This window comes from Tinamus guttatus, unplaced genomic scaffold, assembly GCF_059628265.1.
Source record: "Tinamus guttatus ecotype Peru unplaced genomic scaffold, ASM5962826v1 Tinamus_guttatus_pri_ptg000643l, whole genome shotgun sequence".
Taxonomy (NCBI): domain Eukaryota; kingdom Metazoa; phylum Chordata; class Aves; order Tinamiformes; family Tinamidae; genus Tinamus; species Tinamus guttatus.
Window position 1 is genome coordinate 354,022 of NW_028289177.1, and position 64,404 is coordinate 418,425.

Below are 64,404 nucleotides of genomic sequence, written 5' to 3' on the forward strand. Positions count from 1 at the left end.
GCCGGGGGCCTGGCCCAGCGCGGGGCCGGGGGACACGGGGGACGCGGCCAGAACGGCCCCGGACACAGCTCACCGGCACCCTGGGCGCGGGCAGCGCGCACGGACAAGGAGAAGGGGAGAACGTCACCTCCGAAGACATTTCCCACTTTCTGAGGCACCCTATATAGTCCATCATGATTTAATCCAATTGTTCCCAGGAGTGGAAGGGCACAGAAAAATATTAAAAATGGCATGCATCATTCTTCAGGAAAGCCTTAAATACTAGAGCACAACTGCTATGCCAAAGTCCTCTTAATTTTCTGTGACAGTTTTTAAAAAGCAGGTATCTAACCAATTTAAGGAACAAGTGTCCTTTGGACTAAACCTTAATTCTCAGTAAGAGGAAAGCAGATTAAAACCAGAAGGTATATACACACTAGCTGTATATTCACACACATTATGTAAAAGCAGCTTAAAATGCCCTTCTCACTTTGCAAGTCTATGAAATGTAGGTTTTCTTTACGCAATCCATTTCCTACAAGGCCCTTGCTAGAAGAGGAATATGCTGGCTTTTCGTTGAAGAAAAGATTTTGCATCAATTTTTTTTTTTTTTTGGCTTTTTTTTCTTTTGACACACACTGTCCTGACAGTTACTGTTTCACAGGAGACTGGCCAGGCTGGTGGTGGGTCCGTTCTGTGCCTGGAACTGTACGGGAGGAGGTCCGTCCGTCCACTGCAAGACAACAAACAGCGTGAGCAGCCCCAGCGCCGCCCGGATCCGCGCTCGCCGCGTGCCCGGCGTTCCCAACCCGCCCGGATCCGCGGCCGCTCCGCGTGCCCGGCGTTCCCAGCCCGGCCGGAGCCGCGGCTGCTCCGCGTGCCCGGCGTTCCCAACCCGCCCGGAGCCGCGGCCGCTCCGCGTGCCCGGCGTTCCCAACCCGCCCGGATCCGCGGCCGCTCCGCGTGCCCGGCGTTCCCAACCCGGCTGCTGCTCATCCCTAGTGACCAGGTGAAGACACGTCCTGTTCTTACGCGCAAGGGGGGAAGCGCCGCCCTGCACAACCCGCACGGGCCGCAGCTCAAAGCCTTGGTGCTCTCACACGTTTCTCCCCGGCCCTGTCTGTACAGCTGCCTTATCACACACCGGGCAAGGGAGCCCGCCCCAGGGACAACGGCTACACAGCCACAAAATGGGATCTTCCCTGGGAGCCCAGAGACGTGAATTCAGGGATTCAGGGACTGGGAATTCAGAGATTTATACGTAAACAGAGGAGAAATGCATTTTTAGCAGCATTCCCCAGAACACAGCAGACTGGATGACTTAACAATGAAAATTAAACCCGAGTACCTAGAAAGCTTCCTACTTTCAAAAGCCATAAATGAACTGGCTACTTGCTACAAAAGCCATTAAAAATAAACTTTTGGAGTATCGAGAAAAGAAAACATATTTAAGAAGCAAAGGCCTTACTCACCAAATAACCTTTATAAAAGTTAACTAATTAACTGAGTCACACTTCCTCTTCCTGTTATCAGTCCAATTTAAATACTAGGAAGTAGACCGAGTTTTGGCAACTCATTGAGGAGTGCAGCAGATTCAAGTAATAGTGAGGGAAAGCAAAGGCCACTCTTTTTCCGCGGAAACGCCGCAGAGCTGCGGGGTGAATCCCGCTTACCGTGATGAGATTGTGCTCTGGAAGACTGCACGCTTCGATGTGGTCTTGGAGGAGCTGCTGGGAGAAGTTCTGGTGCATCTGTGCGGCCTCGTGCGCGTCCATCGCGTTTCCACACGCCTTGTTCAGATCTGCGGGGCGACAACAGCGGCTGCTCACAGCGAAACAAGATCGGCTTTAAACTAGTTTATCTGGAGAGACGGTTCCGCTGGGTTTGGTGACTGCCTAAGCACTTAAACAGCCAACACACCGAAGCCACCTCGCTTTGGCAGAGTCAAAACCCCCTAAAAACGAGGGGCACGGGGAGAACCTAAAGCCTTCCCTTTTCCACCAGCATGGGCAGTGCCCGCGGCAGGATTACTTCCAGCTTCCAACGCAGCAGTGCGAGAGGCGGCAGCCGGCTCCGCTCCGCGCAGAGCCCTGCGTTTCTTGGGTATTTCTGGTTTGCAGCCCCATCTAGCGGGAACGGGAGCAGCTCGTGGGCTCTGTGTTCCCAGCGGCGCGTCCTCGCTCCGCAGGGCTCCAGCACCCGCAGCTCTGCGCAGCCGAACGCTGCTCCTCGGGCCTCCTTTCCAGGGATTTACTCCCTACTATTAGACGGAGCAGCGAGGGGACTGGTAACTAATTCAGTTACAGTTTCAGCCAAACACTCTAAGCAGCCACGCGAGCAGGGCTGAGCCCCGGCGGCGCCGTCCCCTGCCAGGCTGCCGTGTCCTCGCGGGAGGCTCCGGGAAGCAGCCGCTCATCCCGCAGAGCCATCGCGGGCGCTTCCCTTTTGCACCATCCCAGGTTTGCTCTCCTGAAGTGGAAACCCTTCCTTCCTTTCCATTCCTTGGTGCCCAGGCACCGGCTCTCCCGTTAGCGCAGATGAAGCTTCTCTTCCCCAGGAGCCGGCAGTCGCTCCCGTGCCGAAAGCTCCTGCGTTCGGAGCGGAACCGGCACCTCCGGCTCCCTGGGGACCCCCCGGAGACACGAGCGGCCCCACGGCAGACGGGTCCCCTCTCCAACGGGTTCGTCGTTGTCCAGCAGCGCTCTGTGCACGAGCTGCCGTGTGGAGCTGAACGGGAGAAGCGTTTCCAGAGCGGCCTGGACGCGGCCCTGGTGCAAAGGCAGCAGCGAAGCAGGAGAGCGGGAGCCCGGCCCACAGCAAACACAATTTAATATAAACTGAAGCTGCGGGGTAAGTTCTTGGAAAAAGGGTAGAGTTACAGCTTTATTTTCTAGTGAAAGCAAATCAATTGCAGCATTAATGCTGACTGCCTGCCAAGGAGCTAGTCAATATTTGAACAAAGCATCCAGGGGCCTATGTAAGTCAGATTAAACAATATTTATGTATGATGTGATAGAATAGTTGTCTTGATATTTATTAAAGCTCACACGCAGAAGCAAAGCCTAAGTGGAACTTAATCAAACGCCTGACTGCGGCTGCTGCTGTCTAAAGCAAGTGCAGCAGAGCGGGGCTGCGGCTGCGCGGAGCCTCCTCCTGCGGGGACCCACGGAGCCCGTGTTCCCAACCGCCCCCGGCCACGGCACGAGGAACCAGGGGACCCCGGTGCTGCCCCGGGACCCCCGGGATGCGGGAGCGCCGCGCGGAGCTGCCCACGGGCCTGCAGCAGCCGAGGGCAAAGGATGCGGGGCAGTAAATGCAAGGAACCACCTGCACATCCATCGGTACTTTATAAATCCAGGGATTCTTTTGTTTTGTTGTCTTGGTGAGGACTAGCATTGACAAATACCCCCACACCCAGTGCCCAGCTATTACCAGCAGCCTCTTTGCTGCTTGCTCTGAATACCACCTTTTCCTAACTTACCTCTCAACAGAGCTGAAGACCAGAGCTGCACAGACATATCTGGTATCTTGCTTGCAAGCTGCATGGCTGGTACTACCATATTATTACTTTCCTGGTGAAGAGCAGACATCAAGATAAGACGGATAATCTTTTTTCCCTCGTGAATATATATTATATATAGGAAACATGATATTTGTGACCTTACGTTTGTCTATTTAAATCACAATTGCTGACCTGTTCCACTAGTAAGTGGAAGTGTTTAAAAGGACAATAACTCAAGCACATAACCTGCAGCTGTCCTAGCAATTAGGGTGTCTATGCTGTGCAAGATCATAGAAATACTTCATGCATACTGACATATGGTGAAAATTAAAAGAACTTGTATACATAACTCCTTCCAAAGCAATCCAGTTGAATGATGTGATTTCTCCTTTATTCTGCTCCTTTTTTCTTTTTTTCCAAGTGATTTCAGGCATTATAGAAATACACACTTCTAGAATGGACTTCAAATACTACCACTTTGTTAGTTTTACTAAATCTGGAAACTGTTACAAGAGAACTATGTAAACCAATGAGTTACCAGCTTTCAGCTGGATATCAATAAACATTCTTAAATAAAATAAACAAAACCTCCTCATTTTCTTTGGCAAATGACAAATCAAACATTTATAGTAGTAATACCAGAGACAGTAAAGGCTTACCCTGTGATTCCCTAATACATAGAATATATGACCCAGGAGTACAAGAGAACATGCTGTTAATCGATTCAAGTCTTCTGCATTTGACATTTTCAGTGTCTCTCGCAAAAATCGTCTACCAAAACAGAACAAAAATAAAGCGTCCTTTAAAAGAAATCTACTCTCCTTCCAGTACGTAAGAAGCATCATTAAGAGCAGAAACAATCCAGTCAGCAAATACTAGGACTCAGGGATAAATGTGTCCTGTAGGTGACCTTATATAAAACACTTAATTCCCCCACCTCAGCTTTCTTGTAACGAAAGGGACTGACACAGATCCCTGCTCTGAGGAGGGATCCTCCCCCCTTTCAGATGTGCGACAGGAGAACACTGCACGGGTGTTATTATCAGTGCTCAAAACTGTGTAGAGATTTAAAGCAAACAGTTGCATGGTATTTGCCCTAAACAAAGCAGCAGACTGACTAAATCAACATAGAGAAGATCTGAGAGGTCTGAGAACAAGGCCTCGGGGTTTCCTTTGGGGTTTTTAAAAGCTTGATTTATTTTGTCCCTTTTTTTCTCCCACCTTCCACATGCACTGGTTTATACTCACTTTGCCTCATTGTATCTTCCTTGGAAGAAGGAGAACAGACCTCGGATGTAGAAAGCTGCTGCTCGAAGACAGTGAGAGCTATGGACGGACAAAGCACCGTGTTTAAATCTCTGCACTGCACAGTGACAGAACGGTTACAGACAGACAGATTGCCAGGAATTGGCCTAACAATCAAATCCCCAAAACAAAACATTTTATTTAATGCGTGGTCAGAACTTCTGCCTTGAAAAGAAGTCACTTGTTTTCTGTCCTTTTAAAAAAGCATGCTACAAACTCAGCATTACCATCACCAACGCAACACTGGCACGTAGGAAGTTTCTGGAACTCTCACCTCACGGGAAAATTATGGTCTGGATTTATCCTTTCCAGTAAGCTGTAAAGCTATGAAGTGGGGAGAAAACAACACAAATCAGCCTCTCTCACATATATAACCTTAGTACTGATCACAAGCGTCTTTACAGGAAACACACATAAAACCAAAATAGTGCAGCTCACTGCAAGCACCAAGTTTACTTGCACTGGTTAGATCATAGCGCAAACATTCCAACATTATCAATTATTATTTCCATTTTAGCCTAAAAGATCAAGTCTTACACAAAACATGCTTTCTCAGACTTGAAAGAGTTATTACAGATTGTTAATATTTCTGCTGAATGGGCAACACTATTTCCAAAATGCAGCCTGCTTCTTTGCAAGGGAGTTTTGACTCTCACCTCCTGGTGCCGGTTGCCTTCCCTGATGTACACGCTGGCCAGGTTTGTCACAATAAATGCCCACAGCTCTTGGTGCGTAGTGAGCTACAACACACAAAACCAGCAGCACAGGGTAAGTATCTTTGCATCTAACCCTTGGTTCACCCCATTTTTTCCTCAAGTACATAACAAATTAAAACATAATATCGCAAAGTTTAGGAATCAAATCTTACCCTTAATGCTGTAGTAAACTGTGCTTCTGCATTGTCCATGCAATTAACAGAAATGCAGTAGAGCCCCTGCAGAAGACAAGTAAATTCCAAAGTTTCGTATTTTAGTACAATTATAAGTGTAAGGAAGAAAGGCATAAACACAGATATCTTACAACATTAGTGGGGAGAAAAGAAAAAAAAGTTAACTAATGAGTTTTGGGTTGTTAAAGAGATTTAAGTGTTCATCAGTTAATGCTAGGTGCTGGTCCCCACGGGATGAGCAGTCCCTGCTGGGGACTCTTCATCACGAGTCACTGGCGCCTGCTCAGCCCGACCCGCGCGCAGAGCGGCCGAGCGCAGCAGGAACCACCTCCACTCACCAAGAGCGTGTGCAGCTGGGCAGCGTGGTTGGAGAACAGCCGGGGAGACTGCTGGCAGAGCTGACACACCTGTGAAATCTGACGGGAAGAAAAGGCGGGATTTCCTTTAAAACACTTTTTCCTTCATTTTGTTTAATGCCCTATATCCCTCCACCTGCATCATACGAGTCATTCACCACATTTCAGTGGTTGGTCACAGCTCTCAGCTGAGCCCAGAGGCTATTCCCGAGGCGCAAACGCTGCCCCCACGCTCAGCGACCTGCTCCACCTGCAAAAACAGTCCCACATCTCCTCCAAAACACCCAAAAGCCAAGCTGCCAGGAAACAGGAACGCTGGAATCGAGGCCTTCCAAAGAATTTGGGGTATTTGTTCATGAAAAGTGCTATAATCAATGGCAGGCTCATTTTTCCATCGAGAACATTGGTGAGAAGGCTTAAAACCATCTGACAATTCTAAAGGACGTGATAAACAAAGGGCAAAGAGGAACTACAGGGGGCAGACAGAGCATCAGAAAACACCGTCCCCTTCTCCCCTCCCCAAAATGAAACAAGGCTGCACAGAGCTGGAAGGCTTTGGGAGCGAGGAGATAAAAGAACTGATTCCTCATACGGGAAGTTTCCATATTGTAAAAGTTTCCCACATGTTTATGAAGGGAGATAGTCAAAACACTATTACCTCTTGCAGCGCTGTGGCTTTGTGGCCTGTGACAAGCCGGCACATGATAATATGTTCCAACAAGATGACTTGGAAAGACGACAAGATAGGACTGCAGTCCAGCACTGAGGAGGGGAAACGGAGGTCATTTGAGAAGTTAAGACGACGGTAACGTCCTACCCCAACAGCTTTCACTGTACCCACGTTTCTCCTTTAACTGCAGGTGGCTCAGCACAAGAATCCCTGTGTAGAAATCCAGGGATGCCTCTTGCTGAATCACCCAGTGCCTAAAGAGGCAGCAAACGGCCCCGCTCCTGCCCCACTGCCAGGGGAAGGACAGTTTGGGCTTCCAGGGAACCGATTCCGAACCAAGAACACGAACCCGAGCGGTGGCGAGGGAAGAGCTCTTCGGGAACACACTTGTTTTAGGGAAGCAAAAACGTGGATAACCAAACACATGGAAAAATCTGACACACATGAGAAAATGCATGCATTTGCTGCCTAACTTACCAAGTTACAAAAATAAGACCCCAAAAACTCCATTTCTGGATTCAAATTAAAACAATAATCCAGCTTTAAAGCAGAGCCCAACTCCTACCCACAGCACAGACAGGCTACTAACAAAGTATTTGTTTGCTTTTTTTCCTTTAAATCAGCACCAGGCAATGGAATCTTACAGCATCAGCCAAACTGTAACCCTTATCCTTACTTTTGAGCTTCTCCAGCTGCATGAGTGCTTTGTCCGTGTACTTCTGAGCCTTCTCCAGGTACCCTGCTTGCATGGAATGCATCACTGTCACCTGCCGGAGGACAAGGAAAGATCACAAAACCCCTTTGCAAAAGGCAAGGTTTGGGGGTCCACACAACTCCTCAATTAGCCACTTTTTTAAAAACTGAATTTTAAAATCAGTTAAGAGTATAACCATATTCAAGACGTAGTGCAACTAGTTTAATGAGGACAGAATTGTTCTTCTGTCGGTCAAAGCCAGGCAGCGTGGCTCTGCTTCACAAGAACTACTATTCCTTCTACTTCAAACACCGACTCCGCTGAAAGCAACAGTCTCACAGACGCCTCAGTAGCATTAAATCACCTAAGCATACCATAAGGCAGCATATGGTCTGCAGAAAATCCATCCCTGCCGGCTGTAAGCCGTTTCCAACCAATCCCTCCCCGATTAGCAGCACCACTAAGTAAAAGAGAAGTGCTCACCAGGTACACGAGGACGCACATGTGCTCCTTGGGCAGCCAGTGGAAGAGGTCTGCAGGGTTGCTGGGCAGAATCTCGTCGTCGTGCAGCGTGGAGATGGTCTGGATGCACTGCTGCAGCTGCTTGAGGCACGGCTTCACGCTCTTCACCTGGGAAAGGGATCACGGATTCACAGGCACAGCCGCCGCAGCCCGGGTGGCAAATGGCTCAACATTCCCCTCGCTCCCAAAACGTGCCGGGCACCACACAATTCCCATATTCAGCAATGTGGCTAATCCACAAATCACTACACTAGCGTCACAAAACAGCGACCACTAAGTTTGTTACAGGATTAACAATACCTGACTTAGTATTTGGCAAACATGGCCAACTAACACTCAAAATGGTTTTCAAAACCATACGGAGCCTGTTGTGTCCTCAGGAGCTGCTGGAGGCAGACAGGCTGCTGCAATTATCCAGCTAAGCATTTGCTTGGGGAAGGAGAAATGACCACCTTATTGCGGTGTGTTTGCGTTTCTCGCTCCCCATTTTGTGACTAAAATCACAGAGAAATCAAGTTCACGACTAAAGGGCAAGACCTGGCAAACAAAAATTCCCCCAAACCCCGTTGGTGCAATAGGAGCTGCTCCCAAGGCAGCTCTCACAAGAGGGGACGCAGGAGGCACAACCCGCACGCACCTGCCCGGCGTCCAGGTAATGCGTCACCTGCAGCACCAGGAAGAACACGCGCAGAGACTCCTTCTGGATGGGGTTTCCTTGCCAGTTCTCAACTATCTGCCCACAGAGGGTAAGGAGAGGGTGCACTTCCTGAAGCTTCCGTTCCATCAGGAGAAGCTATAATTTAAAATAAAAATTCAATATATTTTGTGCCAAAGAAACAATTTTAACGCTCAGAGATGCACACAGAGCCCCAGGCAAGTTATTGTATTACTTAAATTAAAATAGACTTAAGGGCACTCATTAGAAAGAGCATCGGGTTTTTTGCATGACTTATTTTTCATCATTAGGTAAAACAGTTCCAATGACAATTTGCAGTTATCCCCTTTCCTTCAAGGAACCACAGATTTGTCATAATTAATAAAAGAAATAAACCTCTGTTCACAAGAATTTCTCACAGCAAAGGAATCCTGCTGTCTTATAGCTAATCTCACATGCATTTTCATGAAAATACATGCCTAAATGAACAAAGCAGAGCATATAAAGCACAGATAAGCATGCAAAGTACCTTAAACAAATAACCAGCCCAATTGTAGGTTATATTCTATTGCCCTATAACCTGTGTTATACCAGTTAAGCAAGGAAATATTTTATTAGAAAAGTATATCCAACTTACCATCCCTTTGCTTAGCAGAAATAGTGCTCTGAAATAAAACAGAACTGTGTCAAACACACAAAGTTACCTCAACCAGGACTGTGCACAAACCCCTGAGGAAAAACTTGTGCCATTCTCCATTTCAAGGGTATTTATCAAAACAGATTAAGGGACCTGCTGCAGAAAGCAAACTTAAAAGCTAGATGGTTCAGCCCAGTCATTGTGCAGGAATTAAACCCCGAGCCTCTGGTTTGTACCGAAGATTTGGACAACCCCAGTTAAAGTTTCTAAGGTCAAAGCCAGGCTGTGGGGAAAAAAAAAAAGGGTGCAGGGAACTTACCTGGTGTATTCCGACCCCACCACCCGAGCATATTCTGCTCCGACTCCTAGGAGGTCACACGCAGATACTAAGTCTTTTTCAAGTGTATGTAGTTGCTGAAAAGAAAAAACAAGCCATAATACATTAGCATTTTTGTAGCAAACTTGCTTAGCAAGTTTTTTTAAATTTAATTACCCCTGTGCTTTGTATGAGATACAAGTATCCACCTGGATCACATAAAAATCTATCATGTGAACTTCAAGCCAACTGTGAAATGGGTGTTACATTTGCAAAGAAGATCCCTCCGTGCAGACTCACATCACTGAGTTGTAACTCAGCGCATGTGCAGATCAGACCCTAAACAGCTCAAAATTGTGGATGTTGACAGGCCAGAAGCTCCAGCAGGAGCCCCAGAGAAGCCTGAGGGTCCCAGAAGAGGAGGCACCAACCTCCAGAGCACCTCCCAGCCCTCCCAGCTCCCCAAGTTGGGAATTTTTTCCAAACTCAGGTAGGAAGCCCAACAACTGCAGACCATACAGTGAAGCTGAGACACACACAGGCCCTTCTGCTCAAGCAAAAGCCAAAAAGGAAAAAATAAAAGAAATCAGCAAAGAATGTCAAGCTTTGAGGAAGGGTCTATTTAGAGGCACCAAGGAAAAAATAACATTTAAGCTTCCTGTGAGTACTCAGGCATTAACCCAGTGCAGAGTAAACGTCTGTCCTTTCGTTGACAGGATTTCAGCGCTCCCAAACTACACAAAGCAGCTCAGCAATTCCTTTGCAGGGAACTCAGCCTGGTTAAGCTCTTCAGAAAGGGAAAGGAAGAACCGTGTGGGTGACCATTCAGACAACCTTCAAAGATAAAACTGGCTGCTAACTCTCTCTCCTATGGAAAGCACCTGTACAGAGCAATTAACTGCCCAACTCGTGTCAAACAGCTTACGGTGCCTGAGGAACCTTCCCTGTTTTCTACAAAAGCAGCAGAAAAATGGCATAACCTAAAACACAGGTTTGTCAGCAGTAATCTGCTCCTCATACTGCTCAGCCCGTTTTCTGGATAGGTTTCCATCCTAACAATCTGGATCCCTGGGAAAAGCAGCACTTTTAGAACAGCCTAGGAATGCATCACTATTTCACAGCACGGATTCTTCTTCCTTTGTTTCTCCATTAACACCAGTGATTACAAAAGATAGCCAAGCTCCTTTTCCTCTACAAGTCCACATGCAATGACTTTAGGAACTGCACACACATCCTCCCTGCAGCATTACAATGAAATGACTGTCACACAAGTCACTTACTGCAAGTTGAAAGAGGAGCCGACAGTGCCAATACGGGGTCTGCTGCGAGATCTGGATGGCTTTGCGGAGCAGAGGCTTCGCTGTATCCACCGAATTCTGAAACAGAAACACACACCCTGCTCAGCACAAAAAACAGGCCACCAGCAACCTGCAGCACTAAGAACAGCAACATCTAAACAAGGTGTTTTCTGTGCAGGTGCCCATTTAAAGCGGGATAAGCAAAAAGCCTTATCTGGCATGCAGAACACCTGCAACTGACTCAAAGTTTGCTTAAAAGTACAGGCTGATCTGTTCCTTTGTTCACAACTCACAACAGGATAAAAAAAGAGGCATATTAAAAGAGGCAAACATTTGTTTTATAAAAAGCAAAGACCAACTCAAGCTTTTCTAGAGAAAAGGAACAGAAATAACCAAGGAACACAACAAAAGCCTTAGAGAAACTTTCCATTTCCCTGCCTTCCCTAAATTAGCCTGTCAAGGGCTAAGGAACGCTCTGGCCAAGGAAGACGGACGCTGCGAGGGTGGCGGGTGGAACTGCAAGAAGGGAGGAACTCAGAGCCCGTCGGACCTACATTGTAGCGTTCTGGGGTTACGTTGCACCTGACCCCAAGCAATTTGCTGCATCCTACTGTAGATGGCTACATATTGCTCTAAGATCAAAGCAGGGAGCGCAGAGTTGCCCCTGAGCCCGGATCGGGGTGGCTGTTGGCCGCACTCACCTCCTGGCAATAGAGCTCGGACAGGAGACTCGCCGCCTCGAACTTAACATCCTCGAACTGCGGGATCTAGCGCCAGCGTTAAGGAAACATTGAGCACCATCTGCGTCGCAGCAACGTCCCAACATCCCCCAATTCCTTAAAGAGGAGCAAGTGCTCGGAAAGCAGCCCGCGCCCTCGGGAGCGGGCGAGGGATCCCCGCGCCCCGGGCTGCAGAGACGTTGGCACCGCACGAGAGACGCGTCCGGGCAGCGCCGCGCTCCTCTTCCAGGGAACGTCCCTCCTCCAGCGGCCGGGAAAGGATACCTGCTGCGAAATCAGCCACTGCAAGAGAAGGCGGCGCGTCAGTGCGGGAGCCGCGCGCAGCCCCGCCGCCCGCCCCCCGCTGCTCACCGCCTTCTCCAGGTGGCCGCGCGCCTGGTCGCCGTTGCGGGTGTGGTGGTAGAGCACGGAGCCGAGCTGCAGGTGCGTGCGGGCCTCCATGCGCGCGGGCGGCTTGCGCGGCAGCACGGCCTGCAGACAGTGCACGCACAGCCGCACCTTGGGCGGGCTCGACGTGCGGAAGTGCTCGGCCAGGCCCAGCAGCGCCAGGTACCACGACTCGCCGCCCGCCGCGCCGCCGCCGCCGCCGCCCGAGCTGGAGCCGGGCCCGGGCCCAGCGCCGCCGCCGCCGCCGTCGGCCCTCCCGCCGCCTCCCGCCTCCCCGGAGCCCGCCGCGCCGCCCCCCGCCGGCTGCGGCTGCTGCTGCGGCGGCGGCTGCTGCTGCGGGGCCGCCCCGCCCGCCGCGCCCGCCGCGCCCGCCGCCACCGCCGCCATCTCAGGCCCGCCGCGACGACACGGGCCGGGCGCGGGCGGGCGGGCGGCGCCGGGCACCACGGGACATGGAGTCCGCCCGCGCGGGGGCGCCTGGGGCGCCGCGACCTCCCGCGAGACGCGCGACCGTGCGAAATGGCGCCCCCCCCGCCCAGCCACGCGAGAGCGCGCGGGGGCTCCTGGGAGTTGTAGTCCGCCCGCCGCTGGCCCGGGAAGGGGCGGCGGGGGAGGCCGCCGGGATGAGGCGTTCAGGGAGCGGCTTCTACCCCCTTCCGCCCCCCTCCCAGCCCCTCCGTGCCCAGCGATAGAGCCAGGGAAGCGGGGGAGGTAGACGGGGAGGCTCCGGACTACAACTCCCAGGCGCCTTTGCGGCGCGGGGCTGCCGCCCCGCCCCCGCCGCGGTGCGCTGTGGGACGGGAGCTCCAAAATGGACAACCCCAGGGATGCTCCAGGTAGGGCCCCGCTCCTGGCCCGGCCCGGCCCGGCTCGGCTCGGCTCCGCTCCGCGCACCGGGGCCTTCCCCGAGGCGGCAGCTGCGCGGGGCCGGGGCTCGGGCTGGAGGCGCCCCGGGCCGTCCCCTTCCACCCCGTTCCCGGGGCCGCCCTCCCCCCGGGGAGCAGAGCCGCTCCCCCCCAGAGCAGCCCCGGGCCCGCCCCAAGGAGCCCCCCGCGCCGCCCCGCTCCTGACGCGGCCCCTCCGCTCCAGGCAGGAGCAGCCGCTGGTTCGGGGTGGCGCAGCCCAAGTCGGCCAAGAGCAGCGCGAACATCCTGCAGCAGGAGGAGCTGATCGCGCAGAAGAAGCGGGAGATCGAGGCGCGCCTGGAGCAGCAGGCGAGGCAGAGCGGCCTGCGCCTCCCGCAGCTGCCCCTGCTCGCCGAGTACGTGCGCCGGCCCGGCGGGGGCGGCCTTGGCGGGGCCCTCGCGCTCGCGGCGGCCCCGGGAGGGCTCGGGGGGATTACGGGGGGTGACGTGCCGGCCCGGCGGGGTTCGCCGCTTGAACGCGTCCCTGGGGTGTGCGGGAGCGTCGCGGCGCTCCTGATCCCGCCTCAGCGCGAGCCAGGAGCGCGTGGGGAAACGTGCTAGGCAGCAAGCCCGGCGCTTCCCTCGCAAAGCTGCCTGTGTCCTCAGCAGTAAGGGGGGAGACGAGTGAACACCGGCGTTCAGCTTGTGTCCGCCCAAAAGCAGTGCACGAGGGGCGGGGGAAGGTGTCGAATACCATCACCTGCTTTTCTTTTTCCTGTTTAGAGATGAAGGTTCTGAAAATGAAGCCTCTGTTTCCAACAAGTTTGTTAATGATGGCAGTTTCCTCCAGCAGTTTCTCAAGCTGCAGAAGGAAAAGTCAAGTACTGGTAGGTCAACTCCTGAGCACCAGGGGCCTTGTTCCCGTGGCGATACTGGCCTCGTATGAGCTGCCTCCCTGTGCATTCCCACTGGAAACTCAGCTGTGAGTTGTTATTAGCACGAGTAATTCCTAAAACAGGAATGATCCCATTTGAATTTGGATTGGAGTCTCTCTTCAAGGTGATGTGTGCTAGGGAGTTTTGCTCTTTTGCCATCAATGGGTGCTATAAAGCAAGCATCCTTTTCTAGCTTGGATTTCAACTTGGAAGAAAAAAATCACCCTAAATTTCACTTAGTTGTGCAGCTTTTACCAGTCAGTGTCTTTAACTTGCTCTTAAAATAACTGCCCATTGCAGCTGTGTTACTGCCTGTCCTTTATAACCTTCTGAGATTAAAGCAGTAAGGATGTGCAGGAATTATTTTCCCCCATTCTTTTTGAAGAACCTCCCCCAAGTTCCGCTAATAACGCGGCAAATGCTCCCGCATCGAGTGTTGGGAAGAAGCCGGTGCTGTTTGGGAGGCGCCCGGGGCAGGTCCTGAGCAGCATGCTGCAGCAGGCGAGGAGCTACTCCCACTCCAAACAGCCCCCGGTCCTTAACCGCCTCAGTGTGTTTCAGTCGCCAGATGAAGACGAGGAGGAGGATTATGAGCAGTGGCTGGAAATTAAAGGTAGGTGACGTCTCGTGCTCTGCTGTTTTTACAGGTTCAGATATCCTGGTGATGGGGTTTATGTAACTGAGGTTCTCTGAATGCGATAGGCTAGGATGCTAGAAGACTCATTTGTTTAATGATCTATTTCTTTTGTGTGCATATCTTAATCAGGTATGAAATTAGGCTGGAGATGGTAAATAAGTGATAGAAAGCCTTGTGTCCTTTCATTATATATATGTTTTTATTAAGTCTAGCTATTTCTGGTGGGAATTAATAAAATCACAATCTTGGCAAGTCTGAACATAAGTGCGAAACACACTGCAACGTGTCCTTGGGCTGCAGAGGACCAGGACAGGCTGCGGATCTTTAATGGACAGGCCCTGGGTTCAGAGCTAGCCTAGAGCAGGGCGCACGGCCCTGCTCCCGCGTGCCCTTTGCTCAGCACCTCATCCAAAACGTTTTTGTCCGGGCAGACGTCGGTTTGGTCCCCACCGCGTGTGCCGTACGGCACATCCGCAGCTGGGACCGGTGCTGCTGGGTCCTGTCTTGGCACAGGAACCAACGCGCCGTTTCTTGGAGCCTGAGCCCTGGGATCTGCTCCCAGGGAGGGCTGAGCACGGCGGCTGCAGGAGGAGGAGCTGGATGTGCAGCTGCTCCAGCTGCCTCTGGTGTGCGGATGCAGCGTGGATGGTGGCCCGGGGCCTGCGCTCCGTCATCTCTCTCGAGTAACGTCGCGATTAAAACGCAGTCCAAATTCCTGTCCTCTTGTCAGCCTGTCTTTTGCACAGAGTCTGATTGTCAGAAGCAAATTGAAGTTATTCCTAAATTTTGGTAATCCAGATCTTAGGCTTTTCTGGGTGGGGGAAAATCTAGTTAGGCAGTTTGGTTTCTAGAAGGGGAGTGTAGAGACTGGTGGTAACTGAGGAAATGTAATTTGTACAGCTGTGTAAGACTGGATCCCCCATTTCATCCTCTTTCTTCCCATCCCCGTTCTACTTTTGTCTGCCTCTGTGGTTCTTAGAAGTAATGTACCTGTTGCCTGTTTGGTGTGTGAGTTGAACCCCAGTACTGACAGCCTGCTTAAAGTTTTACCCCCAGAGGATGCGGAGACCCGCCAAGTGGTGGAAAAGCTGGCTAGGTTCGTGGCTGAAGGGGGACCTGAGTTAGAGAAGGTCGCTATGGAAGATTACAAGGATAACCCAGCTTTTTCGTAAGTGTGGCAGTAACTGTCGTCCTCCAAAGCAGCACTCTTGCCTCTTTGTAGGAGGAAAATATCACCCTTGTGCATGCAGGTCTTAGGAATGACTTTTGGTTTAATTATCCTTTAGTGGATTTCAGATCTGCTGCAAATAGTTGTCTTAACTTTGGAGAAAATGAGGCAGAAGGCAGGACTGTGATGTTGCTGAGGATACAGATCGGTTACCAGGACTAAGAATAAAACCTGGGGATCTGGCTGTGCACACAGCATCGTCCAGCACTTGGGCATAGCGGGCTGGATCTCCAGGCTGGTCCTCTCCTTGCCTTCCATCTGCTGTGTCACTGTGCACATGTGATTCTCTTATATGACGAGGAGAGACTGATACAATTTTTCCTCAGTCAAATGACATGCAACATTTGGATATGAGACCTTAGATTAGAGCTAAGTGCATTTATATGTACTAAAGTATTTGTAATTCACATTTTAAATGCATTCTGTGTAATTTATCTTCTGTTTCTTTCTAGTCTTTTGAGTAATATACATCCCAGAGTACCAGTAGTAGAGCTGTTGCTGATGTGTGTTTTCCACCCTTTTTCCTTCATTCCCCCAAACCCTCTGCCCTTAGGTTTTTACATGATAAGAACAGCAGAGAATTCCTTTACTACAGAAAGAAAGTGGCAGAGATAAGAAAAGAGAATCAAAGTCCTCAGGCATCCTCTTCTGAGAAAGGTAACTAAGCCTGGGATCTGGGGAATAGTCTATGAATTAAGAAACTACTGGTGCTTTCTTCACTCTCTCTGTTTTGGAAGCGGTGAGGAAGATATTTGGCTGACAGTCTATTACCTGTAAATAAAATTTCAGAGAGTCGCAGATGGAAGGAGATAGTGATACTACAGCATCGAACTCTGGTGCCAAAGTGATGATTTTTCATACCTGCAGGGTACTATGTCATACTTCTGGCAGGCTCATGAAAGTTTTCCTGGTTTGCTCCAGAATACTTAAAGTGAACCAAAAGGAAAATAATTCTGCCTTGTTTATGTCCTGGAAAATACGTTTCTGCCCTGAAAATACATTGAGTAAAAGTGCTTTTTCTTGATATTCTAATTTGATTTGTTATCAATGAAAACCGTTCTGCTGTTTTCTCTATCTGAAGCTTTTATCTTCTGTTTGGGCCTGTTTTGAGCCCTGTTTTGCACAGTCCTTGCAAACTGGGGCTGTGGTTTCAGGCAGAGAAACAGCAGAAGTGGCTGGTTTGCCAGCAGGTAGGTGTTGTGGGTGCAGACCCTGGTTAACTGTGCCCTGCTGTGACAGAAGGTCCAGCCTCTGCTATAGTCCTGTTGTGTGGCCCTAGCAAAGGACTTGTCCTCTCCCTTTTCTGTGGAAAGAAGCATTAATGCAATTATGGATCATGCTGATGAGTTAACAGCTCAAACAACTCATGATTCAGTAGACTGTAGGCTGGAAGAGTTTGTTACCAATATCAACTAACTGACAACAGCTGGGAAGCTAAGCACTATTATCCATGCTTTACAGGTGTGGAATTTTGAAGCAAGCAAAGGTTAGGACTTGTCCATGGCTTAAAACCATGGCTTCTGCCTCCTGCTCCTGTGCCAGGACACTGGAGTACTGGGACGGTGCAGGCAGCAAGTGTCCTGTGAGGCTGTCTGGTCAAATAATATGTTTTCCCAGCTCCTTATAAGCATCAAATATGCTTGAAAATGTAATGATCTGAGCCTTCTCTGTGCCTTTGGACTAAGGCTGCAGCAACCACCTCTTCCAGGTGAGGATTGGGGCTGTTCCGTGGAGAGTCTGTCCTGCCCATTGCTGAAAGGGATGGCAGTAGGTGCACGTGGGGTTACTGTGTGTACGAGTTTGCCACTTTTTCCGTCCTTCCCATTTTTGCCTCTGTTAACTTCAGCAGCAGATGCTTTAAACTAGAGGTCACTGAGAGTGCTGAGGTGTAACACTATGGAAAGGAGCCTCACACGAGGAAGAAACAGGCTTCCTCTGCAGAGAGAGATGTGGAGAGAGAGAACTGATTACAAAGTTGTACACTTTATGCAATATCATGTTCTTATGATTATAAGCGCTTTGACTGTTTATGTCTGATGTTTCTAAGAAATAAACTCGACCTTTTGCCCTTATTCTGCTCTTGGGGTTCTTAGAACAGATAGGCTATGACTGTTGCTTGTGTGAGTTGGGCCCAGTACTGACAGCCTGCTTAAAGTTTCACCCCCAGAGGATGAAGAGACAAAGAACTTTGCTGAGAAACTGGCCAGGTTCATAGCAGACGGGGGTCCTGAGGTGGAAGCTATTGCCTTGCAGAACAACCGAGAGAACCATGCTTTCAGGTGAGGAAGGACCTGCAGCTGGGCGGCCTGGGGGGGAGGAGGGTGGGCAGGGAGCTTAGCTGGGCCTTCTATTTAAAGAAAATAATATGCAAACTTGTAAACCTGAAGTGATCTTGCAATTCCAAGCTGCTTGTGAAATAGCTTTGCAAGCATTAATTAAGCCTCGCAGTTTGAACCAAGGTGCCAGGAGAGGAAGCGCTTTACCCAGAGCCACAAAGAAAATCGGTGTCAAAGCTAGGGAGAGAACACAGAGATGTGCAGTTAACCTGCTGCACTAGCTCGTGAGCGTATGCGGTGTGTCTTTGAAGCTGGGTTCTTTTGGATTATGTTCCTCACTTGTCCAACTCTCCCTGTTGTTACTTTGAAATTTCATCTGCCTGTCTTGATGTCCCTCTCTTACAACTGTTTCTGTGGTACATTTTTATGCTGCTTGTCACATAAAAGGTTCCTCCGTGATCGTGTTACCCTTTCTTGATCATCCTGCTACAGGCCTTTTTTCTTTATAAAGAATGAATACATACGTATTTAAACTTCTACTAGAAAGCATTAAACTGGAGGTCTGTCCTGCAATCAGCCGATTATCGGGTTACCTTTGCTTTACTTCTTCTGCTTCTTTTAATCTGCTTTTTGTCTATTTATTTTTGATGTCTTAAGCCCAAGTCCTGCCGGGAAGTCTGGATGAGCTCAGAACAGGTTCAGGGGCTCTTTCCCATTTATCTGTTTTGCACCCAAATATGTTGCTCATTCTTCATAGCAGATGGTTTGTGCCAGGAACGCCGCTTTGCGAGGCGGGAGGGCTGCCGTTCTGTTTGCTCTCTAGTGCAAGATGCTCCTCTTGGCTAGCTGAGCCCACAGCATCGCGGAAGGATGCAGGTTTTAAACAGGCTGTGTGCTGTTCCACCTCCAACAACGGTTTTCCCTAAGATGATTTTACACTTTCCCTCTTCCCTCGCCTCCTCTCTGTTACAGAGTATCATTGTAACCTTTGTGCTGTTCCCTGCAGCTGCTGTTTGCTGTGGGCCCCCAGCCACCGCTCGTTCTCACTGCTGCTCTCTGATTAATTCCCCAGGTTGCTCTTCAGCAGCATCTTCACTAATGTGCAGGTAGCGCCTGTAGCCTTAGGCCCCCCTTTGGAAAAATCTTTCTCAGCCTGTCGGAGGCGAATTGTTCTCTGCAGTGCCTGCTGGCAGCTGTTCAATGGCTCCCTTTGCTCTCGTGCATGCTTCATTTTCCTGCCCTTACAAACAATTTGGTGCCTTCCCTGAGAGGGAAGTGAGACTCACTTAAAGCTCACTTAAAGCAAGCTTTATTTTGTTGCCGAAATGTTGGCATTTTATTGGCTTCCTTCTAGCCCTCTGGGTTAGTGTCCTTGTGTTGTGGATAGTATTAGAGGTGCTGATATTTGAGCTGCTTCATTCAGAGCATTTCTGAGAATGCACGAGTGAGAGAATGCAGACCCACAGCACGGGTGGTCCCCCTTGAGCACCTCAAGGAAACACCATCTCCTGTGCTTGGCTTTCCTGACGCTTCCCTGGGGAGTGTCCGGTGCAGCCCTGTGCTCAGCCCTGGAGCGGTTCACGTTTGTGTTGTGTGGGATCAGAGCAAGAGATCCAACAGACAAGAGGACTTTTCTGCGCGCTCAGGAGCGTGTCTGCTCCCACAGAAGAGATTGGGTCGAGCATTAAACTGCTCTTCTCGAAATGGGAGTTTGTAGAGAGGCTGTGAAGAGACAAAGTTTCTCCTTATTTAAATTTGGGGAGAAGACCCTCCCAGATACACTCATGTTTGTTACAAATGTGTTATTTTATGTAGCTTCTGGACTGGGGCATGTTCATGCTCTCAGTACAGAGGCTAAGTAATTTTATTGCAACTAAAGGATCAGAAATGCTCATTTCTGGAAGGGGCAGTGACTGGGGCAGTGTTTGTTCGGAGGCAGCAGGAGGGAGTCACAGAATCCCAGAAGGGCTGAGGTTGGCAGGGACCTCTAGAGATCATCTAGTCCAACCCTGCTCCAGGAGGGACACCCAGAGCAGGGGCACAGGGTCCATCCAGGTGGGTTTGGAAGATCTCCAGGGAAGGAGCCTCCTCAGCCCCTGGGCAGCCTGTGCCAGGGCTCTCTTCTCAGACACATTGGCTGCACACTTTGCAGGCTGGGCTAGAAGCAGAAGGATGGAGCAAGGATTAGGTGCCCCTCTATTGAATCCAGAGGAAATTTGTAAGGTGAAAAGGAGATCTTGCCTTGCAGGCTTCCGGACTTTTTCTTTTACAACTTTGACTTTCGTCAAGGTGTGCAGGAGCCCTCTGAACGTTTCTCCCTTTGCTTTGCTCCTGAAATGCTCCGCTCCATGGCAAAGCTATCCAGGCTGCTAGTGCCTCTGCCTCTAGGCCGAGGGGAGGCCGGGAGCAGCTTCTTGGAGCAGTTTTTTGGCATTTCCTTTGGTAAGACCTGAGGTAGGGACTTGTTTTCTTTCATCTGTTAACTGGAACCCAGTGTGTTGTGGAGCTCTTGCAGCCTTCCCAAAGCTCTTCTGGAAAACACGTGTATCCTATGCATTTCTATGGATGTAACCTGATCCTTTTCAGTAACGTGTGTTTATTTGGTACCATAAATAGTTGTGGCTCACTCGTGAATGGGAAATGCGCTTCCTGATCCTAGAGGCCTGTAGTGTGCCTTGCACGAGGAGCCAGGGCCCTGCACTGCACGGACATGTACACAGGATGGTGCTGGAGAGTAAGGAAGCGTGTGGGAAGGCTGGATATACAAGCACAGATTGTAGGAAAGGGAAGCCCTGACCAATTTGTGGTACAGGTCAACCCCTGGATGTGACTTGCATACAGAACCTTTTTCTTTTTATTAGGTTTTTATATGAGCCAAACAGCAAAGGCCACAAGTATTACCGACAGAAACTGGAGGAATTCCGTAAGGCCAAAGCCGGCTCCGTGTGTGCCCCCTTGCACCTAGAACCGAGTCTCAAAAGGAAGAACATTCCAGAGGCGTCACCTTCACCATCATGCTTAGTGTCCTTGCCCCCATCCTTGCCCTCACCTTTGCCGTCACCACTGTCATCTTCGACTCCATCTGATCAGACAGCTACAACCACCCCTACTACAACAGCCGCAACAACAGCAACAACAACAGCTACAGCCACTGCAACAGCCACTGCCGCAGGCACTACTAAAAAGAAGAGGAAGAGCCGGTGGGGGCCGGAGGAGGACAAGGTGGAGCTGCCTCTCCCGCAGCTTGTGCAGCAGCTGGATTCTCCGTCCCCGCTGTCAGGTTGGTGGGTCTCTGTGTTGCCTTGTTGCTCTCTCTCTTGGGGAGTGTGTTCTGCCTTGGCCCAGCTGGCTGTGCTAACAGGAAACCCAACCTATCTCCTCATCTCCTCTGTCACCAGTCCCCTGCCTTTAAGCCTGGTCTAGCAGCTGAGTCTCCGTGGGTGGAAACCCCAATAAACCACTTTATCTTGCTGACACCAGGGACTGGGTCTTATCGTTCTGCAGCTATCTCTGAAAACCTGCTGGACTGTAGCTCATTCCAGCCTCAGCCCGTGTGCTAGTTAGGGCTGTCTCACCTCAGAGAGAGAGATTGTCAGAAAACAAATATCAAAGGCTGACTGTGCCTATTCCCAATGACAGATTAAAATCCCTGAGCAGTGTTTCTGTTTTATTTTTACTGAGCAGAAGGCTAAATAGGCATAGCTGTCTCCCCAGCTGCTGGGGGACACAAGTCTAACTTCAGTTCAAACTTGCACCCATTTCAGTTCATTTGATTCTTGTCAGGGTTCACGGTGCTCGCCAGCAGTGAGGCTGGTGCCCCTGTTGCTCCACCTGCCAAGGTGACCCATGGGACGCAGCTCAGGTTGAGCAGTAGAAGATAATTCTGCTGTTCTAGGTATTTCTGTTTGAGGCTGAGCTCTTGTGGCCCATCAGTGCGTGTGCAGATGGGTAATTAGACACACAGAGATGCGTGTCTTGGGTGACTCAGTTTTCGTAACAGGTAAGTGCAGACATTTCAGAGGGCATATTTGATTCCTTTGCCCAATTAGTGTGGTATGGGGAAAGGATGTGAAAGGGAGAAAGAAAAGGCACAAGATAAGGTCGTTGGTGTTGGCAAACGGAGAGAATTAATGGCATGAGGCTGGAGTCGCAGGAATCTCAGTAAGGACTTCTTTCAAAAAGCAATTGCAGACAGATGAAGTGGGGCGAATAATGTAAAGGAAGATATAGTTTTCTGAGCTGCAGAGTGAGAACACGGATAATTCTCAGCATGTAGTCAGCCTGTAGGATTCCTTGCTCCAAGGTGGTGGGTTTTTAGCTCTGGGTTTTGGAGGAGATAGTTGCTCAAATATCCAAGCTTAACAAAGATGTTGATAAGGTGTAGGGTTGTCTGTGTGTGTTGTGGTGTCTGGTTGCTGCAGAGGGCAGGAGGGAAGGACTCTGCCTCTTCGTGCAGCACTTCAGATGGAGATGAAGGGAAGTTTGTGTGCAGTTTTGAAGCTCTATTTACTGACTGCAGCCCCATGGAGAAGTCTTCTCCATCCATCCCACTTGTATGTACAAGATGATGCCAAACTGGAGACCCCATTTGTTTGACCCTGACCTGCTGCTTCTAGTAAATCAGAAATCAGATGCAAACATCTCCCTCATTTTGTGCATCTCGAGTTTTAATCGTTTTCTTTCCTCCTTGCAGCCAATAATGAAGCTTAAATGCTGGGGCTGGGCAGGCAGTGGCAGAACACGTGTAGAGTTTCTTCTCGATGCCTCCTGCTGCAGTGGGCGTTGCGCGGCTCTCCCTGTGCCCACTGCAGCGGGTGTCCTGCTGGAGTCCCTGGCTCTTCCTTTTGGCCTCCACTGATTAGACAGGGTCATGCTAGCTGTGCTCAGGGCTTCGTGTCAGGTAGAAGAGGAGGACAGCAAACAATTTCCCAGGGGTATCAAATCAGTCATTAATGCGCTGTTAATACTCTGCGGGGAGAACGTTTCTTTTATTGGTTCAGATCAACTAATCCCTTTCTAGAATTAACATCTTTAACCTGACAGGTAAACAGCATACCAAATTACACTGCTGGTCCTGTGGAAGGTTAGAGCTGCACGCCGTGCTTTCCTTCCTAAATATCCAAATCTCAGCTCTGTGTTGCTGTTGGTTGTTTTGGATTTAGTGAAGGACTGTTCTCCTCTTCTTTTTTTTTTTTTTTTCTTTTTTTTTTCTTTTTTTTGTGTCTATCCATAGTAAGAAATGAGTATCATAGAAAGGAGAAAGTGCAGCCCTTTGGACATGAACAGGGATACTGTGATTCGTGAGTTCTGGGGACTAATGGAAAACCAAGAGAAATCGTTGAAATATTCGGAAACCTAATACTGAGTTGGACTGGGTCTGATTTGCTCTGACTGAATATGATCTTCCGACCATAAAGAAAAGGAAAAAAAAAAAAAACCCGCTCTTCTGTACTGTAATTTCTCTTGCTGTCCTCAAAGGACATTCACTCCTGTTATAAGGAGCTTCTCTTTGGGAATGTGGGTAAAGGATAAACCTTCAGATAGTCGTTTGCCAATGCTGCAGATAGACTGCACCATTAACCCTGTAAGCAATCTGATGTCGTTCAAGAAAAAATAGATATTGCAAAACAACAGCTTTTTTCCCCAAGCTGGCTGAACAGGCGGCTGAGAAACAAGTCTCATCCTTTGCCTAGTGTTTGCCTGCTGCTACCCTGTTGTAATGAACTTAAATCTTATCCATTTTTATGTAAATACCTTGACTAGCCTTGTTTGTAAATAGCCTTTTGGAAGTTCAGATGTGGCTCGGGGTGGAGCTTTGCTCTTTCCGTCGGCTGTTCCTGGCCGTGTTATCCGTTTGGCCGAGGCTGCCCCGTATCCCCGGAGCTTCCTCTCCCCGGGGCTGCTCCAGCCCCGCCGTGACGCCTGCAGGGCCCGTTCCAGGGAGCCGAGCCCCGCGCAGCTCCGTGCAGTGGGCTGTGTTTTGTGGGCTGGAGAGGATGCTGCCGCATCCTTCCCGTCCTCCTTTAGGTTGCTCTATCTGCTGGCAAGGCACCAGGCAGCGGGGCCTCCCGAGCCGTGCCTGGCTCGTCGCCGGAGCGTTTATGCAATTCCGAGCGAGGCCGGAGCTGCTGCCCTCTGCGAAGGGCAGCGCCTTCCCGGCGCTCCAGGAAAGCTCTCTGTGCCCGAGGAAGGAGGAGCGGCTGCGCTGGGGACCCTGCTGCGCTGCTTGGGGTGGGATTTGCTGCCAGGTTTACATGGACTAGCTCTAGCATATTCCTTAAAACTGGCTCCGCATCTCCCTTCTCTCTGTGGGGCAGAAATGAGGCTTTTTCCCAATAACGGATAGATGAATCTTTCTGCTTGCCGTCCCTCCTAGGGAGCCGAGCGCGCGTGTCCCGGCGCCGGGCCCGTTGTAGCCACGCTCCCCTCCGAGGCCTTTCGCGGCGCCGCCGGGCGCTCCGTGGTGTCCTCGGGATGCCGGCGCTTTTGGGAATGCTGCTCTCCAAGCACAACATCATGCCCAAAAGCAGGCTGGAAAGGAGGAGAGGGGAGTGCTCGGATGGGCCAGAGGGAGAGGACAACCCCGGGGCACCATTAGCATGCTGTGCAGGCGTTCTGTATCGTGAATAGTAATCCTGTTATTACTGGGCTTCGGAATTAATAGAGGATGAATAATTAATGAAGCAGCATTTAGCTGTAGTCTGGACTTACATTAAAACAGAGGCTTTTACAGTCATTAGGAAGAAATCCCTGTCTTTGTATTGAAAAATGCAGCGCACTTTCAAGTGCATGTGTGTCTTAATGCCTTAAATATTGAACTGTTGGGATGCTAATGCTGAGGTGCCGTAGAGGGAACCTGGCATCCCGCTAGGTGTGTATGAAGTGGGTTTGCAAGGCATTCTTCATCGCACATCTCTATTTGTAGCTCCAGCAAGGTTTCCGTTACTTTTTTTTCCACAAAGTACCAATTAAAAATGGGCAGTTTTCGGTTTTTAACATTGACCCTGGAAGGTAAAGTGCCATCATTTCAAACCAGCAGGTTCCCTGCCCAGATAATCTTAATATCTAATTTCAGGCCTTATCTGATAGAGCAGCAAAATCCTTCCAAAGAAGGAGCTTCCAAGTGGGTCCCTGTAGCAAATGGAAGATGCATGAGGGGATTCTCAAGCTGAGACTTAAAACTCTCCTGCTTTTAAAGCGGGGGCCAACATCCCTGGCAATGTTGTTCTTGAGCCTGTAGACTAGAAATTAAAATCTCCTTGGGGAATGGTAACTTCCAAAGAAGCATAATGTGCATGTCTTTAATGTGGTCATTTGCTTTTCATTTTGAATGAAGTTGCTGTTTATGTAGTAATGGGCATATGCTTACGTGCAGAGCTTGGGCAATGTGCTGGCAGGCCTGGATCAGCTCCTCACTCAATTCTGAATAATTAAGTGTCGCTCTTTGCAATGGCTGGGGTCTGTAAGGAGCCTCCCGAGGACAACTAAGATGAGAGCAGAAATGATTTTTAAAGCACGGGTGGTGCAGCCTGACCTCGAAGGACACGGAACACGGGCTGCGAGTCCACCAACAGCACGAGCAGAACCTTGGGCCACACTGAGGGCTCATCGGAGCTCACTGGCAGGGGCAGGGAGCCCTGGTGGTCTTCCCGCCTCTGGGATTCCCTGGATTCTACCAGGTTGCTATTTTGCAGTTAAGTGACTAAATGCTGGAGCTATGAAAGGAGCGGGAAGCTTCATGGGGGGATCTTGCCATGCGGGGTCTGTGGTGTCAACAGCTGCCTCGGGTGTTTGAAAATCTTTTAACCTGTGCTTGTTTCAGTTCAGGACCTCAAGGGTCTCGGCTATGAGAAAGGGAAGCCGGTTGGTCTAGTGGGTGTGACGGAGCTCTCCGACGCCCAGAAGAAGCAGCTGAAGGAGCAGCAGGAGGTAAAAGTCCTTGAGGGATTTCCGAGTTCGTTTGCAGTGCGGCATGGCTGAATTAGGTGGGAAAACAGAGGTGGAGATAGGAAAGACGTTTTCCCAATGGCCCCACAAATAAATCTCTAGGATTTGTGCTGAATGCCTAAGAATCGTGTGATGCTGCAGTCAGCAGAAATATCTTGCAGGGCTTTGGGGGATGTGCATTAACCCAGGCAGTTGCTGTCCGACCAAACTATAACCTAGAATCTAGAAATTGTGTCTGCAGCTGCTTGCGTGCCGCTTTAGAAGCGGGGAGGAGGTGGGTGGGCACGCGCAGGCCTTGGTGCAAAGAGCAGAACTGGGGGTTCTGCTGAGGTGTGGGGAGCTCTGCTGCCCATGGACTGGCTGCCTCACCCCGTGGGCTGCTGCTCCTCTCCCCTTAGATGCAGCAGATGTACGACATGATCATGAAACACAAGCGAGCCATGCAGGAGATGCAGATGATGTGGGAGAAGGCGATTCAGCAGCACCAGCACGACTACGACAGCGACGAGGAGGTGGACAGCGAGCTGGGCACGTGGGAGCACCAGCTGCGCCGCATGGAGATGGACAAGACACGAGGTGTGTGGAGGGCACCGGGCACCTGCCCTTGTGCAAAGGCCTCCAGGGAGGCACCCGAGATCCCGCCGGCACCGCGGGAGCTACGGGGTCTCCTTTGCCTTGGTCCGTGCCTTGGTTTCCTGGCTTATAAAGATCCATTCGTTCCCGTGAGGCCTTACCCCTCGCAGAGCTCGCGAAGTTTCACCTTGAAGAACGTTGCAGTATTGCTGTTTTCTCTGCTCCGTGTCTTGTGCAGAGTGGGCTGAGCAGCTGACCCAGATGGGCAGAGGGAAACATTTCATCGGAGACTTTCTTCCCCCTGATGAGCTGGAGAAATTCATGGAGACGTTCAAGGCATTAAAGGTGAAATAGCAGCGATTTCTTAGGGCGCAGTGGCAACGCTTCAGACTGGCCCAGTAGCAACGAGGGAAGGACCTCGCGCATCTTCAGCCCTTCCACAGTAGTCAGTCGCCCTGGAGCTTTGAGGACTGCTGGATGCCCTGACAGTGGGAGCTGTTACCTCTCCTGTGGGAAGGAAAGGGTTATTTTTCTGCTCTTTGCAGAGAAACAGCTGTAGCAAATTAGAGAACAGACTATTGGGACAGGATTTGGGGGGCTTAGTCCGCCAGGTTTGTCTATAATTTTAGCTATCTGCCACGTGTCTGCTGTTGTGGTTTAGGATAAGTGGTTGTTACTGCCAAGCAAGGAAAATTTGGATTTTTATGCAGACAATTGCAGTAAAGTATAAAGCCTACAAAAAGCTTATGCAAAGCTCTTCATACCTGCCAACTCTTCCTAAACAGTAGAATTTCTTGATGCTGGCATCCCTGGTGATGTTTTCCTGTAACCAGCATGGGGTCCGGGGTTCCCTGGAGATCCTTGTTTAAATAAGAGCTGTATCTGAAGCTTGAGCAACTTCAAATTCAGGAGCTGAATATTTCTCGGCTTAATCTCATGGCAGCATTCCCTGCTTCTTGCAGGTTTTGTTGTGAGGCTTGTGTGGCTGTGCAGTGCTGTATCACTTACCTGTTTTCTTCTCTATGGTTCTGCAGAAGGAATCCTGAGAAATCCTGCTAGTTACTAACTCTGTGGCAGAACCATGCAGGCACCTCCAGTAGCTGAAGTTGTTTGTTTGTTTCCCCTTCTCTGACCCACAGAGATCCACGGGTATGTTTGTATACCACTTAACCAGCAGTACCTTTTGTCTCTGTGCAGGAGGGCCGTGAGCCGGATTATTCCGAATATAAAGAATTCAAACTGACCATAGAAAACATAGGTTATCAAATGCTGATGAAGATGGGCTGGAAGGAAGGCGAGGGACTTGGCTCGGATGGACAGGGGATTAAAAATCCAGTCAGCAAGTAAGCAGAGTTCTTCCACTATTGATCTTTTCCTTTCCTCTTACGCCAAGAATTGATGCTCTTTGGAAAGAACTGCAATGAATGTGACTGCAATTCATCACTTGAGCAGAATGTAGAATCTTTTCAGCAAAGGAGAAAAATCGTTTTCTTTTTTTTGCTTGTTTGTTCCCTCCACCTACTCCCCAAAAGCACCAGGTTTGTTCCTTTCCCCCAGTCTGAGCCGAGAGCACGGGTTCTGCTCCCAGTTTTCCTGGTGTGCCTCCTGCTCCGAGGGAAGGCCTGGGAGGAGGCAGGTTCTGGAGCGTGCTGTGCGCTCCCGATGGAGCGGACAGTGACACGGATCGGCACGGCTGGGTGCCGGGGCAGCCCGCGGCTCAGAGCAGGGCTCCTGTCCCCAGCTACAAGGTTAAGCCAATACGTGTTGGCATTGCTATTCCATCTGGCCGTAGCTGGTGTCCCTCGTTTGGAATGGGAAGGTGGAAAGGTGGCACCTGCAATAACCGCTCGCTCCTGACGTGACGCTGGTCCCCAGGTCCTGGTTGTTGTTCTGCGCTCCCGGTGCAGGAGGCAGCAGGTGTTTCTGCCCGGGGGGCACTGAGCCCTCACGTCTTTGCTGAGGTGACTTTATTCCTGCTTTTCAAACAGGGGAACCACCGCCGTGGATGGGGCTGGCTTTGGCATTGATCGGCCGGCCGAGCTCACCAAGGAGGATGATGAGTACGAGGCGTTCCGCAAGAGGATGATGCTGGCCTACCGCTTCCGACCGAATCCGCTGGTACGGGGATCCCTAAGCCAGGCAAAATCCCCCGGCACCCCGTGCATGCCTCAAGGGTGGGAGTGTTTGCAGTACTTGGCCGTCTTGAATTCTCTTTTCGTATCAAATGCCCTTGAATCCTAGCATGGTTTATCCTTTTCTGGTTGCAAAAGGATTGTGAGTTTGTGATAGCCTGTGTTATATTCAGTATGCCAACAGGCCTAGAAAGCTACATTTGCAATTTTGGGTGGGAAATCTCAGGTTTCACTGTCAAAATGTTGCACTTGGTAGTGCTCTCAGATAGTTATTACACTGAAATGCTCGTTCTTCTGTGAAGATAGCAATGTTGATTAATTTTCTCTTGTTATTTCCCCCACAGAACAATCCACGACGACCTTACTACTGACAGAGCTTTTGGGGCAGCATATTTCCAAAACAAGTGTAATTTTACTGTGAAATGTTATGAAATTGCATTATTATTCCCTTATTTACTAATACTGTAAAACTCACTGAGGTCACAGTACCATCTTTCACCCAGAAGAGAGGCCTGGAGCCCGCTCGCCGCACACCCAAGTGTCACGACAGCCCTGCTGCAACAGGGCCTGGATGGTGCCGAGGGGAGAGGAAGGGTAGCACCAAACATACCCGCAGGGATAGTTCAGGGACTCCATTTCTAGCTCAGTGCCATGCTACTTATCAAGGAACACGTATGGGGCAGATCATCTGTTAGGCACGGGGCTTGAGCTGCCCCATCTTTGGTTTTATTGCAAATACAACAAGGGCCTGTCCCCAGCCTGCCTGTGGGGGCTGCTGTTTATCTTTACTCCCTGAAGAGCTGGGTTCTGAGGCTGCCGTGAAGGCAGAGGTCTCCCGTGTGGCCTTGGACACCCGTTCCTGGTTGTCCTGGGTGCAGCGGGGCCGAGCGGGGAGCTGGGCTGCCAGGACCCAGGGGCAGGGGAAGCTCCTTCGGGTTCAGCCTCTTGCGTCCTCGAACACTAAGTTCACCCACAGCGTCCCGGCACCTTGAGAGACTTGCTGACGCTTCCCAGGGCCGTGGGTGGTGAGGAGCCAAGCCTTCGCACACCGGTTAGCCGAGGCAATGCGGACTATGTTGTATTAAACACCTCAGCAACTCTACGTCTTCTTCGTCCACTCTGTAAATAAAACTCTTTTTTTTTTTTTTTTTTTTTTTTTTAAATCACTGAATCATTGGAAAAGTGGTCTTGCCATAGGATTTTGGAGGCCAGAAGAAGACTGCTCTGGTTCTCTGTCCTTACCATTGTCTTGGAGAAAGAGTATTTTTCTCTTGTGTGTGTGTTGTTTTTTACAGGTGTGTTTCCTCCGTCCATGTCCCAAAATCCTGCTCCTTGACATGCGTTTCTCTTTTGTGAACTTTTCTTAACCACATAGAGTGAATGGCTTGGCTTTCAATAAAGATTCCAAACTGTAAGTTCAGGAGGGGTCATTTTGAGAAGAGCAGAGTGCAGAGGTGAAGCCTGGCCGCGTTGGGCAGTGCAGGCACCAGAACGGGGCAACGCTGCAGCCCAGGGCTCCTCGGGAGCCGTCTCTGCAGCGCGGGATCCTGCTGCTCCCTCTGTGCTTTGCTGTGCTCTCTTTTCCTGGGATCTTGCTCTCCCACCTCTCTTCATCCAACCCTCTTCCTCTCCTTCATCCTCTACAAAGCGTCTCTGCTGCCTTTGGAAGCCGTATCCCGCTGGCTGCTGCAGTGTGCCCCGAACGTCACCGCATTTGGCCTATTTTGGATCAAAGAGTAGATCCCAGGTTCCCGGCGGGAGCGCGGCCGGCTGCACGGCCGGGAGGGCGATGGAGCACGAGCAGCCCTGACCCCCGCAGCGGCCGGGACGCGGCGGGACCTGGAGCGGCCGCAGCTGCTTCCCCGCGGGCAGGGTCGGTAACGGCCCCGTTGTGCCCCGTCCCGGCTCCTGCCGAGGCCAAGGGGCCTCCCGCGTGGACCAGCCGCGCCGGGGCCCCGGGCAAAGGGCAGGGCGGCCGCTGCCGCCGCGGACTCTGGATCCGCAGGGCAGGGAGCGGCGGGAAGGTCGGGGCGGCTCCTCCCGGTGCCCGCGGCTCCACGCGGGGCCCGCGGCTCCTCCCGGTGCCCGCGGCCGGGAGGGGAGGCGCAGGGGGTCAGCGTGGCCCCGGGCTCCCCCTGCGCCCCCCGCTGCTATTTCGGGCCTGGATGAAGCGGAGCCTTTCACCAGCTTCCCTTTTCCTGCGGATCGGATGCGCCGTGTCCTCTTGGCTCTTACACTACTTAACAGTTTCCACAATTAATTAGGGGGGGATAAAACCCAGCGCTCGGCTCCTGCCCGGTTTCGTTCTCCCCCAGAGCGGCTCCCGCCGCGTTATCCGGCCGCGGCGCTTTAAGGCGCTGCCCGTTTGCCCTGCGCGGGGCCGAAGTCCGCGGTGACGGCGGCGGCTCCGCGCGGCAGCGGCTCCGGCTCCGGCTCCGGCCCGGGCGGCCGCGGGATGCAGCTCCCCGCGGTGCCGGGCGCGCTCGCGCTCTCCCTGCTCGCCTTCCCCGCCGCCCTCGGCGCCAGCAGCGCGGCCGCCCTGGCAGAGTGAGTGCGGGGACGGGACGGGACGGGACGGGACGCGGCGCTCGGCCCCGCGGGAAGCACTTTGCTCCGGGCAGGTCGGAAGGAAGGGGTCTGGCCGCGTAGGAGGCCTTCGGGGCCGCGTTTTTGCCTTCTCATTATCCTGCCACAAGGCTGCTGCCTCTTTCATTGCCCCGTAAAGCGTTGGAGATGCCAATGCCAGCTGTGTCCTATGTATCCTCTTATTGCTAATTTCTGCCTTTGCTTCACCACCAAGGGCACAAAGATACTTTAGCCAAGGTTTTCCCCTGCCTTGCTGGCAGAATTGGTGTATTCCTGACCTCCTGATTAACTTCCCTTACAGAACTCCTGATTTTCCATGCCTTTTTTCCCCCAGTCCCTTCCCTTGGGTCTGTCCAGCCCCCGCACAGCCCTTAGGCTCTGCTCAGCTCCCAGCAACAGGTTCCGCACTTGAACCACGAATCCACCATTCTCCGGGAGCAATTAGTCATGTAGCAATTAATTATACAGTAGCAATAATGTGCTCTCACTGTGGCAAATCAGAATCTGATTTTTTTTGTTTGTTTGTTTTGTTTTTCCCTATAATCCCTTTCTAATCGCTTTACACAGTGATATGATATATATTTACATTGTTTCTTATGGTAGTGTACGAGCTAAGAGCCACCTGCATTCAAGCGGGACTGGCAGCCCCGCTCCTCAAAAGGGAGAGCAAAATTCCCATGATTCCACCCCAAAAACCCCTGATGGGGGCTCGTCCCTGTCGCCCCCTACAGCAGCCCCGCGGTGCTGATGCTCGTCGGGGCGCTGGCGCTCGCTGGCCTCCTCGGCCTCGTCTTTGTGAGCGGAGGGAGCCACTTCCAGGACCCGCTGTTCTGCGGTGAGTCCCGCGCGGGGCCGGGATGCTCCGTGTGCCGGCAGCGGAGCCGGGGTCTCGCGGGATGCGGCGCCGCGCTGAGCTGCTCCCGCCCGCAGTGTTCGTGGTCTTCTCCTTCACCTCTGCCGTGGACCTCGTCATCGCGCTGGAGGAGGACGGCTTCATCTCCGGCTTCATGGAGCTCTACGTGAGGGAGGTACCGAGGCCCGGCCGGCGCCACGCGGCCCTGGGATCCCTGCTCAGCTGCAGCCTTGAGCAGCTGAGTGGCTCCATCCCTCCTTCCCCCCATCCCTCCTTCTCCCCATCCCTCCTTCCCCCCATCCCTCCATTTCTCCATCTCCCCTTCTCTCCATCCCTTCAACCCTCCATTCCTTCATCCCTCCGTCCCTCCTCCCTTCTATCCTTCCATCCCTCCTTTCCCTCCATCCCTCCATCTTCCTCCATCCCTCCCCATGCAGCAGGGAACGGGGTGCCCGGGGGCAGCAGCTCTGGCCCTGGTTCAGCTGCGGCCGACGCTCCCGTTCCCGCAGGGCCAGCCCTACCTGCGCACGGCGCACGGCATCACCCTCTGCTACTGGGACGGCACCGTCCACCACGGCCTCTACCTCGCCATGATCGCGGCCATGAGCCAGAGGTGAGGGCTGTGCGGCGGCCCCGGCGCGGGCACCGCGAGCCCCGCGTCACCCCTCTCTCCGCAGGAGGAACTACAGGAGCCTGGGGCTCTTCTGGCTGGGCTCCGTGATGATGAGCATCGTCGTCTTCCTCCTCGGCAACCTCATAGGTGCGGCCATGGGGGGTCCTGGGGCGCCCGCGGGCACCGGGGCTGCTCCATGGCACTGAGTCCGGGCGCTGCTCCCGCAGGGAAGTACAGCTCGGACCTGAGCGCGTCCTTCCTGCTCAACGTGCCCTACGTGATGCTGCCCGTCTGGGCCGGGCGGCGGCTCTTCCAGCAGCCGCGGGCGCTGCCGGGTCTCACGACCGACGAGGTGAGCGGGGACATGGGACAGGGGATGTGGGGCTGGGTGTCCCCGCTCGGGCCGCCCCGGGCATGGGAGAGCGGCAGCGAATGTGGCTCTGTCCCCGGCCCAGGTCACGGAGGAGCAGCGCAAGGGGCTGCACCGGCGGCCGCAGGACGCGGCGCTGATCGTCCTGCTGCTCCTGGCCGCCGTGTTCACCTTCTTCAGAGGGATGGTGAGCGCCGGGGCTGGCTGTCCCTGGGGACGCTGCTGGGACGCTCGGGCACCCCGGGGTGCCGGTGTCCCCCCCATCATCACATCTGCCCGCCCAGGTGGTCCTGGACTGTCCCGCTGACTCCTGCTTTGAGTACATCTACCAGCGTGAGCCGTACCTGCGTGACCCCGTCGCATACCCCAAAGTGCAGGTGACGCTGGTGGCACAGGGGACCAGGGGCCCTGCAGAGCTCCATGGCAGAGGGGAAAGGGGACCAGGGACCTGCAGACCCCCATGGTGCAGGGGACCCCATGGAGCCCCATGGAGAGGGAGCAGCTGGGATCATCCCTGGTCCCTGCAGCGGCCACAGGGGTTTGTCCCCAGGGTGGGCAGTGGGTGACACTGGGAGCTGTCCCGGCAGAGCCCCCTTTCCCAGGTGCAGGGTCTGTCCCAGCTCTGACCCAGGTGGCACCACCGTGAGCCGGTCCCTGTGTCCCCAGATGCTGATCTACCTCTTCTACGTGCTGCCCTTCTTCTGCCTCGGCATCTACGGACTGCTCCGGCCCGGCTGCTCCTGGATGCCCGATTGGAGCCTGGTGGTGGCTGGTGCCATGGCCCAGGTGAGCGCTGCGGGCACAGGGGACCAAGGGGACCTGGGCCAGCGGTGCCGAGCTGCCCACCCCTCTGGGAGGCGTTTCCACGGCGATGCCCGAGCCCGATAATTACTTTTTTTCCTCTGTGGATCATAATGGAGCCAGGGATGAGTGAGACAGAAATAGGCTGGAGTGAGCGGCCGCCATCCCGAGCTGGGACCCGCGCGGTGGAGGGGAGAGAGGGGCCCCATGGCCACACGTGTCACGAGCTGTGCTGTGCTCTGCAGGCGCAGTTCTCCCACGTGGGCTCCTCGCTGCACGGCCGCACGCCCTTCCCCTACCAGACCCCCGAGGACGTTCGCGGCAGCTTCCTCGCGGCCAACGTGCTCTACGCGCTGGGCCCGCAGCTCCTGGCCCTGCGCTGCCTGTGGCGCCCCGCGTTCTTCCTGCCCGCCGCCGCCGGCCTCCCCCGCGACAAGAAGCTCCAGTGACGGGCGCTGCTCCCCCTGCCCTTGCTGCGGCCCCCGGGGCTCCGGTGGCTGCCGGGGGCTCCGGGCACTGCCGGGGGATGCTGGTGCTCCGGGCACGCGGCACTGGCGGAGACGCTGCGGGAGTGGGCACTGTCCTGCTGGGCACCGCGCTCTGGAGATGCTGCACGTGGACATGAGGACCAGGGACCTCGGAGCAAAGCAGTGTTTACAGAATAAATGCCCTAACGGGATGGCTTTTTAACCCCCGTGTGTCTGGATGGCTGCCGAGGACCTTGCCGTCACGGGTACCACAGCATCGTGTGCTTCCCCCCGTCCTGATCCCTCTCCCTGCGGGATTGGGGCTCTCTGTGTCCTTGCTGTGTCCTTGGCACTGTGGCTGGGACCTGGGGAAGCATCGTCTCGGGGTGCACGGGGACACAGGAGGGTGCATAGGAGTGCAAGGAGGGTGCACGGGGTGCAGGTTTGTGCACAGGAGTGCAAGCGCGTGCATAGGGATGCAGGAGGGTGCACAGGAGGGTGCCTAGAGGGATGAAGAGGCTGTAGGAGGGTGCACAGGGACGCACACGGGTGCTGCGGCTGCACACGCGTGTGTGAGCACTCCCGTGTGCGTGTCTCCGCGGGCGCACACGCGTGTCCCCGCTGCACGGAGGGGCCGGTCCCCGTCCCCCCCGCCCGGCCCGGGTTGTCCCGCGGAGCCCGCCGGGCTGGTGACCTTGGCGAGGCGCCGCCGTGCGCAGCGCCGGGACCGGGGCCGGGCGGCGCTCCCGGTGCCGCCCCCTGCGCGGAGCCGCCGCGGCAGCACCGGGAGCTCGTGCGGGCAGCGCCCGCCCCCCCGCCCGGCAGCACCGGCTCCGGCTCCGGCCGCGCCGCAGACACGGTGAGTGCGGGCGCTGCGGCCCCGCTCGCTGCGGCGGAGCCCGCGGGGGTCGCGGCGGGACGGGCCCCCTCCTCCCCCCGGTGCGCCCCCCCCTCCCGCCGTGCGCTGCGCCCCGCCCCCCCCCCGGCACCGGCGTCCCGCAGCACCGGGGCTGCCGCCGCAGTGTCCCGCACTGCAACACTGCGCTGCCCCCCGGGACACTGCCACCCCCTGGGACACTGCACTGCCCCCCTGGGACACTGCACTGCCACCCCGGGACACTGCACCGCCACCCCGGGACACTGCCACCCCCCGGGACACTGCACTGCCCCCCGGCACACTGCACTGTCCCCCGGGACACTGCCACCCCCCAAGACACTGCACTGCCCCCCCGGGACACTGCACTGCCACCCCGGGACACTGCACTGCCACCCCGGGACACTGCCACCCCCCGGGACACTGCACTGCCCCCCGGGACACTGCACTGTCCCCCGGGACACTGCCACCCCCCAAGACACTGCATTGCCGCCCCCCCCTCCCCCCTCCCCCCTCCGGGGACACTGCCCCCCCGGGACACTGCACTGACCCCCCTCCCCTGCGACACTGCATGCCCCCCCCTCCCGGGTCACTGCACTGGCACCAGGGGGTGGCACATGGGCACTGGGACCCCTGGGCAGCCCACGCTCTGCGTCCCCCAGCTGGGTGCCAGGTCCCCCCCATCGGGGCAGCCTGTCCCCCATGTCCCCAACCTGCCACCGGGACTCTCTGGGGGGTCATCCCTGCTCCCTGACCCACAGGCAGGCGCCAGGATGCCGGGCAGGGACAGCCCTGTCCCCTGCTCCCCAGGCGGGCACCGGTGCTGGGATGTCCTGGGCACCCCCTCCCTGACCCCCCCGTCCTTGGGGCCGCTGCTTCCCACGGTGGGTCCAGCCCGGATCTGGGGCAGCCTGGAGGACGCGGAGCCCCCGGCAGCAGCGCGCAGCCCCCCGGCCCCGGCGGGTCCCGCACCCGCTTCCCAGGCAGGGGCACAGCCCTGGGGCCGGCGCCGCAGCCCCTCCAGCGCCATCAGTTCAGTTTACAGCTGTGCCGGCGCGGACATAAATAACTAACGAGATCCTGCCCGGAGCTCGTGCCATGAAATATTCATCCCGCCTGTAACTGAGCGGGTGAAGCGGAGTTCAGCACCAGGCTTGGCTGGGGGCGCGCGGGGCATCCCCGGGGACCCCCGCGTTGGAGCCCCCCCCGCCAGGGGCTGTTAACCCCAGAAATGCCGCTCGGCTGGGCTGGCATCAGCCAATTCCATTGGTTCTCTCGGTCCCCCTTGCTCCCAAATGGGGAATTAACGGGATGCGGTGCTGAGCCGGATGCGGCTCCTCACGGCATCCAGAGCCTCGGCAGAGCACAAGGCGGGTGTCCAGGTGGGGATGCGGCCTCGAGCGCAGCCGCCCTCCTCTCCAGGTGCCTCCGGCTCAGCCTCCTCTTCCCTCTCCAGATGCGCCGCGGGGGCCAGTGGCCGCGGGCCGGCGGCCTGGCCGCGCTGCTCGTCCTCGCCGGGCTCCTCTGCGCCGCCGCGCTGCCCAGCGCCCGCAAGAAGGTGGTGCACGTCCTGGGTGAGTGGGGACGCGGCGTGGGGACAGCGCACAGCCACGGCGGGGCTTGCAGGGCCACCGGGCCCCCCCAGGCGCGAGCCCCCGCTTTGCAATGCGGGAGGGAGGCAGCGGGATGGAGCCGGGGCCCTGAGCCTGGCGTCCCTTGCAGAGGATGAGAGCGGCGCCGTGGTGGTGCAGACGGCGCCGGGCAAGGTGGTGACGCACCGCGGCGGCACCATCATCCTGCCCTGCCGCTACCACTACGACGTGTCGGCCCACGCCGCCGACGAGATCCGCCTCAAGTGGACCAAGGTGACGGAGCCCATGGCCTTCGAGGACGTGTTCGTGGCGCTGGGCAAGGCCCGCCGGGCCTTCGGCAGCTACCGCGGGCGCACGGCGCTGCAGGAGGACGGCTTCGGCGACGCCTCGCTCATCATCCGCAACGTCACCCTGCAAGACTACGGCCGCTACGAGTGCGAGGTCACCGACGAGCTCGAGGACGACACCGGCACCGTCAAGCTGGACCTCGAAGGTAGGGGCTGGAAGGGCTGGGGGTTCCCCGCGTGCTGAGCTGGGCTCACTCCCACTTTGCAGCCGGTCGTTTTTCCTGCCGTGCACTGGGTTTTATCAGCTCCATGACTGGCTTTTATTGCTGCTCCGGGTTTTTGCGCCAGCAGCTAATAAACGTCCGGGATAGGTAGCGGTGAGGCCTTGGGAAGCACTGGGAGGGGGATGCACGTGGTGGCCCTGCTGCTCTGAGCTGCATACTGGCTTTCCCAGCCCTGGGAAGCAAAATCCCCATGGTTGCATGAGCCTGGGAGCACTGGGCTTGGTTACCAGCCCCGCATCGAGTGTGGCCCCTGCAGCTCTTTTAGGGGAGGGTCCCGCCACCCTTTTTGGGTAGGGGGTTGCAGAGCACCATCCCCTCCACCTCAAAGTGACAGGGGAGCCCGGCAGAGCCACAGCCTCCGCAGCGCAGAGCAGCATCGACCTGGGGCTTTGCGGCCGGGGGGACCCCCGCAGCCCCCTCAGTGCCACTCTGGGCGCTCGCAGGCGTCATCTTCCCCTACCACCCGCGCCTGGGCCGCTACACGCTCAACTTCCACGAGGCGCAGCGCGCGTGCCAGGAGCAGGACGGCATCCTGGCCTCGCACGACCAGCTGCACCAGGCCTGGCTCGAGGGCCTGGACTGGTGCAACGCGGGCTGGCTGCAGGACGGCTCCGTGCAGTACCCCATCGCGCGCCCGCGCGAGCACTGCGGCCGCAAGGACACCCCCGTGGGCGTGCGCAGCTACGGCTACCGGCACAAGGACAGCGAGCACTACGACGCCTTCTGCTTCACCTCCAACCTCGACGGTAACGGCCCGGGGGGCGCCGGGGTGGCTCCGGGGGGTCCCCCTCGACGGGGGAGCTGAGGCCGTGCGGAGCCGTCGTGTCCCCCTTGCAGCCGGGCTCTGCGAGTCCCCGCGCAGGGTAATTGCAGCAGCAAATGGCCCGGGTGATGGATGAGGCCAGGGTCGGGTAGGACAGATCGGAGCTGGGAGCGTCTCCTGCTGTGTAAATTCCCGGCGCTGGCAGGGCGGCGCGGGGGGCTCTGAGCGTGTTTGTTTAACGGTGGCAGGCAGGATAAATAGCCGGCGTCCCCGCCGCGGGAGCCGGCGCCGCCGCGCGGCCCCATCAATCCGCCTGCCGAGGCGGCGCTTCCCGGGAGCCCCGTGCGCTGCAGCCAACGGTGCTCCCGGCTCCGGCCCCTTTGCACAGTGTGTCCCCGGTGGGTCCTTGGTCCCTGGTGGGTTCCTGGTCCCCTGCTGCCGGGTGGACGGTGCTGTGGGAGCAGTGCCAAGCGGGGCGTATGGCTCCATGGGAGATGGATAATGCCAAGGATCTGGGCAGTTCCATGGGAGCAGGATGGTACCACGGATCAGGGTGGCTCTGTGGCAGCAGAATGATGCCAGGGAACTTGGCAGCTCCATGGGAGCTGGGCAATGCCAGGGATCGCCACGGGAGCTGTGTGATACTGGGGATCTCAGTGGCTACACGGGATCTGGGCGATACTGGGGCTCTCTGAAGGAGCAGGATGATGCTGGGGATCCTGCCAGGAGTGGGATGATGCTGAGGATCCCACCAGGAGCAGGACAGTGCTGGGGGGTCCCACCAGGAGTGGGATGATGCTGGGGATCCCGCCAGGACCAGGACGGTGCCGGGGATCCCGCCGGGAGCAGCCCAGTGCCGGCCCCCGCACTGACGTGCCCGTGCCCGTTGCCGCAGGCAAGGTGTTCTTCCTGAAGACGTTCCGCAAGCTGAGCTTCGCCGAGGCGGCGCAGGCGTGCCGGGAGAGCGGCGCGGCCGTGGCCAAGGTGGGCCAGCTCTACGCGGCCTGGAAGCTGCAGCTGCTGGACCGCTGCGAGGCCGGCTGGCTGGAGGACGGCAGCATCCGCTACCCCATCGTGAACCCGCGCGCGCGCTGCGGCGGCCACGAGCCCGGCGTGCGCAACCTCGGCTTCCCCGACAAGAAGTACAAGCTCTTCGGCGTCTACTGCTTCAAGAAGGCGGCCGGGGACGCCCCCGCCAAGGACTCCAGCCAGGGACACCCCAACCGCGTGTGAGGTGGCCCCGTCCCGCGTGTCCCCTCCGCGCGGCCACGCCGGGCTGCGGGACCGGGCTGGGGATGGAGTGGGATGGGGGCTCCGATGGCCCCTGCGGATCCGGCTCAGAGCTGCTGCCTCTGCCCCTCCTTGTCCCACTGCAGACGGGACCCCCCTTTACGCTCTCGCCTGGGGGGCAGCCCCCCCCACGCTGCTGCTTGGAGCTTGCAGGTCCTGGCCGCGCTTGCACACCCCGATGCAGCGATCCGGGGAGGAAGAGGAGCGATCCGGGGAGGAAGAGGAGCGATCTGCGGAGGAAGCCGGTGCTGCTCGGGGCAACCCCAGCACAGAGCGCGCGGGAGCCCCGCGTCCCCCAGCCCCGTGCTCGCCGCTCTGCAAACCAGCGCGTTGCATGTGCAGAAAGCAACGGGGGCGACCGGGGGGCCTCGCCTGCCCCCCGCTCCCGGCTCAGCTTTGGCGCAGCCGCAGCGGCTCCAGGAGCTGCTCCAGAGGCAATAAAGCTTTGGCAGCTTTGGGGACTGGCACCTCGGAGAAAAAAAAAAAAAGAAGCCCACGAAAACTGTTAAAAAAATTTATTAAAATGTCCAGCAGTACAGAAAGGCAGAGTCAGAAAGGGCGGGGGGACGGGGCGGTCACGTCGCAGACAGCGGAGGAAGCGCCACACACACACGCCAACGCCGGGGGCGGCCGACAACGACGGGGGGAAGGAGCCCCCCATGCCCCGGCCCCACGGCGGCTCCGGCTGCAGCCCGGCTCTGGGACAGGCCCCGGGAAGCACCGGGAGCGCAGGGAGCGAAGGGACTGGGTGCAAGAGGAGCCGGGATGGGCAGGAAGGGGGGGTGTTAAAAACCTTCAGCCGTCCTTGGTGGCTGCCAGTGTGGCACGGGGGGAACCTGAGGGGTCAGGGGGGTCCCAGCGCCTGCGCCAGCCCCATAGAGGCTCTGCGGGGCTGGGGGGCCGAGCATGGGGCATGCAGGGGGGGCCGGGGGCGCAGCCGCCCCCTCCCGCTCCTATTCCCTACGGGGCCGGACATCCTAGGAGCTAAAGCCGAGGAGGGGGCTATAAAAGAGGGCGGTGGGGCGGGGGTGCCGCGCGCGGGGCGGGCGCCGCGGGCCCTTGTGCTTGGTGGCCGCTAGAAGTAGTGGCCCTCGCGCATCCCGTCGAGGCGCGGGTGCCGGCGGCGTTTCCGGCGCTCCTTGCGCGGCTCGTGCTGGTGGTGCTGGTGGTGGGGGTGGCTGTGCCGGTGGCGCCGGTGGCGCCGGGCCCGGTGGGACCGCCTGGCTAACGGAGGCAAGGGGGGGCGCACGGTGTGGTGAGGGGCCCCTGAGACCGTCCCACCCACCCTTCCCACCACATCCCATCCCTCCATCCCATTCCAACACATCCCAAGTCCCCTCATTCCAGTCCATTCTATCCCATCCCAACCCATTCCATCCTATCTATCCCATTCCATCCCATCCCATGCCAACACAACTCATGCCATGCCATGCCATGCCAAGCCCTCCATTCCGTCCTATCCCATCCATCCAATCCCAACCCAACTCATCCCATCCTATCCAACCTGTACCAGCCTATCCCATCCCATCCCACACCAGTCTATGCCATCCCACCCCATTCCATCCATCCCAACGCAGCTGATCCCATCCTATCCAACCTGTACCAACATATCCCATCCCACCCCACACCAGTCTATCCCATCCCACCCCATCCCAACACAGCCCATCCCATCCTATCCAACCTGTACCAACATATCCCATCCCACCCCACACCAGTCTATCCCATCCCACCCATCCCATCTCCACCCATCCCGCCCCGCGGCCACCGCTCACGTTTTGTGCACAGGATTTTGGGCCGGTCCCACTTGCCGTTGCTGTGGCACTTGATGGTGGGCACGTGGCGCTGGGCGAAGCCCTCCTCGCACTGGTAGCGCACGCTCGCGTGGACGCTGTAGCTCTCCCTCCTCTTGCCCACCGGGAACGCGTGGGCCACGTCCGGCGGGGGCCCGCACAGCACTGGGGACGCGGCAGGCGCTGAGCGCGGCCGCGGGGCCCGGAACGCGCCGGGAATCCCGCCCGGAGAGGGGCTCCTCCGGCTGCCTCGCGCCAGGGTGTTTGCCCGGGATTTACGTGTTTAATTAATGGTCTTATCGGGACAAATATATCATTACACATGGCTGGCGGAGGGGGAGACGCGCTCCTCCGGCTTGGCACGAACAGCTGGAGGTTAATATAACTTTCAAGATAAGGGATGAGAACTTAATAGTTTTAATGGTGCCAAATTAAGCAAATTAAAATGGAGAGAGAAGAATTAAGCTGTGGGGGAAAAAAAAAAAAAAAAAAAAAAAAAAAGGAGGCGAAGGGAAGTGGTTTGAGTTTCCCTTGTCAGAGGGTTGTGAGGGGAGAGGTTTCCCGAGGACCCACAGGGAGGGATGCCAGGATGGCAGGACAGGGATGGTACCAGGGAGGGATGCTGGGGCATGGGATGGGGAGGGTGCCCAGGATGCAGGGACTACAGGACGGTATCCAGGGGTGGATGTTGGAGCTGCAGGATGGTACCCAGCAGGATGCTGGGGACGGAGGATAGGGACAACTCCTGCGGAGCGATGCCAGGGACGGGCGCGGGCAGTACCTGTGCCCTTCTTGCAGATGTAGGGCAGGTTGTAGTTGCAGGGCACGTCGTTCCACTTGCCGATCTCATGGGACACGAGCACCACGCAGTCCTCACCGCCCGCAAAGAAGTTATCGGGCTGGTTCTCCCGCCAGTTCTCGTATTGCTGGGGGCAGCGGGATGGGGTGAGCGCCTGGTGCCCTGCGCAGCCCCTGCCTGCCCCGGCACTGCGGCCTCACCAGGGCCGTGTTGTCCGTCCACTGGAAGTCCTGCTCCACAATCCTGTCGTTGAGGCCGATCCAGGTGTTTTCATGCCCAAAGCCTGCAGGGAAACAGGGAGGGGGCTCCGGGACATGCAGCGTCACACACAGCACCAGAGCAAGGGGCCAAATCCTGCCCTGCTCCCTGCAAGAGGGACGACGGGGCTGTTGCAAAGCTGGTGTACGGGGCAGTGCACGCGCAAAGGGAGCGGAACGGGGGCACGTGTCAGCTTGGCGACTCCCTGGCATGGGAAACCTCCCCTCTCAAGCCGGACATTTCCCGGTCTCCGGAGCCGGCGCCTCCGGCAGCGCCCGCGTACCGTTGATGAAGGCGTGCTCCTCGCGGGAGTGGATGCTGGCGAGGTGGCCGGCGCGGCGGCGGCAGTCGCGCTCCGCGTCCTCCCAGGAGCGCCGGTGGGCGAAGTAGCGGTAACAGTGGCCCTGGAACTTGTGCCAGTTGTGCTCGCAGCCCTCCGTGTCTGCGGGGCGGACGGGGACGATGGCCGCGGGGTCCCGCGTCCCCGGCCCGCGCGCGTCCCCGCCGCGGCGCCCACCTCTCTCGCAGCGGCTGCCGCCGTAGCTGGGCAGGCAGAGGCACACGAAGGTGTCGACCTCGTCAATGCAGGTGCCGCCGTTGCGGCAGGGGCTCGACAGGCAGTCGTCGATGTCTGCGGGCACAGGCGGGAGCTGCGGCGGGGCCGGGGGCGCGGGCAGCGCGCGGCACCGCGGCGCGCGGCGGCCTCACCGATCTCGCAGTTCTCGCCGGTGAAGCCCGGGGCGCAGCTGCAGCTGCAGACGGCGCCGGCGGCCCGGCACGTCCCGCCGTGCAGACACGGGTTGTTGGCGCACGGCTCGGGCCCGCCTGCAAGGCAGGACGGCACCGGGCGCTGCCGCCGCGCACGGCCCCGCGCCAGCCCCGCGGCCCCGGAGCCCCCGCGCGCTCACGGCCTCTTTCCCGGGCCCATGGGCTCTGCTAAACGCTGCCAGGGCTGCCCTGCTCGCTATTATTTTTAGCAGCCACAAGCATTAAATATTTAAGAGGATGCGTCCCCAGCTGGTTTTAATAGCCCGACTCACTTGGAGAAACCCAGGATGCATGGGGAGAAGTGCCCCTGGGAGCCAGGATGGGTTGGATAAAGCACTGAGGCCTCTAAAGCTCTTCTGAGGGGTGACGGGCAGGACAGTGGGGTGCGAGCGGGCACGTCCCCGTCCCCATCCCCGGCCCCGTGCGGGGATGGCTGCACTCACCGGCCAGGCTGCCGTTGCTCTCGCCTGTCCAGGCCGTCAGCCCCGGCTCCTCCGGCTCCTCGGCGCTGCCGCTGCCGCCCTCCAGGAACGGGGAGCCCCGCGGGGCCGCGGGCAGCGGCTCCCTGCTCGGCACCGCGCGCTGCCCCCCGGGCTGGGGGGCACCGGGTGTCACAGCTGGGGGGACAGCGGTAGAGCTGGGGGGCACAGGGGGCTCGTCCTGCTTTGCCCCCTCAGTGGGAGCATCCTTGATGCTGGGAGCACCCCCAGTGCCAGGAGCATCCTTGGCACCAGGAGCATCCTCGGTACTATGAACATCCTCAGTGGTGGGAGCATCCGTGGTGCTGGGAACATCCTTGGTACCAGGAGCCTCCTCGGAGACGGGAGCATCCTCGGAGATGGGAGCATCCGTGGTGCTGGGAACATCCTTGGTACCAGGAGCCTCCTCGGAGACGGGAGCATCCTCGGAGACAGGAGCATCCGTGGCACCGGAGCTGGTGGGGGGCACCGTGGGTGCAGACGTCAGTGCAGCCGTGGGCTCAAGGATGCTGCGGTCGGTGGCCGGCGGGGTGGCAGAGCTACCAGCTGGGGAGCTGCCAGTTGCCCCATCCTGGTGCGAGTCCTGGTGGGGCGATGCTGATGAGGGGACATCCCGCACAGGGGGGACGCTGGAGGCTGAAGCGTCCCCCTCGCCGGAGCGCCCAGGCTCGGTGCCCGTGGGGCTCTGCCCGCCGGGAGCCCGTGGGGCGGCGGAGGGGACAGGCACCGCTTTCCTCTGCCGCTCCAGCGAGCCAGCGGCGGTGACGGGGGGCAGCGGGGACGGCAGCGGCCCCGGGGCCTCGGCCAGCAGCGGGGCTGGTGGCGGCACCGACACCCCGGCCTCCTTGCTGAGGGTGTCCCCGGAGAAGTCCTCAGCGGCAGGTGGCCGGGGGGCATCTCCACGGGCACCGGATGCAGACGGCGATGGGGACGGCGTTGGGGACGGCATTGGGGACAGCAATGTCAGAGGGGTCAGAGACGATGCAGGTGCCCCAGGGTCCCGCGGTGCCACCCGGGGGCTCCAGCGCGGGACATCCCTGGCGGCGGGCAGCTCTGGCGAGGGGGTCGCCATGGTGGTGGGGCCCTGGTGTCCGGGCGCCGTGGGCTCTGCAAGAGACGGCGCGGGCAGTCGGGCCGGGCTCAGCGTGCGCCGGGGCCAGGGCATCGCTGCAGCCTCCCCTGCTCCTCACCCGGCTCCTGCAGCTCGTTGGAGAGCGGCCGGGCGCCGGGGGGACTCCACGCGCCGGGGGGACCGGGCACCTCCACGGTGTTGCCTGCAGTCCCCGGGGCCGGCGTGGGCACCGGGGGGACCGTCCCCGCGGGCTCCCGGTGCTGCAGCTGGAAGTGGCGCCCGTTGAGACCGGGTGCGCTGCTCCGCTTCGGGGCGGCGGTGGCCGCAGTGGCACTGCTGGAGCTCAGCGGGGATGGGGACGGGGACAGGGACAGGATGGGTGGCAGTGGAGGTGCAGGGCTCGCAGCCAGGCCCCGCTCCACCACGTTGAGCGACTCGTCCTCACGGGGCCAGGCCAGGAGGGACACGGTGGCAGCTTGGGGGGCCTCCCCCGAGGCACCGGGGTCCTCACGCTCCTCCGCCGCCGCGTCCTCATGTCCCCGGCGTGTCACCTCCTCCGAGGCTGCAGCAAGAGCAGGACGGTGGCACCGGGGAGACGCGGGGACCCCGGGGCCAGCACAGTGGCCACCCCCCATTGCAAGGCAGCAAGGGGCTGCGCCCGCCGCGGTGACCCGTCCCCGTCCCCGCCGTGCCCGGCCGTACCTCGGTAGCAGTAGGCGTCGAACCTGGCGGCGGCGGCGGGGAAGCCGGTGCGGTTGGGGAACTGGTAGAGGGTGCGGACGCCGGGGGCCTGGCCGCCGCACTTGGCGCGCGGCGCGCGGATGGGGTAGCGCACGCTGCCGTCCGCCAGCCAGCCCGGGTCGCAGCGGTCCAGCCCCGCGCGCCAGGCCAGCTGCAGCTGGCCCGTGGTGGCCAGCGCCGCGCCGCGGCCGCGGCAGTGCCGCCGCGCGCCCGCCCACGTGAAGCGGCCCGGCGCCGTCGCGTGGAACACGCTCCCTGCGGGCAGAGCGCAGCCCGTCGGCATCACCCGGCGCAGGGACCGCGGGCTCCGCGCTGCCCGCGCTTGCCTTGCAGCTCGCTGGCGTAGCAGTAGACGTCGTAGCGCTCGCCGGGCTCGCGGCGCCCGTAGCTGCGCACGCCGGGGAGGCGCTCGCGGTCCCCGTAGCAGCCGGGCCGGGACAGCGTGATCGGATACCTGCGGACAGCAGTGTTGAGCTCGGTGGCCGCGCGCCCCGCGAGCCCGCGGCGCCGTGCGCTCACCGCACGCTCTGGTCAGCCAGCCAGCCGGCATCGCAGTTGTCGTAGCCGTCCTCGAAGGCCGCTTGCAGGTGCCGGGGCGAGGCGACGACGGCCGAGTTGTCCTGGCAGGCGCGCTGGGCGGCAGCGAAGGTGAGCGCGTAGCGCGCGCCCGCCGGGCGGTAGTGGAAGACGACGCCTGCACGGGGAGCGGAGGCTCTGCTTGCACAGCTTGAACGTGGGGCATGCAGGGGGTGCAGAGGGGGGGCTTCGATGGGGGGGCCTGGCTTGCAAGGGGGCATGCATGGGGGGGATGCATGAGGGGCACTGCAAGCTTGCAAGAGTGCATGGCTTGCAAGGAGTGCATGAGTCACATGGGGTGCACGGCCTGCATGGGGGTAGGCATGGGGTGTCCATGGGGACTTGCATGGGGGGCCCAGCTTGCATGGGGACTTGCATGGCTCATTTGCATGGGAGACTTGCACAGGGGAAACAGGAATCCTGCAGGAATGTGTGGCTTGCAAGGAAGGCATGAGTTACACGTGTGCATGGCTTGCATGGGAGGCACGGGGGCTCGCAGGAGGGCAGGGCTTGCACGACGTGCATGGATCGCGTGGGGCTTGCACGGGGAGCCCAGCTTGCCCCGCAGCCCCGCAGTGCCGTCCCGCTCACCCGTCACCTCCAAGGGCAGCAGGTCCTGCTCATCGTCGATGCCGGCCACCACCTCGCAGCGGTAGAGCCCGGCGTCGCTGGCGCGCGCGGCGCGCAGCAGCAGCGTGGCGTTGCGGCGGTCGCGCGCGTAGCCGGGCAGGGCCACCCTCCCCTCGTAGGCTCTCACCACCTTCACCGCGTTGTCCTTGGCCACGAGGACGGGTGCCTCCTGCCGCTGGCCCGCGGCCGAGCGCACCTTGCTCCACTTGATGCGCGGCGGGTCGGGGGGCTCGTTGGGGCCCCGCGCGGGCACCGGCTGCAGCGCGAAGACGCAGGGCAGGGCCACGGGCTCCCCCAGCGCCGCACGCACCGCCGGCTGCTGCACCTTGCGGATGCGGATCACCTTCCCACCGTCCTGCGAGCCTGCAGGCACAGGCGCCCCGATGCCAGGGGGACGGGCGGGAGAATCCCCCACGACCCACCGGCAGCCATAGGAGCCTCCTGCTCCCTCTCCTCCGCTAATCCCGGCCCTGCCGGCGCGTGCTCCTGGCTCTGCCGAGCAAATCCCGGCGCAGGGAAGCGGCGCGGGGGCAGCACTGCTCCGAGCTCACAGCCACGCCGCCAACGGGATTAAAGGTTTAAGGACCCCCCGCTCAGATCCCCCACGCCAGGGGCTTTTCCCAGGCTGATCCCATGCACGGGACTTACCCAGCACGGCAGGGAGCAGGGAGAGGCCAAGCAGGAGCCAGCAGCCGGCGCCTCCCATGCCATGGCCCATCCTCGACCTGCAACGAGAGCGAGGACGGAGGGCAGTGCTCACCTGAGCCCCATAGATGATCCGCTAAGGCACTAGCCCTGTGGCATTAGACTGCCCAGAGCCGGGTAGCACTGCTGGGCATCCCAGTGCAGGGCTCACTGCGTCCAGGCTCCGGAGCCCCCGTATCCCGATGGAGCCCAGCACCAGCAGAGCCCCGAGCATCCCGGGTCAGATAAAGCCAAGCCGGGAAGCAGCCCTGAGCCCTTCCTGCTAAGCGAGTAAGCAACCAAGTCATTGGTACCCTTGGGCGCAGGATTGGCACACAGGACGCGCGGCAGCAGAGGAGAGTGGGACTCAGCACCACATTCGGTGTCCCCTGGGGCAGGGCTCCATCACCCACGTTCCCCTTCTTTCTCTTTTTTTTTTTCTTCCCTTTTCACCCACGTTTTCCCTTTTTGCATCTCTCAACACTTCCCCCCTTTCAGCTTCCAGGCGGCTCTTTTGCTCCTGAAGCCCAAAGGAGGCGTTTCCTGTGCGGGAAAGCGGTGGACGGACGGACAGATGGACAGAGCAGCACGGACGCCTCCTGCCCCCACATGGGAACAGGTCCCACCACAGCACCCCGATCCCGCAACGCTGAGACCTTCCCCTCCTCCATCCTCCTCCTCTCCTGTCCAAGACCTTCCTCTTCCCCATCCTCCCGCTCCGCTCGCCTTCCCTGATGTCAGCGTTTCCGCAGGTCTGGCAGCTCCAAGGGGGGGGGCACCGCGGCAGCACCCGGTCTCAGCGGTGCTGCCACCTTCATCGAGGGCGTTTTGTCCCCAAAACAAGATCCCTCGCCCAAAGGGCCACCGGCAACAGCGCCGCGCAGCATCCTCAAACAGAGGTGGGAGCTGGGTTCCCTCCTGCTGCCTCTTGATCCACTGACCCACATGGAGCTCAGCAGCCCCAACGCCAGGTGAGGGGCTCCATGGCGGCCGGCACTGGTAGCGGGTGCCAGGACAGCTCCATGCTCAGAGCATCAGCGCCTGGAGCCGGTGCCCAGCCCAGGGAAGCCGGAGCAAAGACGGGCAAGAGAGATCTAAAATAACCCTGGTGCAACCCCCCCCCCCCTTCACACACACACCCCCCTCCAGCCAGGATGAACATTTTCACATCTGTCACTAGCTGTCACATCATGAATAATTCATCGGCCTCATGAATATGCAAAGCGGGGGCTGGTGATTAGCCTCTGCTGAAACCTCCCTCCGCTCCTGCCAGGCCGGGTGACCCGGGCTCTTTTGGTGCCTTTTCTTGCAGCCTGTCACCGAGTCGGGGACGCAGTGGCCGGGTGGAGGGAGCCGTGGTGTGGGGGGATCCATGGGGCATGGGGAGGCAGCGAGGGGTGGCAGCGGCTACCCAAGCACCCTGGATGGGGCGGGATGGGCACCCTTGGTCCCAGGTATCTCCAGGGGGGCGCAGGGCCCGTGCAGTGGCCTGTGACCTCTGCTGTCCCCATGGGTCACTCCAGTCCCCAGCGCGGGACATGAGGGATATCAGAGCGCGGCCACCCCGGATCCATCCCCCGTGGGGACACCCAGTGCAGGGCCTGATCCCGCCCAAGGCAGCAGGTCCAGAGCCGCCCCCCGCCCCCGCACAAACCCGTGTCCCGGTGCCCGGCGCCGCGTCCTGCCGCGCTCCGCGAGCCCCGCGCGCCGCCGGCATCGCCCGCACCGCGTCCCGCCGGACCCACCTCCCCGGCGCTGCCCCCGCCGCTGCGGGGCTGGGGGGAGGCGGCGGCGACGCGGCCCCCCGGGACCCCCGCGGGGCTGCGGCGGGACCGGGCGCCCGGCGGCAGCGCTGGCTCCGGCGCCTCCTCTCTGCCCACAACAAAGGGATTGTGCAGAGCGGCGCTGCCGTCACCGCGCGCCAGCGTGACGCTCCCGCGCCCCCCCGGCCCCACGGCATAAATTAGCACCTCGCGAAAGCGCCATCCCCGCCAAGATGGGCCCAGCCTGGGTGCGATTTTTATTAGCAGACAGTCTGCAGCCTTTATTTTAGCATCTGGTTTTTTTTTTTTTTTTTTTTGGTCTTTTTTTCCCCTGCTTTCTGTCTCTGCTGGGTGCTGTGCAGGAGCCTGGCGCAGCGGCAGCGTGGCTGTGACTGTGGTCCCTTGCACACGGGCTGAGGGCTCGTCCCAGGCCTGGCACGGAGCCATTGACAGCTCCGGACCCTCCGGCACCTTTTCCACTGGGAAATGCTCCCGCAAACTTTGCCAAGGCCTGGGAAGCGCCGGGGCAGCACCAGGAGGATGCTCCGGTCGGCGGCTCCGCTCCGGCCGGCCTCGCCGCGCCCGGCATCGCCGCGCGGGCTGGCGCCCCCCGCCTGGGGGGCCGAGTCCTTGTGCCCCCCCGCGCCGCCGCCCGCCCCCGCTGCAGAACTCGGCGGCTTCCTCCCTCCCGGGCAGCCCCAACGGCACCGGAGCGGGCGGCAGCGACGGCAGCCGGGAGGCTGCGGTAGGGACACGGCTGCCGTCCCCCCCCATCACCTCCCAGCCCTAACGACACCGGTGCCCCCAGTGCCCCCCGGGCGCTGTCCTGCTGTCCCCAAGGCCTGGGGGCTCCTTGCTCCAGAGCTCAAGCTCCAGTCCCGATGCCCCGTCCCCGTGTCCCCTCCCCAGCGCCGCGGTGACAGCCGCGGTCCGCCAGCCGCAGCCCCCCCGCCAGCAGCGCCGATGTCCTCGAGTGTCCCAGCGCCGTACCCGTCCCGCCCCCTCCCCGTGCGCTCCGGTACCGGCCCCGGTACCGCAGGGGGGGCGCGGCGGGGGCGGAGCCGGTGCCGGTTCACGTACCTGTGCCCGGGCTCAGAGCGCGCCGGGAGTCATCGCCGCCGCCGAAGCCGCCCACCGAAGCGCCCGCCGGCACCGGGGGTTAAAAACGGGGCGCGGAGGCTGGGGGAAGGCGGGGGGTGGGGGGCAGCGGGCCGGGCCCCCCCGGTGGGGGCCGGGCCGGGCCGGGCCAATCGCGGCTGGCGGCGGGCGCGGCCCCCCCGCCGCTGCCGCCCGCACCTGCCCGCAGCCCGCGGCGAAACCCGCTCCGCGCCCGCCGCGCTGCCCGGTGCACGGTGAGGGGCGCCCGCGCATGCGCCCGGCTTTGCGGGGGGGTGGGGGCGTTTTCCAGCTCCCCCCGCGCAGCGCTGTCCCCAGCGCTGTCCCCGGCGTCCCCGCGCTGTCCCCTGCGCGGGCCGCGGCCGTCCAAGCAAAGGGGGCATTTCCAGCCCCTCCACATCCCGGTGCTGAACCCGGGACATTCCCCCATGGGTCCCCGCACGCCCATCCCATCACTCTGCCTTGGAGCTCCGGGAACAGCCTGAGGTGGGGCCAGAGGAGAGACCATCGTTGTTCAGCACCCCCAAAGCAGCACTACGCCCCAGAACACACACGCTGCATCCCTGCTGCATCCCATCCACACCCCCGCCCTGGCACCCCCCTGGGTGCAACTCTTCCTTCTAGTGGCAAGGCTGAAAAAGGGGTATTTTCCAATGCTTTCCCCTTAATCCCCTCCAAATTGGTGCCCAAGAGATATCCCAAGCCAGGAACTGGATCCTGCAGGACAACCTGGCTGCTGCTGCTTCCTGTGCTGCTCTAGGGATGCAACTCTCTGCGAGGGCTGTGACCAGCCAGCTCTGAGGATGTTCCTTATCCAGGCAGAGATTTCGGCCAGGAAGGGGCATCCAGCAGCATCCTGCAGCCCTTGGGAGCAGGAGAAGTTGCTGAGGATGAGTCAAAGCCTGTGAAGCCCCCACGAAGGATCTGGGACGTGGTGCTGCCATGAGTGGTAACGGCGCGGGACCGCACAGCGCCAGGATGCCGGCAATCCAGGCCTGAACCCTATGGCATCCACGGAGAATGGCAGCCTGTCTACAGTGTGCTAGCACTGGAGATGTCACCCCTTTTCACTCCTATAGGATGAGCCCACGGAAACCCGAGAGAAAAGTTCTCATTTCCTATTCTATTGTAGGGCACTTTGCAGAGCGGGCGCCGCTTCCTGCCTTTTGTGAGGCCCTGCCACAGGCCCTGCTGTCCCCGCACAGAGCCCCTCTGTTCCCTCTTTGTGCTCCTGCAGCTGGCCTGTCCCATAGGTGCCGGTGGAGCCGCAGGGGTTAATGGCTCTGCACCCCATGCCAAGTGAGGAGAGGGGCCCAGGCGTCCTGCCCCAGGCCCGTGCACCCCTTGCCATCCTGCATGGAGCAGTGTAGATGTCCCCATCTTGCTGGCATGGGGACCTGCTCCGGGCATGTCCCAGCTGGGAACAGGGTCAGCATCACTCAGGGCTGAGGACGGGGCAAGGTCCCATGGCCACAGTGGGCCCCGTGACAGCAGTGGCCCCGCGGCTCCTGCTCCCGCCACTTGTCTTGCTGAGTGGAGGTGCCACCACTGAGTTATCGGTGCTCTCCTCTCGAGTACAGATAAATGTCACAACCGGCAGCAGCCCGCGCTGCTTATGGATGAGCATTTAATAGTCATGTCCCACGCCAGCAGCTGCTCCCGCTGCTGGGAACTGGGATGCAGCCAGGGACTGGGATGCACTGGGATGCAGGATGCGGCCAGCCAGGTGCTACCTCCAGCCCTGGCTGTGCCCCTGGGGTTCACAGCTGGATTTGTGGGTTTGGGGACCACGTGTGACATGAGTTTGGTAGGTCTTGGCTAGGTTTGCCTCAAGCCAAGGGCAGCAAGGAGAGACAAAGCAACTGGACGCTGGAATGGGGGGACAACCTGGAGCGCTGGGGCCGCGGGTGCCGGCAGCGCGAGGGGCCCTGTCCTGCGCCCCGCCGCAGCGCTTGTTATTCCGCTCAGGTCTCCTGGCGGCTAATGAAGCCGCTTCCAGGAGAACTGCCGCATCCAGCCGGAGCCCGGCGGGCTAATGAGGCCGCGGCCGCCGCAGCTGGGGCTCCCCATGGGGAGACGGACAGACGGAGACCGGCAGGATGAAGCAGCATCCCCGCGTGCAGGCTGCACCCCGCATGGCAGCACGATGCCCCCTTGGGACAGCTCCCTCTTTTATTGTCCCTCCTTCACCCTGGCAGTCTGCAGGGCCCGTCCGCCCGTCCTGCCGCACATCCGTGGGGACAGGGCTGGGGGCAGCCAGCGGGTGGGAGCACCCCCAGCCCCGGCCGGGCCCTTGTGGTGCCAGGGCCATGGTGCCCCCCGGCTCAGCCTCCCTCCAAGCCAGCGGCAGCAGGAATTGATTTTATTTTCTGTTTCCATGGCAACTGCCTCCCTCCCTTCCCCCTCCGCTTCCCGCAGCCCAGGCCGGCTCCCGCGCCCTCCACCAGCTCCGTCCTCTGCGCTCCCTCCTGCACAGAGGTCACCGGGAATGGTGACACCGGACGTCCCTGCCGTGCCCCATTCCCATGGCATCTCGCGGACATTCCACCTCGCTGCCATCCATGAGCATCCCCATGGAGACGGCCAGGGACCAGTGCCCTAGGGGTGGCTCCGTGTGCCCCAGGTCCCCGACTCTCGGCTGTGACCACTGCACCTCTGCCAGCACCAGGGCTATGGCCGGAGCTGCTCCATTAGTCCCGGCCCCATCAGCCCTGCAGTGGCTCCTGCTTTTGACCCAATTTCCCAGGCAAAACACAGTGAGGGGGAGAAAGGTGGAGGAAGATCATGACGGCAGCGACGACGCGCTCTGGGGCCCGGCAGGGTGGGTGTTTTAGCCAGGTGGTTGAGGCTGCTGCTCTGTCCCCTCATGGGCTGGGGCTAATTGTCCCCTTGCTCACTAGCCATGTGGCTCTCTAGGTGGCAAGGCCAAGGGGGTGGAGGGCAGAGTGTCATTTTGTGCAGGTGTCATTGCACACACATCGCATGCGGCCGTGCATCACAGTGTGCGTGCACATGTGTGTCACTGAGTGTGTACCGCGTGCGGCTGTGCGTCACGGTGTGTGTGCACATGCGTGTCACTGTGTGTGTGCAGCATGTGCATGCATGTGCAGCCCTGTATCCCTGCGGGTCTGCCCGTGCAGGTGCGCGTCCCCGTGTACAGTCAGATCCTGAGCCTTGCGCGCCAAAGCTCGTGCAGGCGCAATCCCTGCAGGCCACTGCTGCGAGGAGCTGTGCTGCGATGCAGAGCGAGGGCTTTGCGGCGCTCACCAGGGTTTATTTTTGCTTTTGCACGGCCGCCGTGACTCATGCGCACGGGCGAGCGCCCCGCGAGCTCTGTGGGCGCTGCTGGGGGCAGGAGGGTTGGCTCGAGCAGCCGTCACCACGCGGGGCTGCAGGTCCCTCCCCGCGCGGCTCCAGATCCCCGTGCGGCTCCGCTGGGACTCTCGGGCCCGGTGGCTGTGCTGGGAAGCAGCAGCACCAGCGACGGCAGCGCTGGGAAGTGGAGATTCCTCGGCCTTCTGGTGCTTTGTGCCAGGGCCTTGCGCCGCTGCAGGGATGCCCAGATGTGCAGGGATGCCCAGATGTGCAGGGATGCTCCGGGATGCTGCAGGGAGCGCAGGGACGCGCTTCCCCGCGCTCCGGTAGCGCCACCTGGAGCGTCGCTGCGGGAGGATCCCGGGACGCGGCGGGGACGGGGGGGGGGACACCGGGTCTCCGCGCCCCCGCCCCGCGCGGTCCCCGCGCTGCGGAGCTCGGAGCGGCGCCTCCCCCGCGGAACGGGGCCCTCCCGAACGCCTGGGCCCCTGGAGCGGGGGGGGGGAGGAGGCGGGGGAGGGCGGAGTTCTGTGCGGGGGGGAAGGGGCGTTCCCGGACGCCTGGGCCCCGAGGAAGCAGTTCCGCCGTTTCCTGCGCGGCGCCGGGTGGTGAGTGCGCGGCGGCGGCTCGAGGCCGCGGCGATGGGCGCGAGTCGGGGACCGCGATGGCGACGGCGACCCCCGGGGTGCGCCGAACCCCGCCCACGTGCCCCCAGCCCGGGTGTCCCCAACCCCGCCCCGGTGTCCCCGGGTGTCCCCAGCCTTGCCCAGGCGCCCCCGCCGCGCCCGCAGCCTCGTCCCTGAGCCGCGTGTCCCTGCAGGCAGCAATGCCCGAGGAGCCCTTGGTCTGCGCGGACACCGCGACACGGTGAGTCCAGGGGACGGTGCCACCCCCGGGGGTCCCTCCTGGGTGCCGCGCGCTGTCCCCAGCCTCCATCATTGCCGTCCCCGTGCCCTCGTGTCCCTGTGCCACCGTGCTGACGTCGCCCCTGCAGGGTGAGCTCCGTGCTCAACCGGGACGTGAAGCAGTTTGGCAAGACGCACATGTTCGACGCCAACGAGGAGACGTGCTGGAACTCGGACCAGGTTGGGGGACGGAGAGGCCGGGGGGACCGTGCGGGTGGCAAGGCTGGCGCCGCGCGGGCGCTGTGGCCGGTGCCGGTGGCTGAGCCGCGGTGCCGCTCCCGCCTGCAGGGCCCGGTGCAGTGGGTCACCCTGGATTTCCCCCGCACCGTCAAGGTCTCGCGGCTCCACGTGCAGTTCCAGGGGGGATTCTCCAGCCGCCTCTGCACACTGGAAGGTGAGGAGCAGCCCAGGGGCCTGCAGCACCTTATGGCAGAACCCAGAGCTTTTGGGAAGGGCTGAGGCTGGAGCAGAGATGGGTGAATAGCGAGAGGGTCCTCCAGGACCCCTCATTTGCAGCTAATCCTTGTCCAGGGGGGATCCAACCCCCTAGGCTGCCTGCAGGTTTCCGCAGCCCCAAATCCAGGATGCGGGAGCTGGGCTCGGCACAGGGGCTGCACCCTGGCTGGGGCCCGGCCAATGCCCGTGTTCAGGCGGGTCCCCTTGCTCCCCCCTCGCACCCGAAAGCCCCGCGAAGGGAGCAGGGTGCGGGTGCTGTTGTCATTACTGCACCCTGCGGCTGCCTCTGCCCTCCGCAGGCTGCCGAACGGGCGAAGAACTGGCGAAAATATCCGAATTGTACCCCGAGGACAGCAACGCTCTGCAGATATCCTTTGGGACCAACCGCTTGGTGCAGGGGTCCAGAGCTGCCTGCTCTGGTGTCGCAGCCGCAGCTCGAGGTCTCTTGCGGGTGCCCGTCGGCCCCAGGCTTGGCCCGTTCCCTCCTTGACATGCTCCGTACAGCTTCCCAGTGCAGGAGACGGTGCTGGACAAGCTGAGGATCACCTTTGAGAACGGCACCGACTTCTTCGGGAGGATCGTGATTTACCACCTCCGCGTGCTGGGGGAGAGGCTCTAGGGTGGCCCCGGGGCACGTGGGACAGTGAGGGACGTGCTGGCCACTCCACAGTGCGGCCACGTGGCCGCCACAAACAGATGTCAGCGCAAAAACTTGCGTGTCTGGACTCACAAACCAGCCTGTGGCCTCTGCTGTGGGCCTGTACAACTGAATAAACAAGTCGTGCCCCCCGTGTCCTCCTGCCTGCTCCTTGGGCAAGTGGCACCGTGGGACGGGCGCCCTCCAGCCCAGCTCTGGGCTTGGGGCTGCTGCTTCCCAGTGCAGCTGTGTGGCTGGAGCCAGAAAGAAGAGAAGCGGTGGTGGCTGCGGGGTCTGGCTGGTCTCGCCTGCTCTGATAACCCCGAGTCCCGGAGCAGCGGCTGGGCTCATCCTGGGCTGCTGCGTGCCCTGGCCGCGCTTCGTTCCTGCCTGGCAGGACGGTGCTTCCCGCGGGCGCTGGGATTGGGGACCGGCCGCTGCCACCGGCGGGTAGGAGGCCACCAAAGCAACAGACAGGACCCCGCGTGGCTGCGTTACAGAGTTTACTTCCAAAAAGGCAATACGTGAATACCCGCGCGCACAAAGCAACTGCGCCGGGCACAGCAGCCACGCAGCCGCCCCGAGGAAGCGGCGGCACCGGGTGCGAGGCGCTGCGCCCGCGCCGCTCTCCGCAGTCCTCCCGGAGCAGGCGGATCCTGCTTCCTCCTCCGCTTCGTGCTGGAAGCGCCGCTCTGCTGCCGGCTCGGGCGCCGCGGTGGCCGCAGAGAAGAGCCCAGGGGTCGGCCGAGGGCAGCGCCGTGCAGCGCGAGCCGGGTCACACCAGCTCCCTGCTCCGAAAGAGCCTCAGGATGTGATTCTCAATAACCTGCTGGACTAAGGGAAGGAAGACAAGGGAGGGAAATGAAACAGGGAAACCAAGCCTTAAAGAAGCCAGCATCGCTGCGGCTCTGACATCCTCAGGTTGGTCACCATTTGGCTCCCGTTTTCCAGTGGGAGGTAGGGAAATTGCTCTCTCCCGGGGCCTGTCCCTGCCCAGGCCTCTTCTGCAGAGCAGCCCTCGTTTAGGAGGGGGAACAGGACCCACACTGATTTCTCTGGCTCAGGTTCTATGCAGCAGAGCAGGGAGCTGCAGTCGAAGGTCAAGGGAAGCCACAGGCAGCGCTGGGAGTTGCCTGGAGCTTTTTCCAGGGAGGGAAAACCAGGCTCTTTGCCAAACACGCAGCGGACACTTGCCTTTCTTGTGTCCCAGGGCCACAGCCAGATCCATGGGAGTGTAGCCAGAATCCGCCTCAGTTGTCAGGTCAGCACCGCGGGCTGCAGGCAGGCAGCAGGGATGCAGCATTCCCACCGGGACATCCCCGGGGGCTCCCCGCAGGAATGCCGCGCTCCCTCTGCCCGCAGCCGTTCCAACCAGCTGCAGTTTGAGGCCCAGGACAGCGCGGATCTTCCCCGTTACCTAGCAGGGCCTCGACGCACTTCACGTGGTTGCCTCGCACGGCGTAGAGCAGAGGGGTGCCGCCGTTCTGCGGGGATGGGGACGGCACCGTCAGTGCTCGGCGCCACGTGCCAGCACACGGGAGCCGCATTTCCATGGAGTTCAACCCCTCCACTATCCCGCCCCGCACAACACGGTGCTGCTCGGCACCGAGCCCCGCGCTGGCCCTGTTTCCCCCAGAGCAGCAGGTCCCGGAGCTGCTGGATCCCCTTTTCCCCTCTCCCAGCTCCAGGCTGGGTGTCTTCTTGCAGAGCAGCTCTGCGCACGTTTTATTCCCTGATTTTCTGTAGCGATACAATAACTTTGTATTATGTTAGGACACCCGGAGTTTATGAGCACAGTTCCTTGTGGCTGGTAAAATCCCCAGCATGAGCAACTAAGGAAACCATTTAAAATGATTATCCAGATTAATGCACAGCAATGGGTCCTCACTGCTGGTTTTTACGGTGAGCTCTGCGGAGCCCGTGCCGGGCTGGGTGCCCCTGCCAGGGTTGGGTGCCCCTGGGACTCACCCAGTCGTAGATGTTGATGTCCACGTCCCTCTCGAGCAGCATGGTGACGATGTCCGTGTAGCCGCCCATGCTGGCCAGGGACAGGGCGCTCTCCCGCTCCTTCGCCAGCGCGTGGGGGTCGGCGCCCTGCGGACAGCGCCAAGGAGTCTGCTGAGAACTGGGGCTCTCAGCACAACACCCGTCTTGCTGGCACCTTACCGGGTCCATTTTAATGATCAAACATCGCCGGGGAAGATTAAGAGCCTTTCTCCAGAGCTAGTGAATTAAGGCTGATGGTTCCCGTTACTGAGCCCTTTTCCCCCTCATTAGTAACAGTGTTAATTATTATCTGGTCTAGTTGAGGCTCGTATAGTGGCCTGGGTCTCCTCGTTGCTGATTTACCTGGAAAACCCACCCAGTGCTCTGAGCCTTGCTAGCCGTGGGCCTCTCCTGGACTTTGTGGTATCCCTCATCATCGAATCCCCCCACTTATTTTGGCTTCCCCTCGTCTCTGTCGTGATGAATAGCAGTCTTGCTGCTCAAGCAGCAGTGAAGCCAGTGTTTGACCAGCTCTTATGTGGCGTGAGCTCTCGCTGATCTGCAGATACATTGAGCTGGATTGACCTTTGGGAAGCAACTGGATCCAGGATGCGGCGGGGGATCTGGTTCCTGCCCAGCCCTGGCACATTCCCCATCTGCAAGCCCAGCACTGGAGAACGATGCAGCAGCGAGCTCATTAACTGCGACGCTGCGCTCGCACGTGCCCTTACCCATTCTAGCAGGTGACGGACCGTCTCGATCTCTCCGAAGGCAGCAGCCCAGATCAGCGGGGTGAAGCCTCTCTCATCAGGTTTATTTACCAAGTTCTCGCCTGCACAAACAGAAGCGAAGCACCTTGCATGGGAAGAACAAAGCCCCCTCCGCTCCCCATTTCCAGGAAACCCAGCAAAGGCTCTAAAATTAGCCCGAAAGTCTATCAAAGGCTGCGTAGGGCCCGGCAGGACTCTACGTGATCGGGGTAGGAAACACAACCCGCTGCTCCTCTCCCACCTCCCCTCTGGCTGCAGCCAAGGCCGGCGCGCAGCCCGGACGAGCCACGTACCTTTGCGCAGATGCTCCTTGAGCTGGCGGAGATCCCCCTGCGCGGCCAGCTGGTGCACGGACAGCGCTGCGGGACGGAGGGGACCCGGCCGTGAGCGCCGCGCGCCCCCGCAGCCTCCGCGCCCCGTGGCCTCCGCAGCCTCCGCGGCTCCGCAGAGGCCTCCGCGCCCCGCGGCTCCGCAGCCTCCGGGCTCCGCAACCTCCGCGCTCTGCGGCTCCGCAGCCTCCGCGCCCCCGCAGCCTCCGCGCCCCGTGGCCTCCGCAGCCTCCGCGGCTCCGCAGCCTCCACACCCCGGGGCTCCACAGCCTCCGCGCCCCCCGGCTCGGTGGCCTCTGTGCCCCGCAGCCTTCGCACCCCATGGCGTCCGCAGCCTCCGCGGCTCCGCAGAGGCCTCCGCGCCCCGCGGCTCCGCAGGCTCCGAGGCCTCTGCGCCCCGCGGTTCGGCAGCCTCCGCGGTTCGGCAGCCTCCGCGCCCCGGGGCTCCGCAGCCTCCGCGCCCCGCGGCCCCGCGCCCCGCGCGACACTCACTGTCCAGCGTGGCGGGCAGCGCCGACACCTCGTTGCCGCGCTGCCGGTTGGTCAGCGCGCTCGCGTGCCACAGCGGGAGGCCTGCGCGGGGACAGCGGCGCTCGGGGCGGCTCGCGGGGCCGCTCGTGCTTCCCGCGCGCGGCGGAAAGCTGGGAAAACGGAGGCGTTCCCGGGAAAGCAAGGAGCGGGAGAGCCCGGCTGGAGCAGGGGGGATGCAGCAGGGCTGCGTGCGGGGGACGCGGCCCGTGGGGCGGCACAGAGCCCCGTTAGCGGCACAGACCCCCCCGTTAGTGGCACAGACCCCCCGTTAGTGGCACAGACCCCCCGTTAGCAGCACAGACCCCTGTTATTAGCGCAGACCCCCGTTACTGGCACAGACCCCGTTAGCGGCACAGACCCCCCCGTTAGCAGCACAGAGCCCCGTTAGCGGCACAGACCCCCCGTTAGCGGCACAGACCCCCCGTTAGCAGCACAGACTCCCCCGTTAACGGCACAGACCCCCGTTAGCGGCACAGACCCCCCGTTAGCGGCACAGACCCCCCCGTTAGCAGCACAGAGCCCCGTTAGCGGCACAGACCCCCCGTTAGCGGCACAGACCCCCCGTTAGCAGCACAGACCCCTGTTATTAGCGCAGACCCCCGTTACTGGCACAGACCCCGTTAGCGGCACGACCGCCCGTGCTGTCCTTCCGCGGGGGACAGGCCCGCGTTCGCCCGTGTTTTTCCCCCCCGTCAAAGGAAAAGCCCAGGGACACCCCGGCGGCCCCGGCCGCACTCACTGTCCAGCGCCGGCGCCGCGGGGCTCCGCGGCGGCTCCGCGGCGGCGGCGGCGGCGCTCGGTGGCGCCCCGCAGCCCTCCCGCCCCGCCGGGCCGCCCCCCGCCTCCTGCCCCCGGGCGGCGCCGTCCATGGGGCGGCTGCTGCGCGGACAGCGGCGACGCGGGACGGGCGGAACCGGCGGCACCGGCGGCACCGCGGGCCGCCCCCCGGCTCTTCCCCGGCCCGGCCCGGGCTGGCGCCGCCGGGACCCGGTTGTTTCCGGCCGGAGCGCTTTGGAGGGCGCACCGCACGCGGGGCCGGGCGGCGAGGGGCGGGGCGGGCGGTTTCCGTCCGGGGCGGTTTAAAGAGGGCACCGAAGGCGGCGGAAGTGCTGGCGGGGCGGGAGGCCGGCGGCGGCGGCGGCGGCGCCATGGAGGAGCCCGAGATGCAGCTGAAGGTGAAGAAAGGTGAGAGGGGCCGGGGGGACCGCGACCGGCGGCGATGGGGCGCCGTGTGCTATTGACGGGGGTCGGCACCGCGCCGGGGCCCCGGGACCGGTCGCGATAGGGCGCTGTGTGCTATTGACGGGGGTCGGCACCGCGCCGGGGCCCCGGGACCGGTGGCGATAGGGCGCCGTGGGCTGTTGATGCGGTGGGTGGAAAGGGTCAAGTCGCGACATAGCCGGTCCCGACAGGGCCGCAATGGCGCTTGGGCCTCTCCGCGGGGCCGACCGCGGTTCCGCTTCGGTGCCGGCGGGTTGAGGTTCCCCCCAACCCCGGGGCCTGGCCCCGTCCCGCCCCGGGGGCTCCCGTCCGCGCGCCCCGGTTTACCGGCGCTGCAGCCCCGCGCCGTTGCCGTTGCAGTCACGGACAAGTTCACGGAGAGCCTGTTCGTGCTGGCCAACGAGCCCTCCGTGGCGCTGTTCCGGCTGCAGGAGCACGTGCGGAGGTCCCTGCCGGAGCTGGCGCAGCACAAGGTGGGTCCCGGGCGAGGGGCGCGGGGGGACGGGGACCGCCGCGGGCAGCCCCGCGGGGACGGGGCGGCTCATCAAATTCACCCGCAAAACGGGAGCGCTGGGTCCTGCCACCGAGCTGGAGCACAGAGCAACGAGCGGCGTGTCTGGAACGTGGGAAGCACAAGGGAGGGGATCGGTCTGATTCGCGTGCCCTGCGCCGCGGGGTCTCATTTCATCCATAAAACAAGGCAGGGAGGGCGAAGGAGCCCGCTGGAAGCGCGGCGGGATGATGGATCCCGGCTCCCGCGGAGGCCGTAACGCGGCCGCCTCCTCCTCCTCCCTTCCCTGCCTGTCACAATCCATTAGGAGCGGCGTTTCCTGGAGAGATGCTGCTCCGTGCCCATGCTAACGTGCTGTCAGGCCCCGTTTGTCACCTTGGCTTTACCGCCCGCGCTTCCAAATTAACCTGGAGTGTGACACTTTATTATTCCATTTTTTATTAACACTTTTTCATATGTGTCTGCCTGCGGGGTGGGTGTAGAGGTGTGGGTGTAGGGATAGCGGGAGCGGCTGCCGTCTCTCTGGGATGCAGCAGGTTTGTAATAGCATTCCTGAGCTGTTGCTTGCTTTGGTTTAATCAGAACTGCCCCAATTTAGGGAATATGCCCAGAACAGAAGGAAATTGAGGAAATTGTGTGACAAGTCGTGCAGAGGGGAGAGCTCGGTTTGCAGCACGGAGCGGTTCGCGGCGGGGCTGGGGTGCGGATGGAGCCCGGCAGGAGCTGTCGTAGCCTCCCCTTCTGGGAGCCTCTCCGAGGCAGCCGAGTTCATGTCCTGGCTCTTGAACCCCTTTTCAGCCCAAATTGCTGCTGCCCTTCGCTTTCTTCCTGCGAGAAGCAGGTCACGGCTTCCTGCGGCCGCCCAGGGCAGCCTCACAGCTGCAGATGCCTTTGGGTTCTGATGCCTTCCCCTCCAAGCCAGTCCCCGCTGGGCAGCAATTGCCCTCAAAGGCCAGAAGAAGGTCCCGCTGCTCCCTGGGGACAGCGTGTTCCACGGTGACACAGCCGCGGGGCCCTGCCCCGTGCTGCTCCGCTGCCTCCTCCCTCTCCCGGTGTTAGGAAGCGTTTCCTGATGCTTGCCCTGTGTTTCTGTGCTGCTGTTTGAGTCCATTTCTTTTTGCCCAGACCATGGGCACCTCCAGCTTCGCAAACAGGTCTCTGGTTCCTGCCTTGGTGCTGTGATGTGGAAGAGCTGGGGGAAAACGAGAGGTCGTTGCCGCTGCTGAAACAGGAGGCCCGAGGCTGCTGTCGTGACTGTCCTTCAGCTCCGGTTCTCCCGAGGCCTCGGGATCGTGTTTGGGAGCGCGTTCTCCTGCCAGGCCCCGCTCGTAACGCTCGGGCTGGACTCAGCTGGGTGGATGCCCCGTGGATAACCCACCACAAGCCCCTCTGCTCCTCGTCCTGCTCCCGGTCTCGTGCACCGCTGTCCCCGGGAGCAGCCCGGGCCTGTCGGGCCAAAGCCCCATGGAGGGGGATGGCCCCGGGCCCCGGTGAGGCCGTGGTCACCGCGGCGCGGCCCGTTAACGGGGCTGCTCTGCCGTGGGTTAGTGACAGGGCGCTGGACGGGAGGGTGGCAGCAGGGCTGCGCTCTGCAATGCGCTGCCAGGTTTCATCTGGATCAGCACAGAGGCACTAGGCAGGTGTGTTTTCTTCTTTTCCATTCCAAAGAATTAACAGGAACGTTCTGCGTAGATCCGTTCTCGTGTAGTTTAGTCCCAGGATGTGATGTATGGAAGGAGACAAGGTTTATTACGGGTTTCCAGCGTGCCTTGGTCTGCGCAGCAGCTCCAGCTCTGCAGGAGTCTGCCAGCCAGACACGCAGCCTTTGACACAACCCAAGGGCTTAAACACAGGAAAAACTGGGAGGGAAGGGGCGGAAAAAGGTTGTGTGAGAAGGTCACCTCCATGCCTTAAAACAAACGACATGGTTTGATGTTTGAATCTGAAGAAAGGACATCAGGAGAAGAGGCCAGGTGCTCCAGGGAAAGACTCTTTTTCCTAATTAAGGGCGTGAAGATCCCTGGAAGTGCTGGGAATGAGCATCCCTGGCTCTGATACAGGATAACGGTTAAACTTTGGTGTTGAGGAGCTCCAGGGCCAGCGGAAGCTGCTGTTGTACCAGCGTGGCCTGGTCGTTTCCAGCACTTCTCTGCAGAACTCGGTCCAGCTGCGAGCCGACGGTCCTGCCGTGCCGCGGGAGGAGCGGGATGGAGCTGCCCGGCCGGGATCCCCTCCCTTGGGGGCTCAGACCTTCCTCCCCCGGGGAGGCAGAGGAGCGCCGCGCTGTGCCGCACGCGACGGAGCAGCGTGACGCCGAGTCCCCAAAGCCGTGGGGAGACAGGGGAGAAGCTGCTCCTCCGCAGCCACCTCGGCCAGCAGAGCGGGCTCGTGGCAACCGTGGGGCCCTGCAGGATGGGGCTGGGTTTGGGGGTGGATTTTGGGGCTGGGAGCCCTGGCCCCTCTGCTGCGCAGCGCTGCCCGGGGCGCTGCATGCAGAGACTTGTTCCCTTGTCACTGGGAGCTGCGTGGTGGCGTATCCCAGTGCAGGGTGGGAGGGATTTTGGAGGCAGTCCAAGCTCTTTCTGACCTCCTTCAGGCACAACAAGAGGCCCTTGGATTTCTCCTGACCTGTAACTGGAGTCAGCAGAATAGGCCTGAGAACTGGCCCCCATGAGAACGCTTTTTGAAGAGAGCCTGGAGCGCTCGGGGACTCTCTCAGAAGTTACCTGTCGAGCTACCCGCTGAGCTGCCTTTCCATCGTTTTGTGTGGGTGCCTTCCCTTTCCGTGGAGCTGCCGTGCACAGTTATCCATGTGTCTGAAGCAGCCGCGGGTCGTCCTGCTGGAGCTCGTGTGAGGTTCCCTCGATCCCTGGAGGGGGAGGCCCCCAGCGTGGTCCTGTTATTAAGCGCTGCCCCAGAGGATGGGGCATCCCGCAGTTGTGTCCCAGTGCGATTCCCAGGGAAAAGCAGCCGCATCCCTTGTTTGGGCAGGGTGTCCCGGGGGCAGCGCGTGCGCCGCGGTCTCACTCCCTCTCTGCTCTGCTTTCAGTCCGACATGCAGAACTGGGAGGAGCAGAGCCAAGGAGCCATCTACACGGTGGAGTACGCGTGCAGGTACCGCAAGGCTCCCCGGATAACGCCTCCCTGCGAGGAGCTTCTCCCAGCAGCCTGGCCGCTTCCCCTGGGATTGGGAAAACGGGGTGGGAAACCTGCCCACCTCCTGCAATAGAGCAACCTGCTGGCTGAGGGTGCAAAACACTGTCAAGAGGCCTCCTAAGAGCACCCTCGTTTTGGGGTGGGCGCACGCAAAGTGACGCCCGTGGCAGCACTAACCAGCCCTTCTCCCTTCCTCTCTGTTTCAGTGCCATAAAGAACATGACTGACAGCAGCGTGTATTTCAAGAGCATCGACAGCCTGCTCAAGCACGCCATCGCCATGAAGGAGCAGCTCAACTCCGCGCAGGGCCGCAGGTAGCGGGGGCCGCCCCGTCCCGTTGTGACCCTCTGCCGTAACCCAGCCCAGCAGCCGTCTCGGCAATGCAGTTCCATGCTCATTTACATCGTGTGCTGCTTGCTTGCCAGTGACTCCCTGCTTGTGCTTACCTTGGGAAGCGAATAATCATGTTTGCAAAAGGATAACTACAAAATAATTTATTTTCTATTTATAAAGGCATGTTTGGTTGTGTGTGTAATACACTAGATGTCTGCCTTGTCAAGGGCAGCTGGGGTAGGAGAGGGGCTGCACTTGGTGCTGTTCTGTTGTGG

At 59.5% G+C, this 64,404-nt stretch overlaps 8 protein-coding genes across 9 annotated transcripts in view; 5 read left to right on the plus strand and 3 right to left on the minus strand.

Moving 5' to 3' along the window:
* Positions 1-211: 211 nt before the first annotated feature.
* MAU2 (MAU2 sister chromatid cohesion factor) lies at positions 212-12,348 on the minus strand. The gene is made up of 19 exons (XM_010224712.2): positions 11,915-12,348; positions 11,828-11,845; positions 11,525-11,590; positions 10,806-10,901; positions 9,529-9,623; positions 9,210-9,237; positions 8,555-8,710; positions 7,879-8,025; positions 7,378-7,468; positions 6,690-6,793; positions 6,014-6,091; positions 5,655-5,720; positions 5,443-5,526; positions 5,061-5,110; positions 4,730-4,807; positions 4,141-4,252; positions 3,461-3,551; positions 1,653-1,780; positions 212-712 (listed from the first exon to the last, which is right to left on the minus strand). The coding sequence occupies exons 1-19, from the start codon at positions 12,335-12,337 to the stop codon at positions 638-640; spliced, it is 1,986 nt and encodes a 661-aa protein (XP_010223014.2). The 5' UTR covers positions 12,338-12,348; the 3' UTR covers positions 212-637.
* Positions 12,349-12,751: 403 nt separating this feature from the next.
* SUGP1 (SURP and G-patch domain containing 1) lies at positions 12,752-29,011 on the plus strand. Of its 2 annotated transcripts, none has more exons than XM_088535763.1 (14): positions 12,752-12,786; positions 13,040-13,211; positions 13,579-13,682; positions 14,116-14,343; positions 15,412-15,535; positions 16,149-16,252; positions 17,751-17,874; positions 20,733-21,151; positions 25,694-25,800; positions 26,217-26,394; positions 26,630-26,736; positions 27,589-27,734; positions 28,380-28,509; positions 28,868-29,011. In XM_088535763.1, the coding sequence occupies exons 1-14, from the start codon at positions 12,762-12,764 to the stop codon at positions 28,892-28,894; spliced, it is 1,995 nt and encodes a 664-aa protein (XP_088391889.1). In that variant the 5' UTR covers positions 12,752-12,761; the 3' UTR covers positions 28,895-29,011. The 2 variants fall into 2 exon arrangements, with proteins under 2 accessions (XP_088391889.1, XP_088391890.1); XM_088535764.1 differs by having other exon boundaries at positions 15,424-15,535.
* Positions 29,012-31,884: 2,873 nt separating this feature from the next.
* On the plus strand, positions 31,885-34,195 carry TM6SF2 (transmembrane 6 superfamily member 2). Its single transcript, XM_088535772.1, has 9 exons — positions 31,885-31,944; positions 32,040-32,137; positions 32,472-32,575; positions 32,640-32,722; positions 32,803-32,927; positions 33,031-33,132; positions 33,230-33,322; positions 33,612-33,731; positions 33,992-34,195. The coding sequence occupies exons 2-9, from the start codon at positions 32,117-32,119 to the stop codon at positions 34,193-34,195; spliced, it is 852 nt and encodes a 283-aa protein (XP_088391898.1). The 5' UTR covers positions 31,885-31,944; positions 32,040-32,116.
* Positions 34,196-35,055: 860 nt separating this feature from the next.
* Positions 35,056-39,250, plus strand: HAPLN4 (hyaluronan and proteoglycan link protein 4). The gene is made up of 5 exons (XM_088535770.1): positions 35,056-35,072; positions 36,544-36,661; positions 36,810-37,172; positions 37,694-37,996; positions 38,909-39,250. Exons 2-5 carry the CDS (start codon positions 36,544-36,546, stop codon positions 39,244-39,246), a joined length of 1,122 nt encoding a protein of 373 aa, XP_088391896.1. The 5' UTR covers positions 35,056-35,072; the 3' UTR covers positions 39,247-39,250.
* Positions 39,251-40,306: 1,056 nt separating this feature from the next.
* Positions 40,307-50,067, minus strand: NCAN (neurocan). Its single transcript, XM_088535752.1, has 15 exons — positions 49,944-50,067; positions 47,065-47,141; positions 46,378-46,779; positions 45,730-45,904; positions 45,537-45,664; positions 45,172-45,465; positions 44,672-45,031; positions 43,362-44,576; positions 42,859-42,975; positions 42,668-42,781; positions 42,434-42,592; positions 42,093-42,175; positions 41,875-42,019; positions 41,076-41,258; positions 40,307-40,527 (listed from the first exon to the last, which is right to left on the minus strand). Exons 2-15 carry the CDS (start codon positions 47,132-47,134, stop codon positions 40,379-40,381), a joined length of 3,594 nt encoding a protein of 1,197 aa, XP_088391878.1. The 5' UTR covers positions 47,135-47,141; positions 49,944-50,067; the 3' UTR covers positions 40,307-40,378.
* Positions 50,068-54,097: 4,030 nt separating this feature from the next.
* On the plus strand, positions 54,098-55,280 carry NR2C2AP (nuclear receptor 2C2 associated protein). The gene is made up of 5 exons (XM_088535699.1): positions 54,098-54,161; positions 54,289-54,379; positions 54,488-54,593; positions 54,955-55,022; positions 55,158-55,280. Exons 1-5 carry the CDS (start codon positions 54,121-54,123, stop codon positions 55,272-55,274), a joined length of 423 nt encoding a protein of 140 aa, XP_088391825.1. The 5' UTR covers positions 54,098-54,120; the 3' UTR covers positions 55,275-55,280.
* Positions 55,281-56,055: 775 nt separating this feature from the next.
* Positions 56,056-60,058, minus strand: RFXANK (regulatory factor X associated ankyrin containing protein). Its single transcript, XM_088535753.1, has 8 exons — positions 59,841-60,058; positions 58,870-59,018; positions 58,342-58,407; positions 58,010-58,110; positions 57,261-57,386; positions 56,710-56,776; positions 56,487-56,567; positions 56,056-56,126 (listed from the first exon to the last, which is right to left on the minus strand). The coding sequence occupies exons 1-8, from the start codon at positions 60,056-60,058 to the stop codon at positions 56,068-56,070; spliced, it is 867 nt and encodes a 288-aa protein (XP_088391879.1). The 3' UTR covers positions 56,056-56,067.
* BORCS8 (BLOC-1 related complex subunit 8) overlaps positions 60,040-64,404 on the plus strand; it is a 5,013-nt gene continuing 648 nt past the window's right edge. Inside the window, exons 1-4 of the mRNA XM_088535694.1 lie at positions 60,040-60,093; positions 60,490-60,602; positions 63,690-63,754; positions 64,003-64,110. Coding sequence (XP_088391820.1) covers positions 60,057-60,093; positions 60,490-60,602; positions 63,690-63,754; positions 64,003-64,110 — 323 coding nt within the window. The 5' untranslated portion in view covers positions 60,040-60,056. The remainder of the gene's footprint in view (positions 60,094-60,489; positions 60,603-63,689; positions 63,755-64,002; positions 64,111-64,404) is intronic.

What these genes read in the sequence shown, in the direction of transcription:
- MAU2 (XM_010224712.2), bottom strand. Translation starts at nt 12,337, where the DNA reads ATGGCGGCGGTGGCGGCGGGCGCGGCGGGCGCGGCGGGCGGGGCGGCC. An exon ending in GGCTCCTCTTTCAACTTGCA is followed by an intron (nt 9,624 to 10,805) that starts GTAAGTGACTTG and finishes TTTTCTTTTCAG; the next exon opens with CAACTACATACACTTGAAAA. An exon ending in ATTACCTGGACGCCGGGCAG is followed by an intron (nt 8,026 to 8,554) that starts GTGCGTGCGGGT and finishes TCCCTTTCCCAG; the next exon opens with GTGAAGAGCGTGAAGCCGTG.
- SUGP1 (XM_088535763.1), top strand. Translation starts at nt 12,762, where the DNA reads ATGGACAACCCCAGGGATGCTCCAG. An exon ending in CAACCCCAGGGATGCTCCAG is followed by an intron (nt 12,787 to 13,039) that starts GTAGGGCCCCGC and finishes CCTCCGCTCCAG; the next exon opens with GCAGGAGCAGCCGCTGGTTC. An exon ending in GGAGATGGACAAGACACGAG is followed by an intron (nt 26,395 to 26,629) that starts GTGTGTGGAGGG and finishes TGTCTTGTGCAG; the next exon opens with AGTGGGCTGAGCAGCTGACC.
- TM6SF2 (XM_088535772.1), top strand. Translation starts at nt 32,117, where the DNA reads ATGGAGCTCTACGTGAGGGAG. An exon ending in TGGAGCTCTACGTGAGGGAG is followed by an intron (nt 32,138 to 32,471) that starts GTACCGAGGCCC and finishes CCGTTCCCGCAG; the next exon opens with GGCCAGCCCTACCTGCGCAC. An exon ending in CCTCCTCGGCAACCTCATAG is followed by an intron (nt 32,723 to 32,802) that starts GTGCGGCCATGG and finishes CTGCTCCCGCAG; the next exon opens with GGAAGTACAGCTCGGACCTG.
- HAPLN4 (XM_088535770.1), top strand. Translation starts at nt 36,544, where the DNA reads ATGCGCCGCGGGGGCCAGTGGCCGCGGGCCGGCGGCCTGGCCGCGCTG. An exon ending in GAAGGTGGTGCACGTCCTGG is followed by an intron (nt 36,662 to 36,809) that starts GTGAGTGGGGAC and finishes CGTCCCTTGCAG; the next exon opens with AGGATGAGAGCGGCGCCGTG. An exon ending in CGTCAAGCTGGACCTCGAAG is followed by an intron (nt 37,173 to 37,693) that starts GTAGGGGCTGGA and finishes GGGCGCTCGCAG; the next exon opens with GCGTCATCTTCCCCTACCAC.
- NCAN (XM_088535752.1), bottom strand. Translation starts at nt 47,134, where the DNA reads ATGGGCCATGGCATGGGAGGCGCCGGCTGCTGGCTCCTGCTTGGCCTC. An exon ending in GGACGGACAACACGGCCCTG is followed by an intron (nt 42,020 to 42,092) that starts GTGAGGCCGCAG and finishes CGCTGCCCCCAG; the next exon opens with CAATACGAGAACTGGCGGGA. An exon ending in CAAAATCCTGTGCACAAAAC is followed by an intron (nt 40,528 to 41,075) that starts GTGAGCGGTGGC and finishes TGCCTCCGTTAG; the next exon opens with CCAGGCGGTCCCACCGGGCC.
- NR2C2AP (XM_088535699.1), top strand. Translation starts at nt 54,121, where the DNA reads ATGCCCGAGGAGCCCTTGGTCTGCGCGGACACCGCGACACG. An exon ending in TGCGCGGACACCGCGACACG is followed by an intron (nt 54,162 to 54,288) that starts GTGAGTCCAGGG and finishes TCGCCCCTGCAG; the next exon opens with GGTGAGCTCCGTGCTCAACC. An exon ending in CGTGCTGGAACTCGGACCAG is followed by an intron (nt 54,380 to 54,487) that starts GTTGGGGGACGG and finishes TCCCGCCTGCAG; the next exon opens with GGCCCGGTGCAGTGGGTCAC.
- RFXANK (XM_088535753.1), bottom strand. Translation starts at nt 60,058, where the DNA reads ATGGCGCCGCCGCCGCCGCCGCCGGCCTCCCGCCCCGCCAGCACTTCC. An exon ending in ACATCAACATCTACGACTGG is followed by an intron (nt 56,777 to 57,260) that starts GTGAGTCCCAGG and finishes CCATCCCCGCAG; the next exon opens with AACGGCGGCACCCCTCTGCT. An exon ending in GTGCGTCGAGGCCCTGCTAG is followed by an intron (nt 56,568 to 56,709) that starts GTAACGGGGAAG and finishes GCCTGCCTGCAG; the next exon opens with CCCGCGGTGCTGACCTGACA.